At 60.3% G+C, this 54342-nt stretch overlaps 2 protein-coding genes across 5 annotated transcripts; one reads left to right on the top strand and one right to left on the bottom strand.

Annotated features, from left to right (window-relative positions):
* The first annotated feature begins 11644 nt into the window (after window positions 1-11644).
* On the top strand, window positions 11645-29677 carry PPIL2 (peptidylprolyl isomerase like 2). Of its 2 annotated transcripts, XM_019977722.2 has the most exons (21): window positions 11645-11771; window positions 13991-14040; window positions 15245-15290; window positions 16928-16990; window positions 17777-17828; window positions 18671-18722; window positions 20940-21031; window positions 21534-21623; window positions 22279-22354; window positions 22951-23111; window positions 23949-24024; window positions 24362-24468; window positions 24618-24707; window positions 24898-24931; window positions 25334-25451; window positions 26969-27025; window positions 27400-27472; window positions 27567-27629; window positions 27736-27875; window positions 28071-28191; window positions 28638-29677. In XM_019977722.2, exons 1-20 carry the CDS (start codon window positions 11740-11742, stop codon window positions 28165-28167), a joined length of 1569 nt encoding a protein of 522 aa, XP_019833281.2. In that variant the 5' UTR covers window positions 11645-11739; the 3' UTR covers window positions 28168-28191; window positions 28638-29677. The 2 variants fall into 2 exon arrangements, with proteins under 2 accessions (XP_019833281.2, XP_019833282.2); XM_019977723.2 differs by lacking the exon at window positions 16928-16990.
* A 1701-nt stretch (window positions 29678-31378) lies between these two features.
* On the bottom strand, window positions 31379-43631 carry YPEL1 (yippee like 1). Of its 3 annotated transcripts, none has more exons than XM_019977724.2 (5): window positions 43477-43631; window positions 33390-33667; window positions 32595-32638; window positions 32207-32315; window positions 31379-31669 (listed from the first exon to the last, which is right to left on the bottom strand). In XM_019977724.2, the coding sequence occupies exons 2-5, from the start codon at window positions 33591-33593 to the stop codon at window positions 31580-31582; spliced, it is 447 nt and encodes a 148-aa protein (XP_019833283.1). In that variant the 5' UTR covers window positions 33594-33667; window positions 43477-43631; the 3' UTR covers window positions 31379-31579. The 3 variants fall into 3 exon arrangements, with proteins under 3 accessions (XP_019833283.1, XP_019833284.1, XP_070626076.1); XM_019977725.2 differs by lacking the exon at window positions 43477-43631 and adding an exon at window positions 42976-43245; XM_070769975.1 differs by lacking the exon at window positions 43477-43631 and adding an exon at window positions 34332-36298.
* Between the last annotated feature and the right edge of the window lie 10711 nt (window positions 43632-54342).

Genomic DNA, 54342 nt, shown 5'->3' with positions numbered 1-54342 from the left:
GATAACCACAGAGGACTGCTGCTTGCAGACATCTGAGAAGGCTTCCTGGAAGAAGAGTCACACTTTGAGCTGTCAAAGGGTTGAAACTTGAAGGAACAATAAATCGGCTGGCCCTTGACAGAGGACGGTAATAGCAGTTTTGCTGGTGCGTGGGTGCCCTCTAGAGGTGATGGCAGAGATTACAAGCTGAAGGACTTGAGCTGCTGGGGTTAGAGGGTGCCACTTTCCGGCAGGAGAGGAAGAGCCCAAGGAGAGGCCAGGGGTGGCAACCAGTGGGAAGGGCCTTAGAGGAGAGTGAGCACCTGACTTCTGAGAAGTCAGTTGGCCTTAGGGCATGAGAGAAAAGCTCTAGCCAGTTGTGAAACCTGAGCGGAGGGAGGGTCATGATTACCCCCTTTACTCCCCTGTCCCTTCCCCCAGGAGGTCCTGCTCTGCTCCGACCTTTTGAGCATCCTTTACTACCCTCCACTTCTCTCCCACTGCTCACCTGACCTGAGACAGGCGTGCAGGCAGTTTGTTGGGAAGTGATCCCAGGAAACACTGGGGAAGGAGTGGGGCTGAGAGGAACCCGCAAGGCAGCCGGTAGAACATGCAAGTGGGGGGCACTTATCCAACCAGGGTACCTTCTCTCACTGGCTGAGGGCTGCGGGGTGCTGGGGGTGTCCCTCTGCAGCCCTTCCCACTTGCCCTGGATTCTGCAGCCAGAACGAAGCCCTCAGGCACTGGCGGTGAGCATCCTTTCCATAGAGGTGAGTGCTAACGGGGTGTGGGCGCCTGCAGTGTGGACCACACTGAAAGTCCCAGGGGCGGTCCTCTGGTCTATCCCTGGCCCCACTGGGCTGTGAGAGCCCACTTCTGCCTCTGTTACCGCCCTGCCACAACACACACACAAGTGAGGAGTGTTAGTTAATAGCGGACTCCAACAGTGCACGGGAAGAATCCCCGGGAAATCGAGGCTGAAGCTGTGAGAGCAGGTGAGGTGGCCGCAGGCGGAATGCAGGACAAGACCAAAAATTAAAAGCGCAGCAGCAGCCGATCTCTCGTTTATTGAAAACTAAGTGCCAGGCACTGGGTCAGCGATTTACACAGCGTCTCATCTGCTCCCAGCAACGAATCTATGAAGCACAGCACGTTCAATTATCGTCTTAATTTTTCAGAGGAGGTTTACTGATGTTGCTAAAGATGCAAACCCAGCTCTGTCTGCCTTCCGAAACATTTGCTCTCAGGCTCTGGACTGAGCGAATAAAAGAGGAGGGGGCCCAGATGCGCAGTAGCCTAAATACTACCCTCTCCAACACACACACGCTGCAGCTCTGTGAGGGCCGGCGGCGCTATGTCCATCCTCCCGGGTCATCAGTCCCCCGGGAAGCACTGAATGACTGCTTATCCAAGATCACGCAGGGACCCGAGTGGCGCCCCCTTCCCTGTGCCTTCCACGGATCCGCAAGGCTCCGGGGGAGGGGGCGGTGGTGGAGGTGGGCTCCAAGACCTTGTCCCGCACATAGCCCAGGCCCGCCCGGTGGTTTCAGACAGATCTCATTCGGTTCAAGTCCGGCGATGCGGTGGGGTTGAGCGGGGAGGGGGTTACCCCAGCCACGAAGCCCACCGCAGCCGAGCACGCCACCGGGGAGGCACCAGGAGCAATCCCAGTATGCCAGACGGGGCGGCCTGCAGCCGCGCCGGCGTTGGGTTGAGCGCGCGCGCGCGCGCGGGTCGGGACATTTTCCTCCGGTCACAGCCCCCTCCGCAGCGGGTCTGGCCGCGCGCCCGGCGCCCCCCACCGGGCTTCCAAGCGCCTCGCCCAGGCGGAGATGAAAACTCGCGGAGACTGGAGCTGCGAAAAGGCGGGCAAAGTTCCCTTTGATAAGTTATGAATGGGGAGGCAGTGTTCGCAGAACTCATTGTTAAAACCGCGGAGCCGAAGCCTCGGCCCGCGCGCGACCAATCAGGGCCCGCAGGCTATTTTGAAATCGCTCCGGCCCCAGCCAACGAGCGCGCGCGGGGAGGAGCCTTCGCCGGCGCCGGCCAATGGGCGCGGCGCTATGCTAAGGAGCCGGGGGCCGGGCCGCCGCCTGTCAGCGGGTTAAAGATGGAGCCGGCGGCCGGAGGGCGCCACGAGGTGCGGGGTGGTCTTGGGGGGCGGCTCGGGCGGACGGCCGCCCGGACCTCTCGCCGCCACCTCCCGAGACCTGCCGCGGCCCGGGGGGAGGAAGGGGCGTCCTCCGCGTGAGTAGCCGGGTCCGAGGTGGGGGCGCGGGACAGGGCGGCCCTCTCCCGCCGGAGGGGTTGGTGTGGAGGGGCGCAGCCCAACACCCCGGGCGGCCCCCTCCGAGCAGGGAACCACAGAGTGCCGGGGAGCCCCCTCGTCCCTCTTTTCTCTGGGCCGCCGGGCAGGGAGTCTCCCGGGACAGAATGAGGGGCCCAAGTTGGGGGCCAGGAGCCAGGGGCCTGGGACGGGGGCCTGAGTTGGCGGGGGCGCGCCGGCCCGGAGTTGAGGGGGGGGTCACCCTTCTTTTCTCCGAGGCTCGGGCCGGGCAAGGGCTCAGGGTCGTCAGGCTGTATCCACCCACCCCCGCCTCAGGCGCCAGTGGGTTTCTGACCGCACTGGAGCGCGGGCCCCTCTCCTTTGTGTGTGCGCCCTACCCACGGTCCGCTCCGCTCAGGTGCTGGAGCCGGCCCTCTGTCTGGGGTCGCATACCCACGGCTCTCCGGAGGGTACCGGGAAAGGTCTGGCTCCCCTGGGGGTCCTGAGAACTCCAGGGACGGCAGCCCCCCGGTGAGATCCCCTCCGCGCCCTGCTGTCTAGGAATGGGCCCCTAGCCCCACCCACTTGTGCTTGCTTCCCGCCCTGCGTGTATGGGGGGACGGTGGGAGTCCCTCCTGCTGGCCGCAGGTGCTCTGACGAGGTTGCACTACTGTGCTTTGAGGAGCAGTGCAATGATATTGTCAAAGCATCCGGGACCAGCCTTGGAGACCCCTTCCCCCACACTGCCACTTCCCTTCCCCAGGCCGGGCCCCCGGACCTGCACGCCCTCCCCTCCCCCCTGCCCAGCGAGCTCCCTTCTCCATGGAAACTTGAGATCCTGGCCAGGCCTGGGCCTCTGGGGTCAGAGGGCACCCTTCCCCCAGGCAGAGGCCCCGCCCCAGTGGGCCTGCATTCCGGGTCTCAGATCCAGGCCGACCACCGGGAGAGGCGCTGGCAGGCCTGCCTGACACTCTTTCCCTGTTGCACTACTGTGCGCCCCTGGCAAGCAGTGCAATGATGAAAGGGCATCGGTCAGGCCCCACCCACCACCCGCAGCGCCTGGGCAGGGAGTCTGGCCACCTCACTCCACTAACCAGCAAGGAGGTGCAGGCGGGGAGCTGGGCTGGCGGGCTGTCCATCGGAGGATCAGAACGGCAGAGCTGGGAGGTTCTCTCCCAACCTCTCCAGCTAGGTTGTGGCTGGACAGGGGGTGGGGCAGACTCGGAAAACCTATGGTTCGAAGAGGATCTTTGCAACCAACTCACAGGTAAGACTGGGGGCTCAAGGTTTGGTCAGGACCCTGTGGACAAAGAGGCCCACTGCTTTGCCTGGAGGGTTTGCCCGGGCCAGGCTCAGACCCAGCTTCACCTGCCTTGACTTCCTGGGGGTGCCCTGAGCCTGGCCCTCCTGGCACGCCTGGGGAGAATGTTCTCCTGGGTCCTCCGCAGGAGCAGTGCTAGCTGGGGTGGATGGTGGGCTCAGAAAATGGAGCCGTGTGTCCTCCACCCACGCCCACTTGTTCTCTTACAGGGATGTGTACTGCCCTGAGCCTGCAGGAGGGACGGTGAAGTGCCCAGCATCCCACCTGCACAGCTGCAATCGGGGGGACTGGAGCCGACCTGCCAAGGAGATTGGCCCCAGGCATGCCTGCAGGGCCCCCTCAGCATCAGGACCAGACACAAAGGATTTTCAAGTGCCCAGTGGCAGCCATTCAAGCCTGTCTCCTTGAGAGGGGGCCCATTCGTGTCTGAAGGGGCATTTGGGAGTACCCTTCATCAATGGCTGTGCCCAGAGGGACAAGGGTAGATGCCCTGGCACCCAGGGTAGGATGAGGGGCAATGACACATGCTTGTCTACCTCCTAGGCCTGACCCCTTGCTCCTATGCAGACTCTGTACCCCATGGCCAAACATGCCATGCAGCTGTTTCCTGCCTTTGCTGGGAACTCAAGGCTCTGCTCAAATGTCCCCTCCTAAGGAAAGCCTCGGAGAAGGCAATGGCACCCCACTCCAGTACTCTTGCCTGGAAAATCCCATGGACGGAGGAGCCTGGTGGGCTGCAGTCCGTGGGGTCGCTAAGAGTTGGACACGACTGAGCGACTTCATTTTCACTTTTCACTTTCATGCACTGGAGAAGGAAATGGCAACCCTCTCCAGTGTTCTTGCCTGGAGAATCCCAGGGACGGGGGAGCCTGGTGGGCTGCCATCCATGGGGTCACACGGAGTCGGACACGACTGAGGCGACTCAGCAGCAGCAGCAGCAAGGAGAGCCTTCCCCGGGCTCCAGGGCGCCCAGTGTTCCTCCTCACGGCCGGTTAGATCACATTTTCCACCTGTGGCTGAAGCCCTCTTTAGATTAGGAGCCCCTGAAAGCAGCAAACATTTCCTTTTGGCGGTGCTTGACACGGCATACTTTAAAAAATCCAAAGAAACATACAAAGCATGAAGTATTATAAGCATAAACATGAAGGGGATGTTAACAAGGGCCTCCCTGACTCTTAGAGGATGCTTGTCCTGGTTTTAAAAAAGCACATACTGCGTGTTTTAGAGTCAGGTCCGAAAGTCACAGGTGGTGGCCAGGCAACAGAATGGAGATTTGGAGGCAGCAGTATCTGAGTCTGCCTGCAGCCCTAGGCAAGATACACAGGCCAGACCTCTCCTTCCTTGCAGGAGGCAGGCCTCGAAGTGGGAGGAAGTGAAGGCCACCTCCTGTGTTGGGGATAGCTGGGGCTGGTGGTTTGGTGGTAGGAGGTGAAAAAAAGTCTCAAGATACAGGGGCTGACAGGAGGAGGTGTGGGGAGGGGCCAGGAACATGTGCTCCAGGGAGCACCACCGCCCCCCCTTAAGATACTGGAATGGATGGTGGTTGGTCCCTGGCCAGCAGGAGAGGGAAAGTGAGAAGCAGGTTTTGGAGAGGGTGGAGGGGGAAAGAAGCTGCCAGTTTCTGCTCTGCTGAGTGTGAGACACCCAGGAAACATCCCGCCCCGGGGACCCGTACATGTGGGTCTGGAACCCAGGGAACTTGGGGTTCAGTCAGTTCTGGGTTGGGACTAAGAAGCAGGTAAGATGTCCAAGAAGGAATGGTGAAGACCCTCACGTGGAGAGGACAGAGGCTGGAGAGTAAGTCCAAAGAAAAGGTGGAGCTCCGGGGCTATAGGATTTGTGGGCAGAGAGACGTCTCCGGGGCATTGATGTCCCTCAGGTCCTACAGATTCTGAGGAGGGGAGCGGCCGGGATGCGGGGGGCCTGGAGGCAGCCTGGGGTCCAAGGGTCTCAAAGAGATTGCGAGAGTTGGCCGCCCAGGAACGGGGTGGGCCTGGTCTGGGTGCAGCGGTGCGCGCCCCGTCGAAGCCCGAGGGCGCATGCGCGGAGCAGCGGGCATTGTCACGTGCTGCCGTCTGGCCCGCGGTCTCCGGGGAGTGGCCGGAGTGGTCTGGGCAGCGGCGCGTGCGGTGGCTGGGGGACAGCGGTGCGTCCTGGACCGAGTCCCAACGGGCACGCGAGTTCCGGCCCTCGGGGCAGGGGGTGGGGGCTGGGCGCGCCCGGACCCCGGGGGTCCCGCCTGGATGGTGGCGGAGCTGCGACCCTCGGGGGGCTTCCCTGTCTCCCGGGGCGGGTGGGGTGGGCGCGCCCAGACCCAGGGGACTCCGCCCCGACCGCCGCTCGGTTCCCAGGCAGCCAAGCCGCCGAAAGCCCTCGAGGATGGAGGTCCTGGACGAGTTCGACAGCGAGTTCCCCCAGACTGTGACCTTCTGCCAGCTTATCTCCGAGGAGGACTTCGAGAGGCAGGCGGCGACCTACACGGAGCGCGCGCTGCGCCGCCTCTTCCGCAGTCTCGACCGCAACCCGGCGCTGGCCGAGCGCGTGGTGCGCAAGGGCAAGCAGGCCGAGTGCGAGCGGCGCGGGCTCCTCTCCTTCCTCTGGGTGCGGCCGGCCGGGCGGGGTCGGGGGGCCCGGGGTGGGGGGTGGGCGGGGGCGGGGGCTTCCCGGAGGCGGCGGCTCAGGCGTCTGGCTTCCTCCGCCCTGCCTTGCCCGTGGCCCTCGCAGGCCAAGGCGTCGTGTGCGGTCCAGGGGGAGCTGAACTGCTGTAACAGCATGAGCGCCCTGGAGATGCACCAGCGCTTGGAACAGCTGAAGAGACGCATCCACCGCGTGCTCCTCTACGCCCAGGGTGAGCCCACTGCGCGCTGCGCTGGCCCGCCTGGCTCAGACCTCCCCGCGGCCACACTGCCTTTCCAGCCTGCTCTGTCAGTCAGGACCCCAGAGGCCCGCACTCCGTTTGGGTGGGAGGCAGATTTGTGTTCACATGGGGCAGGTGAGGGTGGGGCTGGAAGGCGGCCGTGTTCACTGCCACACCGGGAAGGCAACCGAGGAAGAGGCCACTCTGGTGGCATCCCCTGTGAGGTGGCGTGACCTCGTTTTCCCCGATGCCCTGGACTGAAGAACTGTGTTGTCCTCTGGGAACCCACTCGGTTGTGTCCTTTGTCGGGGTCCCCTGGCATGTTTGCTTGTCACCCTCTGCCTGCGTGTCTCGGACGGTTGCTCTGAAGCTGTGATGAGGTTTGGATTCGGTCCTTGGGTGTGTCCGGGTCCAGGGTTGTACGATGGCGATGGCGGTGGACGCCTGGGCGGGGGTGGGGGTAGTCCCGTGGCACCCTTTCATCGACAGCGCGTGTAGCTCTCAACACAGCCTCCGGAGGCATCGGCCTGGCGTTGTTTATTCCTGTTTCATAGAAGAGGAAATGGAGGCCCAGGGAGGTTGCCCAGCATGTGTGGGCCACCCGGGAGTGTGATGCTGAAGGGGGACTCAGGCCAGGGTGGCTCCGGGTGCAGGCCCTCAGCCTCCCATCAGTGCCCCCAGCAGTGCTCATTCTCTCCAGAGGGGCTTGTTGACCCCTACTGTGTTGATGGGCTCCAGATTTGAACAGTAGAAAGACCCAGATTCATGAGGACAGGGGAGAGGCGGGGGAGGCCCCGGGTGTCTTCCTGAGCTCCCTTCTGCAGGACTCCCTCCCCGTGGCTCTCTGCATACCCCCAGCATGGCCCGAGGCTGGGTGGCATTGGTGGAGTCACTGTCAGACTGGCAGACTCGGACGTGGGTGACTCCAGGGTGGGTGGCAGGCTAACCTTGGTGGTGACACTCCATCGCTTCCCGTGGAATTCTGTCCTGGCACACAGCCTGGCGGGGCTCTGGCCTGTGCCTTGGGTGGTTCGGACTTCCCTGTGGGGCGGCCGAGGGGCCGGGGAGATGGCGCGTGTGGGTGCCCATCAACGGTGGCCTTAGGCGTGGCTGCCCGGTGCCCTGTGTGGGCCTGGCTCCCCTGCCCGTGGGCGTGCCTTTGTCTGCCCTCCCACACCTGTCCAGGCCTGGGGCAGATGCTCATGGATACCTCCTGTCCCAGATGCCAAGAGGAGGAGGAGGAAGCGGAAACCGAAGAAACCAGAACGCGTCCTCTCGCAGGACCGCTCGACCTCCCCATGCCTGCTCCCAGCCCTGCTGCCGCCTGGACCACCGCTGCTGCCGACGGCCTCCACGGCGGCCCCGCCACCCGCTGTCTACACTATGCCCAGGGTCTTTGGCCCCTTCCCTCCGCTGCCCAGCACATCGGTCAGTGGCCCGTGGAAGGGCATCCTCTGCGCCCTGCTCAGAAGCACTCCAGCGATTCCCTGGCCCCACGGTAGAGGCTCCCAGAATGTTCTCTGCAGGCAGCAGCAGATGCAGCGGATGATGAGGGCCACTCTGCTGGCAGTGTTGGGTGGGGGACACGTGGGACCCCATCCGCCTGACCTCAGGGCCCTCAGCCGGCCCCCAGGGCTCCCAGGGGATGCCCGCCGCCCACCTCTCCTCACGGGGACCATCGTCCAGGCTGCCCTCGGAGCGCCTCTGCAGCGCCCTTCCTCCCTGGCTGCCCCTCCTGGCTCCCGCTTACCCGTCACCTGCCCCCAGGTAGCGCCGGGGCCTCCTCCGCAAGCTCCCAGGCCCCGTGCCCCTAACACCAAGCCCTGGCTGGCCCCCAGCAGCGATTTTCCGATTGGAAGAAAGGCACAGCATCCCCCTAGTTCTCGGAGAAGGTGCTTTTCTTCCTGAGCAGAACCCCACGCTTGTCCCGTTTCCTTTGTTTCCTGCAGCTGGAGGAAGTGGAAGTTTCGAGGTCTGAAGTGAAATTAAACTGGACTGGCCTGTCATCAAACCCAAAGAGGTGGGAGGATTTATTCGGGGCCCCAGGCAGACTACAGACGCCAAGGCTAAGGGCTTAGGGGAGCATGCTCCTCTCTGGCCCATCCGGAATCCTGGCCTCCCTCTGATGTTCCTCCTGCATCCTGAGTGCTCCCTTCCCCTCCTCATCGGCTTGTGCCCGACCTGGGACCCCCACACCGAGGCTGAGCCCCCTGCCTCACCCTGTCTTGCAGCCACATGGTCGACCTGACCCCCCTGGTCCTCAACCCTGGGGGCTTCCACTTCTCGTACCTGACCAGGAACAATGCGCACAAGCTCCACTCCCCCTGGTGAGTGTGCCCTGGAGGGATGTGCGGGGTGATGGTCCCTCCCGCTTCCGGGAGGTTCCCCAGTGTCGTCCGGGACCCTGGTGCTGGAGAGTGGCTGCCCCTTCCTACTGCTTGTGATGGGGGGAAGCAGAACCAAACTGCCCCGGGGCCAACGTAAAGGCGGCGATTCCGTCAGCTGGGGCAGCTCTGGGGTCTTCTGTACGTGGTTCTGCAAGTCAGGTGTTTACTGACTGTGTGGTTTTCTTTAAATTACCTTTTTTTGCCAAGTATTTCCCATGTCATTGAGTGTTGAGATTGCAGCTTCATTGCATTAGGGGACTTTTTTGTTTTCAAACAGCTTTTTTGAGGTGTTATTCACATGGCATGTAATTCACCCGTTGAAAATAACACCAGTGCTGGGAATTTCCTGGTGGTCCAGTGTCTGGTGGTACTGCAGGGCCCAGGGTCAATGCCGGGTTCAGGGAACTAAGACCCCACAGGCTGCACAGTGTGGCCAAAAAAACCAAACCCAAGACCCCCAAAAGCCAGTGATAAATGCAGAACACCCCCGTTGTGTGCACAGAGCGTCGTTTACTCAGCCGCTCTCGCGTGTTGACGGAGCCCTTGGTGGAGACCGTTCTCGGCGTCCTGCCGCGTGCCCGCTCTGAGCGGGCTGTGCCGCCTCTTGGTGCCATCACCAAAGATGGGTTGTTTTTGGTTTTTAAAAGTTCACAAAAGCAGAACGTATCCTATGGGGAAAAGTTCACAATACAGAAATGAATACATAAAATACAAGAGTCCCAGTACATCGGTTGCTTTTGCAAATCAAGGCAGGCTCACACTGCAGCTTCTTTCATCCATTACCGTACCACTGGGCGTCTTGACTCTGGGCTGTGAAGACCAGCTTCCTTCCTCGAGTAGCTGCTGCATAGCCCACTGCCGGGCTGTGCCGTGGTTCCTCTGGGTGTTCCCTGACGGATATTTGGATCATCTCCGGGTTTACACAATCACAAACATTGCTGCAATGGACAGCTTTGAGCAAACATCCCACGTGAGGGGTTCCAGCAGCAGGAATGCAGCGAGACCATCACACAGCCTGGGTTTCGTGGTGTGTTCCTCTGACGGCCCTGTGTGCTCTGTGCGCCTCATGAATCCAAATCCACGTCTTCTGTGTCTCCTGCACAGGACCTCAGTCTGCAGTAGCCCTGCCGCCCCCGAGGAGATGCCGTCCTCGTCTGTGAGGGCTTCCATCTTCACCCCGCCTGTCCTGCTCAAGTTCCAGCCTGTGCCCAGACCCACAGGTGACTCAGAGAATGACCCTGGCAACGCAGAGTCCGGGCCCCACCAGAGGGAGCAGTCACCTCTTCTGTACAGACCACGGCCGGAGGATGAATAAACTCCCCTGCTGGTGTCTTCTTACTGCCGTGCCCTCACTGCGCCTGACCCAGGATCTCAGCCCTGGGCACTCACACAGAGCAGTGGGTGACGGGAGCTGCCTGTGCTGTAGTGACTCTGTGACCCCTTTGGGCCTCACTTGATCCCACTGAGTTACAAGACTACCAGTTTTTGCTATGTCTGGCCCCCAAACACAAGCCTTAGAAACAGTGGTCTACTCCCCCCATGGGATGACAATGAGCCAGTGAGTTGGTTTCCAACTTGGCGCCTCCCTAAAGAGTTTCAAAGACATGTGACTCTGATCACCTTGCATGCTGACCTTAAAATCAACCTGCATGTGAGATGTGAGTCCTCACAAAGTGTGGGATGATGCTGGCCGGTAGAGTAGATGCTGCTTGGCCCCCCAGGTGGCACCAGTGGTAAAGAACCTGCCTGTCCATGCAGGACATGTGAGGGACACCGGTTCCGTCCCTGGATTGGGAAGATCCCTAGATGAGGGCATGGCAGCCCACTCCGGTATTCTTGTCTGGAGAACCCCCAGACAGAGGAGCCTGGCGGGCTACAGTCCATAGGGTTGAAAAAGAGGCACAGCTGAAGCGGCAGCACGCGGCACGCACCTTGCTTGTGACTGGAGATAGCAGACAAGCAGTTGGGGTCCTGGCTCTTAGGGACGTTATGTCTCACCCTGCAGAGAGAGAGTGTGTGTTTGTGTGCATGCGTGGTAAGTCAGCACACAGATAGGTTAGTATAGGTTTACAAGTGGCGACAAGCCCTTGTGGGAGTTGAGATGGAGCTGTATGGGCTGACTGGCTGGATAGTGGTACTCTGAGGAGAGTGGACCCTAGAGCGGGAGGAGGAGAATTCTGCTTTAGCAGACATGTTGAATTCGAGTTCACTGGGTGCCAAAGTAGAGGGCAGGAGTCAGGAGTGCTGGCCATTTAGTGTTGGCAGTCAAGGGATACAGGCGTTTAAAGCCACGAGCCCGGGCAAGATCACCCAGTGCTTGAGTGTAGAGGGAGGTCTGAGGCTTGGCCGGGGGCACCCCAACGTGGTGGTCCAGCCGAGGGAAGAGGCCGAAGGGATCACGAGGGTTTTGGACCTTCGTGCTTGATGGCCACCTGCCCCTGGGTCGCCCAGGAGAGGGGGCTGCAGGCAGTGGGGTCCGGGTGAGCGGTGAGAGGGCGGATAGTGATTGTGGGTGTCCATCTGGAGATGTCGGCCTGGGGCAGAGACGGGGCCAAGGCCGGGTGGCCTTAGGGGCTCCGAGCGGAAGACCTGAGAAGCCAGGTCAGGCCAAGGCGGGTTTGGGAGGGGATGGCGTTGAGCTGCGGCCAGGTAGGCAGGCCAGGTAGGTGGTGCACAGAGAGGTGCAGAGACAACGAGGCTTCGATGCCGAGACTGCCCAGCCTCAGAGCGCAGGAAGCGCCCGCGCCGGGCGGGCGTGCACTCGGGGTGGGGGCGGGGGCAGCCAGGGACCACAGTTCCCGGCGTGCCCAGCGCCTGCTTCCGGGGCGGTTTGGCGACACCCGGAAGTACTTACGGACTTCGTCCGAGGCGCCGCGGTCTGAGGTGTGTTTTTCCCCCGTTTTCTGCGCTCGTTGACCCTGCCGTCGCCATGGGGAAGCGACAGCACCAGAAGGACAAGATGTGAGTTGAGCCGCCACCGCCGGGAGCGGGCTTATCCTCCCCGTGCCCCGCCCCCGAGCTCCTCTAGACGCCGCTTCCCCGGAAGCCTCCGCCGTCCGCGCGGGCCGCCCCCTCAGGCGCGGGTCTCCGGGGCCCCGTTCTCCCCGCCCCCGAGCCCCTCTAGACGCCGCTTCCCCGGAAGCCTCCGCCGTCCGCGCGGGGCGCCCCCTCAGGCGCGGGTCTCCGGGCTCCAGTCCCCTCGGCTCCCCAGGCTCGCCAGCTCTTCCCTGGCGGGTCTCTTCGGGCGCGGTTGTCGTCCCTCGCCCCCCAATCCGCTCCCGAGCTCCAGCATTTTCCAGTTAAACCCACTTGGGCCCCCCAGCTGCCGTCGAATGTCTTTGGTTTTCTTAACAGCCAGACGATATTCAGGACTGTTTTCCTTTAGATGGACTGGTTGGATCTCCTTTCTGTCCAAGGGACTCCAAGAGTCTTTTCCAAGAGTCTTCTCCAATGGTTTTTCCAGTGGTCATGTATGGATGTGAGAGTTGGACTATAAAGAAAGCTGAGCGCCAAAGAATTGATGCTTTTGAACTGTGGTGTTGGAGAAGACTCTTGAGGGTCCCTTGGACTGCAAGGAGATCCAACCAGTCCATCCTAAAGGAGATCAGCCCTGGGTGTTCATTGGAAGGATGATGCTGAGGCTGAAACTGCAGTACTTTGGCCACCTGATGCGAAGAGCAGACTCATCTGAAAAGACCCTGATGCTGGGAAAGATTGAGGGCAGGAAGAGAAGGGGACGACAGAGGATGAGATGGTCGGATGGCATCACCGACTCAGTGGACATGGGTTTGGGTGGACTCCGGGAGTTGGTGATGGACAGGGAAGCCTGGCGTGCTGCGTTCCATGGGGTCGCAGAGAGTTGGACACGGCTGTGCGGCTGAGCTAACTGAATGGCGAGATGAGGACGATCTGTGTCGACCTGTGGTTTTCCGCTTCCCTTTTGACCCCACTTCAGTCAGCATCTGCCCCCGTTGCTCCTGTGGGGCTCCCTCAACTCCGGTGGGGCTCCATCCGGGGGTCAGCTCTCCGTCCTCGCTTCCTAGGGTGCACCTGACTACCTCTCTCCCTCTGAAGCCCTTCCTCGGTGTCTGGGGCACCACTCTCTGTTTTCGGGTTTCTTCAGAGAGGGTGCTCTCTGGGTTCCCTCTGCTGGGTCCTCCCCTTCCCAGACCTCCTAGGTCTCCTCCCCGCGTCTCCTCTGTATTTTACATCCTCCTCGGGTGATGGCTCCAGCCTGGCTTACAACACCGCCCCTGGAAGATCTGATGGGCTTGTGGAGTTCAGTGAGTGAGCCCTGCTGTGGAAGGAACTTTTTGCTCGTGGAAGGGACTTTTTTTTTTTAAACCTTTTTATTGAATTTGTACCAGTATTGCTTCTGTTTGATGGTTTGGTTTTTTGGCAGCAAGGCATGTAGGATCTTAGCTCCTCCACCAGGCACGGAACCTGCACCCCCTTCATTGAAAAGCAAAGAGGAACTCGTTCACTGTCAGCACTTGAGCCTGCTCTTCCCGTTTTCCCCTCCTAGTGGTCACACCCTGGCTCCTTCGCTGGGGTCAGAAGCCTGGGAGTCTCCCTCTGGCTCCTGTCCCTCAGTAAGTCCTGGCACGTCCAGGAGCTGACCGTGTCTTGCTGGTCCCCCCATCCTCTCAGGTGGAGATTTTGCTGCTCCGTCTTGGACCTTTGTAGTTGCTCTTCGATTGGTTTCTGCTGCCTCCTGCTTGGCCCTCTGCACACCACAGCCAGAGTGACGCTTTGAGGACTCAGGGCCCTGTCAGAATCCCCCCAGCGCCTTCCCATCCCGCTTGAATCCAATCCAGAGTTCTCCCATGGCCCTCGAGGACCCTGGTGATGCGACCACCCCCAAGTCTCTGTCCTCAGCAGCCCCTACCTCCGGGCATGCACGGTCCCTCTACCTGGAAAGCTCTCCCCCCGGGTCTTCATGTGACCAGCCACTTCTCACCGTTAATCTTACTGTTAAATTGAGTTCGTTGGCTCAGGAAGACCGTCTGGGTTTGCTCACGGGTTTGTGTATGGCCCGTGTCTGTGTTCTGTTGTGATTATCACAGTGTGTCCGACACATGGCAGGTGTTTAATAAGCATTTGCCAAGTGAGCCAAGTGACTCGGTCATCAGTTTCTTTCCAGAGACTCTGTCTTCATGAAAGTGCTTCTGTCTCTTCAGGTACATCACTTGTGCTGAATACACTCACTTCTATGGTGGCAAGAAGCCAGGTAAGGTGTGGAACCCCCCTGTTCCCTTTGGGTGTGTGGCGCAGTTAAAGGGTGGTGCCTCGCTGTAGAGTGAGCCTGTGAACGTTAGCAAGAGGGCGGACGCTGCAGTGCATAGGCGGGCGGGGGACGCAGCTCACAGGAGAGGCGGCACGCTAAGCGCTGGAGGAGGTGTTCGGGCTTGGTGGCGGCTTCTTTCTCTCTGGCTGTGACGGGCTGTGTTGCTGCGAGTGGGGGCGACTCTTCCTGTGGAGCTGGGGCTCGGTAGTTGTGGTGTGGGTTTGGAAGCCCCGCGGCAGGTCACATCTTCCCAGACCAGGGGTGAACCTGTGTGTCCTGCGTTGGCAGGTGGATTCTTAACCACTGGACCACGAGGGAGGCCTTTTTTCTTAATGTTGGTGATTTTTTTTCTTTTAAACATAGGTTAAAATAGTGTCTGGTCTATCAGTTAGTAATGCAGAGGACGCAGCACCCGCAGCCGTCGTGGCTGCGGTCAGAAGAGCACCCTCCCGCTCGCTGCCGGCCCGGAACTGGCAGGCCTGCTGGGAGAGCAGAGCCGGGAGGGGCCCGGGCCGGGGTTAGCCTGCACTGTGCCGTGGGAGGATCCCCCCGTGGGGTGTGCTCTTTCCTCCAGGCTCCTTCTTGGTGTGTTTTGGTTCTGTCTGTTTTAGACCACAGCAGTTTTTGCAGTACGTAATTTACGTCAACGTTTTCTTTTCTTTCTTTCTCTTTTTTTTAATCAGGCTTTACTATTCCTATTAAAGTATAATGGAGCTACGATACTATATTTCTTCCAGGTGTACAACACAGTAATCTGATACTTCTCTACTTTGCACAGAAAACCCAAAACAGGCCCAGTAGCCATCTGTCGCCACGCACAGTTACTAGGATGCTGGCTGCAGCCCATGCTGTTAGGTTTCGTTCTTACGACTTACACGCGCTTTTAATTTTTATTTGTTTATGTATTTGTGTAAAATGTACTTACTCATTTGGCTCTGCTGGGTCTTAGTTGTGGAACGTGGGATCTAGCTTCTGACCAGAGTTGGAACACGGATCCCCCTGCACTGGGGACATGGAGTTTTAGCAGCTGCACCACCAAGTCCCAACATGCACTTTTTCTTAAAATGTAGCTGACTTGTTGGAGCACATTTGTGAAATTCTTTACGGAATAATTATCTTGCCCGACCTTTGTTTTCATCTCACACAGATGTCCCACAAACAAATTTCCGTCGTCTGCCTTTCGACCACTGCAGGTAAGAGTTGGGAGAGCTTCCCCTGTCTCGCACGAGTGTTCTGGGGTGCTCCCCTGTGTGACAGTGAATCTGATCCCCAGAGTTGCCGGAGTGGCTTCTGTCTGCGTCCTCCGCTCAGCTCTTCCCTGGGGCCAGAGAAAGGACCCAGCAGTGGAGAGAGCTGGGTGGCTTTCTAGCCAGGCCGTTGTCTTTAGCCCGGTGCTCACCTCCCAGGGCGGTGTGCTCTGTCCTCAGGGCACCCGCCAGTCCAGAGAATCCGTGCTGGGCGGGCTGAGCTCCCTGGCCCAGGCGTCCCATCCAGGAAGTGGTTTGGCTCTGGGCTCCGGGCTGTCATGCTCTCCTTTTGGTTCCGAGTCTAAGCAGCAGCAGCAGCAATATTCGTGCTACGTGGGCCTCCCTACCCCCTTTGCTGGGAATGTAGGGCCCTGGGGGGCACGGAGGGGCACTGCTACAGAGTCGATCACAGGCCTTCTCCCCACTGGGCTGCAGGGAGTGCGCAGGGCTGCGGGGCCCCTTGGGCCCGTTTCCCCACATTCGAGCCGTGGTCAGCTCTGTCCTGCACAGGTGTGTCTACACTGCATGCCACCCCCGCCCCCACCGGGTTCTGAATCAGCAGGTCAGGGTGAGCCTTGAGAGCTGGCCAAACTCTCCTGATGACCCCAGCACCGCAGTGAGGCTGGTCACCCAGCTGGCACGGGGCAGGGAGGGGCAGGGAGGCCCCAGTGGAGAGAGAGGGCCTCACCTGCCTCACTTGCTGAGGACGCAGCTGCGGCCTCGGCGTGGGCGGCGGGGTTCTGTCCGCCGCCAGCAGCCTTGTCGTCCGCCTCCTGGGAGTGTGGCCTTGTGAGTGGTTTTGTGGGATCTTTGGTTCCCGGAGCCTCCCAGAGGCTCTGTGTCTTGCCCGGGAGTGTGGTCTTGTGAGTGGTTTTGTGGGATCTTTGATTCCCGGAGCCTCCCAGAGGCTCTGTGTCTTGCCCATTCTGTAACTCCTGGGGTTCTGGGGGAAGACGTGCCCTTGAGGCCCCATTGGGAGAAGGTGTGTGTTCACGCTGTTGCTGTTGGGAGCTTGCCTCGTCGTTGACTCCTGCTCTGGTCAGTCCCAAGTGGTACCCGGGGCTGGAGGAGAGCCATGGGCCACAGGGAGCAGCTCCCTGGGGTGGCGTCCAGGGAGGCGAGCCTGGTGCTGTGGGGTCTCCAGGTCCCAGGGTCTGACCCCCGCCGCCTGACACGTGGGAGACAGAGGCACGAACAGCCCAGGTCGGAAGAGCCCTTGAGGGCTCGCGATGGGAGCCCAGGCCAGAGAAGAGGCAGCCCCCAGGCACCGGGCGCCTCCACCTGCGGGTGCCGCTGCCCCTGAGCAGGCCCTCCACAAGGCGGCAGGTGCCCTGCGACCCCCGCCTCCCTGCATCGGAGCTTCCCGGGCACCAGACCTGGCCCGCGTCATGGGCCTGTTCCTTGGAGTATGCAGGAGCAGTGCCTGCTGCGCAGCGAGGAGTGGGCGGGCCCCCCGACTGCGTCCGGCTGCCCCGCCGGCAGCTCTGGGTGGGGAGAGGGCGGCGCCCAGGAGTGACTCCTGCCCCTCAGTCTCTCTCTGGGTGGGGAGGGGGCGGCACCCAGGAGTGACTCCCGCCCCTCAGTCTCTCTCTGCAGCCCTTCGCCTACCCGGTGTGCACCCCGGAAGGTGTCGTCTTCGACTTGCTGTGAGTTTTCCCTTGGCTTCTAAGCTGACGGATGTGGTGAGGTTGCTGGCACCCGCCCGAGACGGGGCAGCGGGAGGGTGTGGGCTGCAGGCAGGGCCTGGGTGGGCCTCTCGGGGACGGGAGGGGCAGCACCGCTCTGGCCTCAGCTGGGGGCCCCCAGCGTTCTGATTCACACTCCCGGCTGCTGGAACGTTGGAGAGCATGTAGCTTTCACGTCATGAAGGCAGAGCTGTGGCGAGACGCCTGCCTTTCCGGTGCTGCCCTCGGAAGCCTCGTGCCCCGTCCGTGTTCCAACGGAAGCAGGCTTCTGTCGTTCCCCTTGACTCAGTCTCGCTTCAGAAAACGTGGAAAGCGCTGCAGAGTGAAGGGGAGACGGGCGCTGTCAGGCTGGAGCCCTTCTGCCTGGGAGGTGTCTGTGGGAACCTGGTAGAGGCCACACTGCGAGGGCGGTCCCAGATCCATTCCTCACAGTCACAGCGGCAGCTCTCTGCCCCTGTCGTTCAGAACTTCGTGGAAGTGTGGTTCTTGAGGCTGGCCCAGCGCTTCCTTGTAGAGCTGTGGCCACACGTGTGTAGGTCTTGCCGTTAGTGTTGTTTATCCACGTTTGTGCACAACTGCAGTAAACCCCCGAGAGGCCAGCGATGCCTGTGTAGCCAGAAACACTCTTGCTCCCGAGATGAGGCGGAGAGAGGGCAGAGCGGCCCCCAGCTCCCCGGGCAGCCGCCCCCCATCCCAGCCCCCAGCTCTGGCCCGTCGCCGTCTGACGCACTTTGTCTCTTCCTTCAGGAACATCGTTCCTTGGCTTAAGAAGTATGGGACCAACCCCAGCAACGGAGAGGTAGGTGGCCATGCAGGAGCTTTGGTGAGGTCGGCGAACGCTCTGGTGTCACACACGTGCGCGCGGCCCCTCTTCCCCACACCTGTCCTCCGTGGAGTATGCCCCCCACGTGCCCATGTGTGGATCACACAGTGGCACCCTCCTGCGGGGGCACTGCGGGCTTTGGCATCCTGCTGTTACCAACGCTGGCCAGGCGCACGTGCAGCAGCCCCCAGCCTGCTGGCCCTGGGGCTGTGTTTTCGGCCTGGCAGCTCCTGGCACGCTGCCCTGGAGGAGTCGAAGCCTTCCAGGCTGCTGCTGGTGGGCGTGAAGGGGATTCGGGTCCCAGACCCTCAGAGGTGCTAGGCGTCCCACCCCACTGGGTGATGCTCCTCACGGGCTCTGTGGACGCTCTCCCACTGCTGACGCGCCATGTGTGCCATGCGGGAGAGAACGGGGAACGGTCCCTCCCGCTGCAGCCCTGCACACTGTCACAGGCCTGGGCCCAGTTCCGCTGCGCCGGCTGCTCTCCGTTCCCTCGTGGCACGTCTGCGGTTCACTCGCAGCAGGGTGTTAGTGCTGCGGTGCGGGGCCGGCTCTGTTGCGGAGCAGGACCAGGGGCCAGGGTGCTACCCCAGAGGAGGACAGGGGCCTGGGGTTGTCGGGGAGCAGCGCCAGTACCGTGGAGACCCAGGGCGGGCGAGGTGGGGCGGACGGGCTGGGCACACCTGCCCCGAGGGGGCCTTGGCCTTCTGGATGGGAGTTAAGGCGGAGAGAGCTGCTGCCTGCCGCACCGGCCTGGTGGCCTTGGCACCACTTCACGCTAGCTGCTTGTTTATTTTTATTAATTCCGTTTCTTCCAGAAACTGGATGGGAGGTCCCTGATCAAGTTGAACTTTGCGAAGAACAGTGAAGGTGAGTAATCCTTTCCAGACGGCTCGAGGAGTGGCCCGAGGGACCCGCGGCCCCACCTCTCACCAAGTTCTCACCTTTTGAGCAGGCTGGACACTTCCTTTCCATTTCTTAAAAACGTGATGCTGTCTTCCTAGAGGCACAGGTAGTTTAAAGCTGGGAACAGATAAACTCAGACGCCCGACAGCGGCCGGAGGGAAGCTGGAGCTGGAGCTGGAGCTGGAGATGGGCGGCCCACAAACTCGACTCTCGACCTTGAAATCATCAACTAAGATACAAGGCCAAGAGGGTGCTCTCTAGATGAAGAGTAGTAAAATATTTAAAAAGGCACAGTTGAGGGGATGAGCCCTCACTGTGGGGCACTTGGGCATTGTGGGCTGAGCTGGGCCCTGGGGGCACAGGCCCTGCCCGGCTGTGGCTCTGGTCCAGGTATCACTAGAGATGGAGCTGCTCAGGCTGCGGCAGGTGGGTGGCTGGGCTGGGGGGCGGGGGCTCTCGGGCTCTCTCCACTCAGCTCAGCATTGGTTGTCCGCCCCAGCCCAGTGCTGGGTCCTGCTCTGCACCCCTGCGTGCCCTCCACTGTTGCTTGGTGGACGCTGTGTTGAGGCAGCCTCCATGAGCACTGACCTTGTTCTCAGTTTGTTATGGGCTGGGGCGTGTGCAGGTGCCCTGGTGGAGAGCAGGGTCAGGGTTTGCTGGCGGGTGGGTTCTGGGGATGCGTGGAGGCCGGCCAGCCCCCAGCAGGTGCAGACGGCAGTGAGGAGCCAGCCGGCCTTGGCGGCCTGGACAGTCTGTGGGTGCCGGGGAGCTCCCTGCTCTGAGAGTGGCTCCTTCACAAGCGTTCACTGAGTGCCTGCCTGCCGCATGCAGACGGCACGGGCCAGGCCTCTGTTGAGATGAGAGGGAGGGGGCTTTGGAAATGAGGTCACTGCAGTGGGTCAGACGCGCCCTGTCATGGGGTCAGAGGTGAAGTGGGCCAAGGGAGAGGGTCCGGGGGCCGGCTGATGGGGTTCGAGAGGGAGTCTGCAGACAGGTGAGACATGAGGGGGCCTGTGGGGAGAGCGCTCCAGGCAGAGGCCCAGGCGGGACAGGCCCTGCGGCACGGGGTCCGCTGTTACTTGCACGGTGTGAGTGGAGCAGGGGCGGGGGCTGTGGTCTGGGGCCAGCTGAGGCAGGGAGCCCAGCAGTGTCTCGGGCTCTGGACAGTCACTGGAGGGCTCAGAGATTCGAGCAAGAAAGATCTGACCCAACTTGTTTTTTTTTTAATTACTTATTTGGCTGTGCCGTGTCTTAGTTGGAGCACGTGGCATCTAGTTCCCGGACCAGGGATTGAACTTGCATTGGGAGCGCAGAGTTTTAGCCAATGGACCCCCAGGAAATCCCCCTCAACTGTGCCTTTTTAAATCTTTTACCACTCTTGATCTAGAGAGCGCCCTCTTGCCTTGTGTCTTACCTGATGATTTCAGGGTCGAGAGAGTCGAGTTTGTGTGCCGCCCGTCTCCAGCCCCAGCTTCCCTCCAGCCGCTGTCGGGCGTCAGTTTATCTGTGCTCCCGCTCCGCTGTGTCAGTGCCTTCGTGCCAGTTCACGCTTACATATTTGAGTGTGTCTCTAAAAGCTAGGGACGTAAGAAATGAGCCCACTCTCGTCGTACCTAGAAAGTTAATGTGAATTTTTTAGTGTCAGATATCCAGCCAGTGGTCCAGTTTCCAGAATGCCATTGTAATTATTTTTTGCAGTTTTGAGGTCAGGGTTCTTAGAGTTCATACAACTCCAGATCTCTCATCTCTACGTGTCCCCCTTGCTGCAGCGTCCTGTGGAGACTGACCTGCACAGGCTCCCCTGGGGTTGGGGGGCAGCGGGGCAGGGAGGGGCGCCGGAGGGTCAGGACGGGGCAGGGTCTGAGAGGGGCTGTGGTGGGGTGTGCGGGGCTGACTGGTCGAAGGGGCAGCAGGCAGGTGGGGAAACAGGCTGGTCCCCAGGGCAGAGGGTGGCTGGGTGGGCTGGGGCTGACGCCAGGGCCGTCCTGCACGGGGTGGAGTTCCTGCTCTCGAAGGAGGGGCCTGGGCAGCCCCTGGGGAGGCCCCCCCAGGCCTGCTGCCACGGGGTTCCTGCTCCCTTTCTCTGACCCCACACCCCCACCCCACCCCTGTGCCCTCCCTGACCCCGCTCCACCCCTGCACCCTCCCTGACCCTGCCCCGCCCCTGCGCCCTCTCACCAGGGAAGTACCACTGCCCGGTGCTCTTCACCGTGTTCACCAACAGCAGCCACATCGTGGCCATCAGGACCACCGGCAACGTCTACGCCCACGAGGCGAGTCGTCACGGGCCCTGGTGGGGGCACTGGGGGGGGGGTGGGCCTGAGTCCCCGGAGGTCCCGGGCTAAGAACCACCGATCAAGCAAGGGATGGTGGCCTGCCTATGGCCTCCAGGCCTGGACCAGGCAGCTCTACCCACTGAGCGGGTCCTAGTTCCCAGGCCCTGCAGGCCTGCAAAGACCTTGGAGGGAGCCCAGCTCCAGGCCCTGCCTGGGGCACGTAGGGCTGGCGTTCCTGCTCTGGGCCTGCAGCCTGTGGGTTTTCACGCCCACCCCTGGAGCTTGGCCCCTTGGGGCTCTGGGGTCATGGGTTGGGATTGGGTGGAGATGGGCGGCTGGTTGGGAGCAAGATAGCAGGGACCCACCTGGGGCCTAGGAAGGGCCCGCCCTCCTGAAGGCACACTCTGGTCCCCTCCTTTGCCCTTCTGTGCTCCCGGGTGGGCTCTGGGCTGCAGGCTGCGGGGAGGCACTGTGACCGTGGCCTTCCTCCTGGCTGTAGGCGGTGGAGCAGCTGAATATCAAGGCCAAGAACTTCCGAGACCTGCTGACGGACGAGCCCTTCTGCCGACAGGACATCATCACCCTGCAGGTGATCACCCTCCTGGCTCCCTGCCTGTGCAGCCTGGCAGAGCCGCTCCCAGCCATGGGTCACCCCAGGCCTCTGTACAGGCTGCCGCCGCAGTCTGGGGCTCCTGGCTCCCTGCGGGGGCTGCCCCCAACTCATCTCTGCCCCCAGAGCGTCTCCAAGTCGAGGCTGTCCCTTTTCAAGCCTGAGGGCTGGGGCAGGTGCCCAGGACCCAGGGCGAGCCTAGAGCACGCCTGTCGGTGTCCCGAGAGCCCCGAGTGGGCTCATGAGAGTCACGGACGCAGAAAATCAGGGGGCCTGGTCCTCCTGTGGCTCGTCCTGTTATGACCTGAGGCCAGTGCACGGCCCTCCCCCGGGGTGGGCCCTCTGGCTCCGGGCAAACTGTGGGGTCCGCCTGGCAGCTGACTGTAGGGGGTGGCCGGTGGGAGGTGTTGGGAGGCATCCTGTGTCCTGTGCTGACGGCTGGGGGCGTGCTTGGCTGTGAGCGGGCAGGTGTGCAGCTGGGGAGGGGTTTGCAGCCCCGTCTCCACCCGCCCCTGCCGACCCCCGGCCTCTCCCCAAGCCCAGGCCCCTGCCCGGCCCCTGCCTCCTCCTGCCCAGCAGCTGTGTGGCCCAGGACATGCCGGGTTCACTGCCAGACACATTCTTTGTGCCATAGGACCCCACGAACTTGGACAAATTCAACGTTTCCAATTTCTTTCACGTTAAGAATAACATGAAAATAATTGACCCAGGTACGTACAGCCTGGCTACCCAGGGGCGAGGGGCTTGGGGAGCAGAGCCAGCACCCCTGGGGGATGCTCCCCACCCCTCGGCAGAGTCAGGGGGTCCCAGCCTGCTCTGCACAGGCCTTGTGTGTCTTGAGCTGCCGTGCCGTCCTGGGCTGGATCAGCAGGGCCCCGGGGCCTTGGTGTGTGGGGACCAGCTGGGCCATCAGGACGTGGCCACAGGCCCCGCAGGGCTGCTTCCTCTCCTGCGTCCCTGGGGCCTGGGTCGCCCTCTCCATGCCCCTCAGAGATGGTCCGTTTCTCACTGCAGGGCTGGGCCAGGCCGTGTGTGATGGCCGCCGGGGGGCAGGAGGGCCCCAGGAGGGGTGGCAGTGTGACATGGGGCTGTGACCCCGGGGTCTGGCTGGGGCGACGGCCTAGCCCCCGCTCTCTCCACGGGCTTCCCGGGGCTGTCGTGACCCGGAGGCTGTGATGGACGGAGGCGCTGGTTGCCCTGGCCTCGTGCCCGGCCGGGCTCTCAGTGGCTCTGGCCCGCTGTGCCCTCACGGCGTCTGGGGACGGCACTGGGCCTCGGCTGCTCAGGACCACCGTGCCGTCTCTAGATGAAGAGAAGGCCAAGCAGGACCCGTCTTACTATTTGAAAAACACGAACACGGAGACGCGGGAGACGCTGCAGGAACTCTACAAGGAGTTCAAAGGGGACGAGGTGCTGGCGGCCACCATGAGGGTCCCCGAGAAGGCGAAGGTGGACAAGCTGAACGCCGTGAGTGGGGGCGCTGCCCTGCCTGGCCGCACTCCTGGGGTGCGGTGCTGGGGGGGCTGCCGGCAGCCTCCGTGGTTCCTCACCACAGAGCAGCTGGGGTGTGGGCAGGCATGGCCCTGCGGAGCTGGCCACTCAGAGCCAGAGTGACCCCGGGGTGCCGAGCTGCCGGGGAAGGGGGGCAGGTGGTCCCGGGGTGCCTGCCGCTGGCCTCACCTGCATGTCCCACCCCCGTCCTTGTGCTTGGCCCTGGGTCCCCGTCGGCCGTGCGGGCACTGCGACTCGTGCCCTGGCCTGTTGGGCCCTCAGCCGCCCCTGCCCCTACCAGGCGGGGCCTGGGGCACTGGGGCGGGGAGACCCCCTTTACACAGCCGGACAGGAAGGCAGGTGTGCTAAAGACAAGGGTGTGTTGTTCATGATTTTCTCTAACACAGCAGCTCTTAGTGTTTTGATGCATTTTCTTCTGATTGGAAGAAATCTCTTTGTGTGTTTAGAAGGAAAAAAACGTTTTATCGTGGATGATTTTTTCCTGTAGGAACTTGAAACCTTTAAAAGGGCGCTCGAGTGCCTAGTGCTCTGAACCCTAGAGGCGCCCGCGCTGCCTGGCGCGCTCTTCCAGGTTTCACCTAACACGAGGCTTGGCAGCCAGGCCTTCGGCGCAGTTGAAGCCAAGGGTCGCGGCCAGGCTCTCCCTGGGCCCTGCAGGAGAGGCCAGCGTGGGTGGGCGTACTGTTCGCCCAGGAGAGCCCCTGGCATCTGGGGGTGGTGGAGGGAGGTGAAAGGCAGGCCCGGGGTAGAGGGGCGGCCCCCGTGCTGAGCACCGGTGCGGTTTCCCCGCAGGCCCACTACTCCACCGGGAGGGTCAGCGCCTCCTTCACGTCCACTGCCATGGTTCCCGAGACCACACACGAAGCAGGTAGCACCTGGCCCCACTCCTTGTCTGTGGCGGCCGAGCACAGGTGTCCCCCCTGCCTACCTTGGCTCTGTGGGCTTGCCAGCAGCTCGCCAGTGGTCAGGCGGGGACAGGCCCTTTCGAAAGTGGGCTTGTGTCTGGGTGGGGGGCGTCCATTTGGAGGCTCCCCTGAGGGGCCGCCCCGCCCAGGCCCCAGCGCCCTCCCCTCTGCTGGTCTTGGCTGGTCAGGGCCCACCGTCCCCCAGCCCCCTCCTCCTCTCCCCTTGTCGGCCCCCGGTGCCCGCCTTTCCCCTGGGTCCCCAAGCCCGGACAGGCGGGCAGCTCAGGCGTCTCCTCGTAGCGGCCATCGACGAGGACGAGCTGCGCTACCAGTTCGTGAAGAAGAAGGGCTACGTGCGGCTGCACACCAGCCTGGGCGACCTCAACCTGGAGCTGCACTGCGACCTGGTGCGTGGGTGCCCCCCTGGGAGCCCAGCGCGGCCGCGGGGTGGCCGGGCTCGCCACGTGCACTGGCCGAGGCCCGTCTGCGGGCCCCGGGAGCCCTTCCCCCCGCCGAGGCCGCCGTGTGACTCGTCAGGGCCCTTGGCCTGTTTCAGACGCCAAAAACCTGTGAGAACTTTATCAGGCTCTGCAAGAAGCGATACTACGACGGCACCGTCTTCCACCGGTCCATCCGCAACTTCGTGGTGAGTGCCGGCGCCGGCTGCCCCGCCCGGGTGCGGAGTCCTCCCCACGCAGGTGCTGAGCCCTGGTGCCTGGGGGCCTTCTCGGGCCCAGCCCAGCTGGCCACATCGAGCTTGTGGGGGAGATCCCATCGTCCCCAGCAGAAGCTGGGGGCTCACGGCGGGGCTCCTCACTGGCGTGCTCTTCCCGCAGATCCAGGGAGGCGACCCAACAGGCACCGGCACAGGTGGGTGTTGGCGCTGGGCCCCTGGGGCGCCAGCTGCACCGAGGGCCGTGAGGGGAGGGCGTGGGGCCCCAGACCCACGGCCTACGGCCTCCAGCCCCGTTTCCTCGCTCTGCGCTGGTGGTGAGGCCTCCTTGGGCCCCCGGGGCCCCCGCCTGGCAGCAGACCTAGGGGCCCAGGGACAGGGGTGGGCTCTGCCCCGGGGGCTGCTCCTCCAAAGCCCCCCAGCCTGCTGGCCGCTTGGGCCAGCCCACCGTCTCTCATGTGGAGTTTACCCTGAGGGCCTGTGGCTGGGGCTCCCGGGCAGCTGGGGCTCCTGGGCAGCTGAGGGTGGGGGCCCTGGGGCAGCGAGGTTTCTGGGCTACCTGGGTCACGGTCATCCTGCTGCCCTGGCCTCTCTTCCAGGCGGGGAGTCATGCTGGGGGAAGCCCTTCAGAGACGAGTTCCGGCCCAACCTCTCGCACACGGGCCGCGGGGTGCTCAGCATGGCCAACTCGGGACCCAACACCAACAAGTCGCAATTGTGAGTTGATGGGGGCAGTGGGCAGGTGGCGGACTCCGCGGGCTGTCGGCCTTGCCCAAGGTCATGCCCACCTACGTCCGTCGAGCCAGGAGGCCGCCCCACGCTCAGGTGCTGCCTGCTGAAGGCTGACCTTGTTAGCAGGAGGCGGGGGCACCCGGGGCTGCTGCAGGAGGCTGCACCACAGCCTCCCCCGCTGCCTCCCCACGGCAGTCCCTGGGAAGGAGGAGTTTAAACACGCTGACTGCTTAGCTGCCTCCTAGCTGCTTCCGGCAGGTGTTACAGTCCGCGGGGAGGTGGGGTGTGCGCTTGGGCCTGCAGTGGAGTCCGCCTCTTGTGCAGGGTCCCGGTTGTGCCTTCGTGCGTGTCTGGGAAGCCATGGGGGCACAGGGCGTGTCTGAGTGGTCTGGTGTCTCTGAGCCGCCCCTCCATGGGTGAACAGGGCCTTGCTGCTGCCCGACGGTGAGGATGCCCATCGGCCTGGCATGGCTTGTTGGCCCCTGGCCGTCTTAGGCACCAGTGGAGCAGGCCAGGCCTCATCCAGTGGGCGGGTTTGGTTATTCTCGTCTAAACGTAGAAGAGTGTGCAGAACTCAGGGTCTCAGGCCAGAAGGAAGGGTGGCGACCAAACCCGGGGGACTTGTCCCAGTGGTTTTCCCTGGACCTACCTCAGCGGGGCCCCTGGGGAGCGGCCCACAGAAGAGGGACCTCCCGCCGACCACGAGGAGGGCCTTCGGGCCACCCTCGACGCCAGCGTCTGTGGGGCCTACAGCGTTCCCCGAGGGCGGTCCCCGTGCTGTTTCCTGTCTGCTTTGCTGAGTTGCTTATCCTCCGACATGGACATGATTCCAGTCGGAGCCGTGTGGCGTGTTTTAGAGGATCAGGCAGCGTGAGAGCCTCCAGGTGGGGACGTGCCTCGGCTTTCCAAGGACGTCTTGTATCTTTTTAATGTGACTTCACAGTTCCTGCCCACGGGTGCCCTGCCTTCCTGCGGACAGCTGCTCCTGGAGGGTTTTGTGGTTTGGGACAGCTTGGAAATGGAGCTTCTCTTTCCTCATTCTGGGGTGGTGGTCGCTCACGTAGAGGAAACTACCGGGTCCATCTAGGTCATGGGGGGCGCAGTTGCCGAGTGGCGTCTATCCGGGTCCTTATCTGAGAGAGTCAAGGCTTTGTGGACACTTGTGTTCTCAGCTTGAGGGGTGGGTGGACTCGGGTCCCTCCGGATGGGCTGTGCGGGGCCGGTGAGCAGCGTTGTCACCTGATTCGGCTCCCGGGCCTGCTTTTCCAGGCGAGGTTTCGGAGTTTGTGTGTTCCTGGGACATCTGTCCCTGGGGTCGTGTGTTTTCCTCCTGTAGGCTGTGGGTGCAACCCTGAGGGGTCAGCCTCTCTGCCGTGTCCGTGTGTCTGTCCCAGCTGAGACTGTGGACAGTGCACTGGCCCATGTGGGAGCTTGGCCTGGGGGCACTGAGGCAGGCGGGTAGGGAGGCATGGGCTCTCCCTGACCACCCCGTCCTTCCCCAGCTTCATCACCTTCCGCTCCTGCGCTTACCTGGACAAGAAGCACACCATCTTCGGGCGGTAAGGCTCTGGGCAGGGTCTGTGTTGGGGGTGGGTGGCCGCCTCCCCCAGGCCAGGCCTGTGCCCCCTTGTCCGGTCTGTGCGCAGGTTGCAGGGGTGACCCTTAGACCCAAGACCTGCCCCCCGCAGGCTCTCCCTTTGCAGTCCCAAAGCTCAAAGCTGGGCCATGTCCTGTCTCTCCACCTTTTGTCCAGGACTCGGTGTTCACCCTTAGCGCCGAGTCCTCTGCAGACGTGTGTGTGGTTGGGTCCCGTCAGTCTGTGCTGGCAGCCGGCCCACCTGCTCACAGTCTGTGCCCCAGTCTGCAGGGGTGCCTCGCGTTCAGGGGTGCTCGTGCCGGGCACGTTCTCAGGTGCCCCGTTGCCCTGCTGCAGGGTTGTTGGGGGCTTTGACACACTGACGGCCATGGAGAACGTGGAGAGTGACCCCAAAACTGACCGCCCTAAGGTATGTGCCTCAGAGCAGAGGGCCCTCCCCTTGGGCTTGGAGCTGGGTGGGCGGCGGCAGGTGGGGGGCCTGCTCATGCCCACCTCCCCGCCAGGAGGAGATCCGGATTGATTCTACCATCGTGTTCGTGGACCCCTACGAAGAGGCCGATGCTCAGGTGAGGAGAGGCCTGGGGGGACGGCTGTGCCCGCGGCCGGCCCGGTTCTGTCCCCGGAGCCCCGCCTGGGCCAGCACTCGAGCCCGCCTCCGCCCGGCCCCCACAGATCGCCGAGGAGCGCAGGAAGACGCAGCTGGAGGCAGCGGCCCCCGAGAGCACGGCCAAGAGTAGCCAGTCCCCGCAGGGGAGCCAGGGCCCCCAGACGTACCGCCAGGGGGTGGGCAAGTACATCAGCCCGGCAGTCACGTGAGTTTCCCCAGTGCCCACGCCCCGCGTCCTGGGGTCAGAGCCTGTCAGTGGGGGTCAGACGGAGGCTCCAGGACTGCGCTGTCAACTGGGAGGGAGCTGGGGAGTCGGGACCTGTGCGGCCCTGTGACGTGCAGGGGCTCCTCGCTGGGGGCCCACGGGCACACGGCAGCTCGTGTTCACTGTGCCCCCCAGGAAGCGGGTAGCAGAGGAGGAGCCGTCCACCAGCGCAGCTGTCCCTGTGGCCAAGAAGAAGCCCAGCCGCGGCTTTGGGGATTTCAGCTCGTGGTAGCAGCCGGCCGCTGTGCTGGATCCGGTAGGGACTCGGGGCTGGGTGCGCGGAGCCGACTGTCCGCCCTTCAATAAAGCTCTGGCTGCTGCCCGAGTCCTCTCCTGGCTCCCTCCCTGGGCAGGTGGCTTGGCCCGGCCCTGTCTGCCATCTCGGGCTTCCGGGGAGGAAGGGCCGTCTTCTGATCCCCGTGCCCCCGCCAGTCACCTCAGGGTGGCCGGTCCACTTGGTGTGGTCCTCCAGCCAGTGGTCACCTGGGACCTCAGACCAGACCTTCTGACTCGGGGGGTACAGCCTCGATGTTCCGTTCAAAAACCTTTTCTCCTCTTGCTTGGGTTCACTGGGCCTACCCAGCCCCAGGGCTGCTCCCTCTGCTGTCAGGACAGGGGGCTCCCACTGTCTTGTCTGGGGCTGAGCGGGGGCCCTACCCTGGGACCCGGCCTTGTGCTCACACTGACTGGTGCCCTGCGCAGGGGGTCCTCTCCCAGCTGAGGAGCCGCAGAGCCCGTCCTTCCCACGTCGCCCCCTGCAGCCCTCCCCCTGAACATGGCCCTCAGCTTCCAGAAGCACCACAGACGCTCAGGACAGCCACCTCCCAGGACCACGTCTGCTCTCACTGGGAGGCCCACAGCCTCCCTGCAGCCCTCGCCCACTCTCAGCCCTGAGCTGCCGGGTCAGCACGACTGCCCCCCGCCAGGCTCCGTGCCCACTTCTGTCCCGTCTCTCCTCACCCGAAGCCTCATGGCAGCGAATGCAGCCAGCTCTCGCTTCCAGAAGGTACTGTGGCTCTTCCCATCTCTGCTGCTGGGCCCGGGCCCACAGGTCCACACACATGGTGGCGCCTCCCCCGCTGGAGGCCCACTGGGACTCCTCTGAGGCCTGTGACTGTCCGCGGGACCTGGGCTCCACAGGGACTGTCCAGCCCCACGCCTGTGGCCAGGCCGCCCTCCCCCGTCTTCAGGACCGGGCGCCAGCTCCTCCTCAGCTGGGAACTGCTGGGCAGCTCACTCAGTCCTTGGGAGCCGGGGTCACGGGTAGGAGGTGTGCGGGGCGCTCGCCTGAGGCTCCTGGAACGGGGCACCCCGCCCGCATCAGCTCTTGAGGAGGGAAGCCGCCGCGGGCCCCTCACTGCCCTGCCAGACCGCCAGACCATCGATGCTGCTGACCAGGAGGCAGCGAACGTTGCAAGCTTTATTTTGGAAGCTCACGCAGACAGAGCATGGAGGGCCGGACACGGGCGGTCCTGCTTGGGGAGCACGCCTTTGGGCTGGCCTGGGCTTCTGTCTGTCCGTCCATCCATCCAGCGGCCGGGGCCACCTGCCCTGACGGAAGGCCAGCCACCCCGGGCTGCAGACCCACAGCTCCACAGAGGGGACAGGCCCGGCCCACCCAGAGCCTCTGACGAGGGAGGGTTTACATCTGAGCTGCAATTGTACTTTCCTAGGTGTTAAAACATTTAGATTGTGTAAGTCCCTGCTGAAGGCATCAGGTAAAGTAAAGGACTTATGAAACAGTTCCCATTTCTGATTCCTCCTGTTAGCTGACAGATGTCATCAAGAGTAAGCATTTAGGTATAAAAATACTATATATATATACTTATATATACACGTAGGTATAAAACAGCCAGAGCTAAACCACGTTTCTAAAGTAAACGTGCAAAGGACACTACGTGGTGGACTTAAACACATTTATAATCCTGGTGTCACCGCCCACTCTTCCCAAGGAAAAAAATATCTTAAATAATTTAAATAAAAGTCACGGGGTAATAGCTAGCCTTGTAGGAACTTAAAGGGGACGTCCAGCACTTGACCCACACGTCTGGCTGTGGCCTCAGGAGCATTTGTCCTTGAAGCCACTCACGGTCAGTTTGTTTGGTTTTGAAAGGAGCTCGGGTTTTGCAGAAGACCCACAAGGAAAGCGGCTGAGAGCCTTGGTTGGTGTCAGCTTCAAAGCCGTCCCGCACCACGGGGAAGAAGGCTGCCGCGCCCCCAGAGACGGCCCAGAACACACGGGCCACGTGTGAGTGCAGTGGACACGGGGGCCGCAGGAGGCTCCTCAGCGTCCAGAAGCATCTGCTGGAGAAGCGTCTGGCCGCCGGCTGAGGCTTGGGGAGGGGTGCCGGCTCAGGCTGGCTCTCAGGGGTTTGGACTCAGCCCTCAGGGCAGGCGCCCGCTAAACCTTCAAGGGGCTCTGCTGGGAGGCGGCCGGCTGGGCACCCTCGTGGATGACCCAGTACCCGGGGGTGGTCCAGGCTGTGGGTCAGAGGGTGCCCATCGGAAGCTCACCTGATCCTGGAGCACCAGCCGGGGCTCTGGCTCAGGGGAGAGCCCCCCGTCTCCAGTTTGTGGCCGTGGGATTGTGGAACCAGGGTCCTGGGTGTCTCAGGGCCCAGCGAGCACGCTGAAGGCCTCTAGACGCGTCGAGGGGCAGGCCGGGCTCACCGGCCAGAGGGCCTTTTGGCCTCCACTCTCCGCAGACTGGCCAGAAGCCACATGCAGCCCAGCCCTGCAAAGGCCCAGCGCATGGGAACTCGAGCAGAAGCAGGGCAGGCTGGGGCCCCCAAACAACCGGAGTTTACACCTGTCTTGCAGCTGGAACCTTCTGTGGAAAACGTGGAAACAGTGGCAGATCTTAATTTGGAAGTTGATCCTGTTTTGGCGTCTTTCAAATGTAGGAAAAATAATTCTTTTTCTTCAAGTACATCAGAGTAGAAAAAGAAGTCCGCTTTCCCTCGGTCCAGTGTGATCAGCTCAAACTCTGCGGCCAGCCGCTCAGGGCCTGTGCACAGGCCCGGGCCGTGTCTGTGGGCCACTTGCTCACCTGCCTTCTAGATAAAGAAGCTGCTGGCTTCAGTGAACAGGGCGTTCCATTAGACACATTTCTCTTTCTAGCTCATTAAAGGGTTACCCGTGGCGCCTTCTGCTCTTGAACAGGCTAGAGAGCATGCTGGGTGCAGAGACGCACAGCCTTCAGGGAGATTCTGGGCAGAGGACTGGCCTTGGCGGTCTGCGCGCGGAACCGCCAGCGTGGGCCCAAGAGGCAGGGGGAAGTGACCCCCTCCTTTCACTCCAGACACAAGCAGGGCGGGCCCTCCAAAGGCCGCCCTGGGATCCATGGCACTGTTTGGTTTTCCATCAAAACGACAGAACACAGCCAAATTCTACCTTAAAAGCATTGCTTACAAAAGGTACGGACTAGATGGACAAGTCATCAGTCAAGTCTTTCTCTGGATCTTGAGAAATTAGAAACAGCTCATTGAAACATTTCAGAAACAACCATGTGCGTGAAGAGGACACAGCTTGGGGGGCTGCCTCACCCAGGGGGCCGGCCAGGGGGGTCGCCTGCCCTCGGACACGCCCCAGCTCCTTGACGTTGACCGTCTCAGTCACGTTCAAAGGGGAACAGGAAGTCCACTTTACTCCCAGCCATTGTCTTTGATCATGTGAGCGAGCTCGATGATAAATTTTCCTTCTTTATACTTCTGACTGCTTTCAAAGGCGTGCTCCTTGAAGAGAGAGAGAGGTTTCAGAATAGAATCCGTTTCATTTTTCAACTTCTACATGCAGCGAAGAAAGGAAGGACAGGGTCACATCTCCCAGACATGGCCCACGCCGTGCAGCCCGGGGCCGAGGAGGGGCTGCTGTGCCAGGGGTCAGGCGTTGGCAGGAGCTACAGTGTCAGCTGTGCGGCTGAGCATGGGCTCAGCAGGGCAGTTCAGAAGGGATGGTGAGCAGGAGCCTCCTTCCTGGGGCTCGGGGTCACAAGTGGTGGAAAGGAGCGGGGGGTGGGGCGGGGCACTTCCCCGCCCTCCCACGATGGGCCCAGGAGGGTCCTGGGGTGGGGGCTGAGCACCCAGATGAAACGGCTGTGAGCATGACCGCAGGGTCACGTCCACAGGCCTCTGCCCGTGCCCAGCCAATGATCACCTGCGAGGCAGGCGCAGCCTCCCTGCCCCCCTGGCCTGTGGCCCCGCCTTGATGGTCGGCACCCGTCCTGTTTCCGGCCCGCTATCTCCACGGTCAGGCGGACCCCGGGGACTCACATATTTCCACCCGAGCGTGGTCTTGCAGTTCTCGCAGTAGATGTCGGCCACGGCGTGCAGGCCGGTGAGCAGGACTCGCTCCTCCGCAGGGCCGCAGCCCACATTCACCCTGCGGGGAGGAGGCACTGGCACCCTTGCAGGGCCAAGCCCGCTTTTCCACCCGCCGGCTGCCCCCGGGACCCAGGGGTGTCCTCCCTGACTCCCCAGCTGTCCCTTGCCCCTCAGAAGAGAAGGCACAATTTCTGGCTTCCCCCCCAAGAACCCAGGACGCTGCGAGGAGGCACCCAGAGTTCGCTGTTTCCATGGAAACCAAGATGGACCCCAGCTGGGGGCACCCCACCCCCTGGCCTCTCAGAATAGCTGGCGCGGCCCTGGCCCTGGTACTCACACTGAGTTGAAGAGGTAGGCTCGCCCCTGACTTCCCTGGAAGGACTGCAGAGAAGGAAGAGGTGTCAGAGGGCCAGCCGCGGTCAGGGCTGAGTGATGGGAGCCCTGCCCTGGGAGAGTGGAGGCACCCCCGAAGACCCGGACAGGCGCGGAGGGGCCGCCGGGCAGAGCGCCCATGAGCCTGTGCCCGGGACAGTGTGTGCCAGCCTCCAGCAGATGTGGGGGGCACGGGGTTCCCGTTCTCACATGGGAACTGTGAGAAAACCATGGCCCCAGGCGGCCCCTTTCTGGGACGAAAGCTCGTAGCACGCTCACTCATTCCAGGACGGCCAAGGAGGCAGAAGAGGGCATCTGTGTGTCTCCAACCTCCGGCCAATCCCAACTGCATGGCCACAGGACCTGGAGGGGGCACTGGACGGGGACTTGTCACCCCAGTTGCCAGGCTCAAGGGACCAAGTGGGACGACAGGCCTCAAAAGTAACCAGAAACGAAACGGATCAGAACCTTCTTTTGGTTCTTGCCTATCACCCAGGAACAAGCTCCTGGCCCTGGAAGCCAAGCGGCCCGCAGCCCAGGCCTCGGTTTGCACAGGTGGACGGTGTGTGTGCAAACCCAGCCACCAGCCCCCTGGACCCGCCACTGGGCAGTGCCACAGCCAAGCCCACAGCGCAGCCGCACACACTCACACGACTTCCCACAGCCCGCCCACGAGGCTGCAGACGCTCAAGGTCAGCACACCTGGGAGAGTCCATACTCCTCTCCTCATAGGCCCCTGATTTCGTGAGCAGACACTTGCCTTGGAGATCAGCTCGTCGTGATTGGCCAGGTGGGCCCTGCAGTGGACACAGCTGTAGGTTCGGTGGCAGTTGGGCAGATACGCTTGGAAAGTTTTAGACTTGGTCATCTTCACCATCGCGGGGCACTCCTGGCTCAGCTCAGGGCTGGCGCGGGAGGAGCTGCAGCTCTGCTGGGCTCTCCAACAGAAGAAGCGCTGGAACATGCACGCCAGAGCCGTTGTCGTTCAGAGGGCGTGTGGCTCCGTCCACACAGCTTGGCTGAGAGAAACGCCACAACCTGTCAACACACGGCAGAGGGTCACGGAGAGAGAGAGGACGTGCCTGGCTTAGGACGCCTGTTGCAAAGACGAGGGAGAGCGCAGGCCTAGACGTCACAGATCTAATTCTTTACGAGAAATTGTACATAACAAGAAGGTTAATACCCGACCGTGGACCCTAACTCTCCATTTAGTTGGGAGTGGCTGGTGAACCACTTTCACACATAAATAATTTGAGAAAACAGTAGCTCAAATACGTCTTTTGTCCTCTGGCTTTAGGGCACGTGGAAGAGATAGCAGCCAACAAACTTCCCATCGGAGAGACGCCAGGAGCACTGGGCCCGTCCTGCCCCGAGTAACGGAACTCGTCAGTGGCTCCAAGCACCATGACGTCTGTGCATGTGTGGTGGGTCCCGTACTGGTCTCTAGGAAATTACCTATCAATCCAGAAATACACCCTCATGCACAGTCCCGTGATTTTCAACAAGGGTGCCAAGACCATTCCGCGTGGAAAGGGCAGAGCCCTTCCAACAAATGTGCCGGGAAAACGAGACAGGCCTGTGACAGGAATGATGCCACGCACAGTGGCGCACTCGGGCCAGGCCTGAGCGCAGACTGCAGCTGGCGCCTCTTAGGAGAAAGCGCAGTGAACGCTGCATGACGCCGGACCTAGCGGCGACTCACTGGATCTGACACCAGGAGCACAGATGTGCCTGAGGACCCCGGAAGGAGACTCGAGAGGAGATGCGGAGTTGCCAGGACTCGAGGACACAGTGCAGACTGATCACCAGCAGACCCGAGGAGGGTGAAGGAGAAGGAAGCCACGCCGCATCACTCAGTACGGAGGCTGCAGAGCACTGAAGAAAAGCAGGGATGTCTGAGAAGCCTCCCGAAGGGAAGGGAAGGCCACCTTTCACCAGAGCAACTTCCCCAGTCAGTCAGCAGAAGGCGGAGGCAGTGGGGAGGCACCCCAAGGCCCTGAAGGGGAACCCCGTTCTCCCGGGACTCTGCAGCGGGAATGTCACCACGGACCACGGGACGTGTCATTTGCAGACGAGCAGCTTGACTTCCGGAAAGCATTACTGGAGGAGATTCAGGGATGTGCTTCAGACAGAAATGAGAGAACGAAACAAAGCCCACTCGGGTCTCGACTTGAGACCTCAAGGAGGCAGGATGCTGAGTAAAGAAGAGGCTGAGTGCACAGGCGGGCAGGGCAGCCCACCTCCGGAGCGCTGCGCCGTGCTCAGGATGCGTGAGCAAGAGAGCAAGGCGGAGGCGCGGGCGGAGCAGCATCCCAAAAGCAGCTTCGCGTGTGGACTAAAGGGACGCTCTGCTAAATGAAGGGTAAATGTGCCTTAAACATCTGTCCCAACAAAAAGAGCAGGTGCGTCGCTTCCAAACGTGTAAAGGGAGGTGACGAAGGGAGGGAGCGGGCCGGGGGAAGAGCAAGAAGCCTAACGAAGGAAGATTGAAACCCAGGCATTCCAGTGCGTAGGTGAAACGTAAGTGGACTCACGTTAGAGTTGAAGGTTTCACACTAGACAGAAAACACGCTTTATCTCGATGCTGCTTCCAAGACACACACCTTAAATTAAGGCTCAGAGCGGACGAAAGGAGAAGCAAGAGGCTGGGCGGCAGCAGCAAGACCTGTGGCCCTGATTACTCGCTGACGCTCGCGGTTCCCACAAAGACGGAACGACAGAGAAAAGCAAGTCGGAGCCGCAGTGGTGGCTCCTCACACCCGTCAGAAGGGCCGTCCAAAAGACCACAGACAGCAAAGGCTGCGGAGGGTGTGCACAAGACGGGCTCCTGGCGCTGCTGCTGGGAGTGCGCACTGGTGCAGCCACTGGGGAGAGCAGCGTGGGGGTTTCAGTTACCACACAACCAACCTAGCGAGCCCACTTATCTGGAGGAAACATTCAAGAGGGTACACGCAGCCCAGCGTTCATATCAGCACCGCTCAAAAGAGCCAAGAATGGAAGCAGCTGAGTGTCCACTGACAGGAGTGGATGAAGGCACCGTGGGGTGTTTGTGTACACACACACACATGTACACACACACACATGTACACACACGTGCACACACATGTACACACACACATGTACACACACACACATGTACACACACGCACGCACACGCTTCATAATAATGCCATTGGCAGCAGCGTGGACTGACCTAGAGATCATCACGTTAAGCGAAGTTAGACAGATATCATCAGGTGCCACTTACACGTGGGATCCAAAAACTGACACAAGTCAACTGATTCACGAAACAGAAACCAACTGAGGAAACAGACTCACGGTTCCCAAAGGGGAGAGGCAGGCAGGGGAGGGAAAAGCTAGGACTTTGGGCTTAACACACACACACTGCTATATGTGAAGCGGTCAACATGGACGTCTGCTGTGCGGCGCAGGGAGCTCCGCCAAATGCTCCGTGACAACCCATACGGGAGAGTCTGCAGGAGTGAAGGCACACTGCATCGCTGCTGCGCGCCGGACAGACACGGCGCTGACACCAACCACATCGCAAGGAAGATGAACGAAAAAGTTAAAGCAGCAAATGGATAGAAAAAGTACTAAAATAATGAAAACTATTACATATGTTTGTATTTCCCTTAAATAATAACATTTAATGGAAAAACTTGATGTTCAAGCTGGTTTTAGAAAAGGCAGAGGAACCAGAGATCAAATTGCCAACATCCGCTGGATCATGGAAAAAGCAAGAGAGTTCCAGAAAAACATCTATTTCTGCTTTATTGACTATGCCAAAGCCTTTGACTGTGTGGATCACAATCAACTGTGGAAAATTCTGAAAGAGATGGGAATACCAGACCACCTGATCTGCCTCTTGAGAAATCTGTATGCAGGTCAGGAAGCAACAGTTAGAACTGGACATGGAACAACAGGCTGGTTCCAAATAGGAAAAGGAGTACGTCAAGGCTGTATATTGTCACCCTGCTTATTTAACTTATATGCAGAGTACATTATGAGAAATGCTGGACTGGAAGAAGCACAAGCTGGAATCAAGATTGCCAGGAGAAATATCAATAACCTGAGATATGCAGATGACACCACCCTTATGGCAGAAAGTGAAGAGGAACTCAAAAGCCTCTTGATGAAAGTGAAAGTGGAGAGTGAAGAAGTTGGCTTAAAGCTCAACATTCAGAAAACAAAGATGATGGCATCCGGTCCAACACTTCATGTCAAATAGATGGGGAAACAGTGCAAACAGTGGCTGACTTTATTTTTCTGGGCTCCAAAATCACTGCAGATGGTGACTGCAGCCATGAAATTAAAAGATGCTTACTCCTTGGAAGGAAAGTTATGACCAACCTAGATAGCATATTCAAAAGCAGAGACATTGCCAACAAAGATCCGTCTAGTCAAGGCTATGGTTTTTCCTGTGGTCATGTATGGATGTGAGAGTTGGACTGTGAAGAAGGCTGAGCGCCCAAGAATTGATGCTTTTGAACTGTGGTGTTGAGGAAGACTCTTGAGAGTCCCTTGGACTGCAAGGAGGTCCAACCAGTCCATTCTGAAGGAGATCAGCCCTGGGATTTCTTTGGAAGGAATGATGCTGAAGCTGAAACTCCAGTACTTTGGCCACCTGATGCGAAGAGTTGACTCATTGGAAAAGACCCTGATGCTGGGAGGGATTGGGGGCAGGAGGAGAAGGGGACGCCAGAGGATGAGATGGCTGGATGGCATCACTGACTTGATGGACGTGAGTCTGGGTGAACTCCGGGAGTTGGTGATGGACAGGGAGGCCTGGCGTGCTGCGATTCATGGGTTCGCAAAGAGTCAGACACGACTGAGTGACTGAACTGAACTGATCTGAATGGAAAAACTTCCATTAGATAAAACAGCAGGGAGATAAGTAGCAAGTATAAATCTTGTTACTTCCTAACAGTCTCAAAATACGTAAGTCAAAAGTTGGAACAACTTTGAGATAAATTTGTAATCAAAATAGGACCATGGTTGTATATAATCTTTGGCATGCTGCATATAACCACATAAGCATACAGTGTACTCCACTGCACTCTTCACCAGCTGACAGAGCAAACACAAATGCAGGCAGACACACATTTTGATGAAGCAACTGGAGCTGAAACACATGTAGAAAACCGTCTGAGAACCAGAGACTCCAGCTCATTACTTCACGTGCACATCTACCGAGCACACAGCGCGCCTCAGCACTCAGGGTGGGACTCACGGCGTGCCCTCAGACCTCGGCACAAACCACAAGTCAGTGTGTAACTAGAAGACTTCTCATATGCTTGTAACTTAGGAAATATGCTTCTATATACCCCTGTGACTAAGAATAATGGAAATCAGAAAATATTTTGAACAATAAAACGGGCTTCCCTGATGGCTCAGCTGGTAAAGAATCCACCTGCAATGCGAGAGACCTGGATTCGATCCCTGGGTGGGGAAGATCCCCTGGAGAAGGGAAAGGCTACTCCAGTATTCTGGCCTGGAGAAGTCCATGGACTGTGCAGTCCAAGAGGTCACAAAGAGTCAGGCAGGACTAAGCGACTTCCAAACCATAAAATAATTACCAGAACTTAAGGGGAATGTAGGTTCTTACAGGATGGATATTAGAAGACAGGTGGGATTACTGAGCTAAACACCCATCTTTAAAAACGTCCAGAAGTCACAGGAAAGCAACCCCAAGAAAATATAAGAAAGTAAACAAATAGGGAAAAAAAATTAAGGAAAGAGAAAAGGGAAGCTGGACCCCCTGGAGAGGATCCACGAGGCAGAGGCGCGCCTGTCGGCTCAGCCAGCCCCCGGAGACGCAAACAAGTGTGAGACTCGGCACAGGTGCTGCGGTCGGCTCAAGTCAACAGAGGTGAAGGCCTGAACCACACTATGATTCCTGGAAAAAAGCTTAAAAATATGACTCCAGAAGAACTAGAAAAGCTGAATAATCCTGTCAACACAAATCAAGTCACTGGTAAAAATTCTCCTCCTCCAATACACACCCTGGTAGCAAAGAACGTCCCTGGAGAAGTCGACTGCACCTCCAGAGAGGGCTCGTTCCAACCTGCTGAGAACGCTTCCCGGGAAGAGAAAGAGGAAGCACCTTCCCACCATTTCACGTGGCTACCTGACCTCAAACCCCTGTCTGGGGGTCCGCACTTTCACTGCTGGGGCTCAGGTTCCGTCCGTGGTTGGGGAACAGACCTCGCAAGTCCTGCGGCAGAGCCAGAAAAGAAAAACAAGAACGGAATCCACTAAGCTTCTTCAAAGAAACCAAGATGCAAACATCCTATGCAATACTGACCGGACGGGACCCAGCACTACAGCTGGGGGTCTCATCACAAGAACGCAAGGCGACTTAACATTGGAAACATTTACCACAGTTGTTCCATTTATCTGAATGGATGGAAAAAAGTTTGGAAAAATTTAACATCCATTCACAATTTAAAAAACATTCCATGCAAACTAAGATTGTGAAGAGAACTGTTTTGAGGCATGGACCAAAACATCATACACAATGTTACAAGTTGGAAAGTGTCCTTTGAGATGCGGACTAAACCAGGAGGCCTCTACACCCTCATGCAGCCTCCCAGGAGCCCCAGCCAGCTCCACAAGGCCAGGAGAAAAGCCTCCTAAGTGAAACCATGCTGGCACACAGCAGTGTAACAACAGAGTATCTGTGAGCAGACTCAAGACCCGAAACACCTTGTACACAATTCTGAGGGGTAAAAACACAGCCCTACATCCATAAAGAAGGCTGAGCGCCAAAGAATTGATGCTTTTGAACTGTGGTGTTGGAGAACACTCTTGAGAGTCCCTTGGACTGCAAGGAGATCCAACCAGTCCATTCTGAAGGAGATAAGTCCTGAATATTCATTGGAAGGACTGATGCTGAAGCTGAAACTGCAATACTTCGGCCACCTGACGCGAACAGCTGACTCATTTGAAAAGACTCTGATGCTGATTGAAGGCGGGAGGAGAAGGGGACGCCAGAGGATGAGATGGCTGGATGGCATCACCGACTTGATGGGCATGAGTTTGAGTGAACTCCGGGAGTTGGTGATGGACAGGGAGGCCTGGCGTGCTGCGGTCCATGGAGTCGCAGTCAGACACGACTGAGCGCCTGAACTGAACATCCATGGGGAGCTACACCATGACCAGGACTGGAGATTCCGTGAATATGAATCTTCCTCAAAGTCACTGTTGAATACAATTCAAGTCACAGCATAGGAAGCACTGTACACACGGCATAGGAAACGTGTGTGTGTCCACCTGCGAGTGCAAATGAGCCAGGGAGCCGGCGGGACAGAGAGATCGGGTCTGGAAGTGTCTGCGGGGGACGGAGGCTTCCTTGACCCTCTCAGGGTCCCTGGTGGGGTCTGAAAAGGAAGCAGTAACCGGAGTGGGAAGCATTTACACCTTTCAGACCAGGACTCGGTCGGTTTGAGAAGAACTAACAGGGCGGGAAGGGTTTGGGCTGGGGTGGTCCAGGAGGAGGACCCCCAGTGGCCCCCCTGCTCGGGCTCGCCACGCCTCCTGCTGTCTCTCAGACTCCTCCAGCTCACGGTGCCCAGGAAGCTTCGGGCTACACCGGGCGGTGTGTCCTGGGGTGGGGGGCCGGCTGGTCGGCGGGGGGGGCGGGGCGGGCATACCAGCCTCAACCAGGAAGGAAAGCGTTCCCTGCCTGCAGGCCCCAAATCCATCTCCATGTCTTCACCTGAGTCTTCTCTGTATTTAAAGGAGCCTTAAATGTGGTACCTTCTCTTTTAGCCCTGGTGGCTCAACTTCAGAGCCCTGGGCCCCTTTCGAGGCAGAAGCACCAGTGACCTGGGCAGAGACCACCGGACGGCCTTCACCAAGCCCTGCCTTTAAACAGGCGACTGCACGGCAGCCCACCCGTCTTCTTGCCTGGAGAATCCCAAGGGCAGAGGTGCCTGGCCGGCTGCAGTCCACGGGGCCGCACAGAGTCGGACACGACTGAGCAACTTTTGCTTTTCCCTCTTAGAACGGGGACACCCCTCATTTCTAACTCCGAGTGACCTCTAACAGGGCAGGGCTGTTTAAGTGGCATCTTGGGGACTTCCCTGGTGTCCCAGGGGTTAGGACTCGGCGCCTCCACTGCAGGGGCAAGGGTTCAGTCCCTGACGGGGTAACGAAGACCCTGCCCCTGGTACAGCCAAGCAGACAGGGTGATGGCTTGCCAAGGCTTTTCTGTTTCTTTGAATTTCTCCCGGTGTAGATCGCCTCCCGCATACTGCCAGCCCCCCGGAGGCCCCTTCCCCTGGAGCGCCAGGCCCCGTCCATCCTCGGTGCCCACGGTCACCCTTCAAAGGCCGGCGTGCCTCCAGCCCACGTGTTCTGCCATCTGTCCTGCCCTCCCTCCTCGCTGACCCCTGGGGAACCCAGCGGAGCAGGGGCCCAGCCTGGATCTTGGTCACAGAGAAGCGTGTTGTGATTTAACTGGGATTTTGGGCTGGGCATCCCCGAGGCCCACTTCTCCAGCCACCAGTACAGCGCACTCTTCGAGGAGACCTGCTGACAGGTCAGGACCCATCTTAGCACTTGAAGAGCAAACACACCACCGGCCTCACTGCTGTGGCTGCTGTGTCCCTGGGTTTGGGGAGCAGCCACCATCCTCCTAAGATGCTAGTGTGGGGTAAGTTTTTAGAGCAAAAATAACATTCTGGATTCCAGAAGTTTTCCTCCTAAAATAAGCATGGATATTTATTTTGAGAACGTGAATCAGGCCCATGTCCATATGGTGCTTCACCATTCGGAAGACAAACCTGAGAACCAGAACCCCAAGCGAGCGGCTGACTCCCGGGAGGGTGTGGGCTCCGGCCCCTCTGGCCCATCGTGGGTTTGTGAGTCCTCCCGGCCCCGCCCTGCCCACCTGCCTGCTGAGCAGTGCGCTGGCACCCAGCCTTTCTTTTCTAAGAGCCTCTGATACAATGTTTTAATTTCTCCCCCTAGTAACTAAGAGTCCTTGGGTGCCTCCTAGCAGAAGTCGCCCACTTGCTGCTCAGAAGGGAAGACACAGGCAGGGATGCCTCTCTTCAGCTCCAAGAGGGAGAGGAGGAAAGACGCTGGGACGCTTGGCCATTTTAGGAGCCTCGTGCTCATTGAAACACCAAGCACCCCTTTTGTCGAGGAAGGGATGGGAAAACCAGAGACGCAGAGAGGAGCCAGAACGGGGCTGGTGCTCAGCAGAGGCTGTGCAGCTGAGGGTTGGGGGTGGGGGGACTCAGACGGACCAAGACTGAACAAAGCCACATGAGGGGAAGCTGGGGGGCCTCAAGCCAAATTGCTACCCGACCTGTAAAATGGGCCCAGGCGCCCCGAGAATAGCTCCGGGCGTCAGGTAGGCTGCGCGGTGGCCAAGGGCTGTGTCCATGCCTAACAGCGCCCACGGGGATCCCTGGTCCTGAGGCCGCCTGGGTGTGGACACGGCCTGACTCCATGGCCAGCGACAGGCCCAGTGTTGCAGTCACCGCAGGGGTGTCACCCAGCGCCCAACTGGACCAAACCCTCCCCACTGTCCTCCCTGGAGCCTCAGCCTCCAGGGACCCGGCGTCCAGCGCTTGCTCCGTCCTCCCCTCTCTCCACACTCTCCCCACTCCTGCAGGTTTTGCTGATCAGCCAATCTAACCCCTTTCTAAAAAGTTAAAACCAAACGACTCTGGATAAAGTGTCAGAGATGAGGAGGAGAACTTCCACTGCTTCTTCATATTTGAAACTACCTTCCCTCATCAGTTTTTCAGGGAGGAAGAGACTCCCGCGCAGCAAGTCCTCGTGGGCATCCACCTCGCCCCCCGCCCCAGGATCCTGGCGGGCCCTGACAAGGCAGGGAGGGATCAAAGGCTCTCTACATAAAGAGCTTTATAAAGGCATGTACTTTTACCAGTTTTTAATTTTGGCAAGCACACAGGCCCACGCTGGGCGGCAGTGGGCACGCTGGGTAGAGCGCAGGCTGGGACGGGCTGGACTACCTTTGCAACTCTTGTGTAAACATAAAAGTTGTTCCAAAGTAAGCTGATTTCAACTCAAAAAGACTCAAACAGATTGGTAATCAAGATCACTCAGTGCCCAGTGCTAGGTGGTTACAGCCCTGCTAAGACGGGGCTGCCCCTGGGCCTGGCCAAGGCTCCCCCCACGGAGAAGACACCTGGCCCCTAAGATACAAGGGGGAGGCGGCGGGAGGGGCCCAAGCTGGCCTATGTCAGACCAGAGGCCGAAGCAGGGTCGCAAAGCTCAACACCGGGAACGGGCCAGCTGCTGCCGGGGGCGGGGCTCGGCCGGCGTGTCCACCTCCGGGGAGCAGAGGGGCCGCCTGCTCAGGGCCGCACCTGAGAGCCATCCCCGGAGGCGGAAAGAACGTTCTTGGCGCAGAACAACAGGTTGAGGTGTGTGTACGCTTCCACAGAAAGAAGGCACGTAGCGGCTCAGAAAAGGCCGGGGGTGGGGCCGTGGTCCACCTAGCACGGAACCGGGCCCAGTCCCACCCAGAACGGGCCAGACCTGGACTCGGCGCCGCCCGGGGCTCGGGGCTCCGGCAGCGAGCCCCGAAGCCCGACGGGCACGATTCGTTTGGGCCTCGCCCTGCACAAGGGCCCTTCGGTGCAAACGCGGGGGCCTCTTTTGTCCCCACCGCCCCCCCCCGCCCCAGCCGCGACCCTGCCTCCGGGGAAGAAGCCTGTTTACCCCCGGGCGGGCGGCTGCACCCGCACCTTCTCCGCGGCGGGGCGGGGTCGGAGGCGGCGCGCCCGCCCCGAGTCCCGGGCCGCGCCGAGCCCGGCGGCCCCCGCCCGCGGCCGACGCCGCTGGTCCCCGGGGCCCGCCCTACTCACGGCCGCCCACCGCTCCGCGCCCCGGCCCGCAGCGCCCATCGGCCCGGCCTCGCTCAGCGCGGGCGCGGGTCTCCGGCGGCCCCGGAGCGGCCCGGGACGCGCTGCGGCCGTTGGCGCCCCGGCCGCCCGCGAGGCATCCCCGCCGCCGCCCGCGGGCCGCCTGCCCTTTGTTTTGGAGCCACGGCCCCGCCGCGCCGCCGTTAACGGCCTCGGAGGTAGGCGCCCGCCAATCAGCGCGCGCCCCCGCCCAGGGCCCGCCCCGCGCCCCGCCCCGCGCGCCCCGCCCAGAGCACCGCCCGCTCCCCATCGGTCAGGCAGGGCGGGGCGCACGTGTCGCGGCGCGCGCCGCACGCCCATTGGCCGGCCCTGCCAGCTGGGCCTCGGAGCCAGCCAGTGAGGGCCGAGGAGCGCGGGGGCGGGGCCGCCGGGGCGGGGCGGGGCCGGCGAGGAGCGCGGGGGCGGGGTCGGCGGGGCGGGCGGGGTCGGCGGGGCGGGGCGGGGTCGGCGGGGCGGGGCGGGGCGGGGTCGGCGGGGCGGGGCGGGGTCGGCGGGGCGGGGCGGGGTCGGCGGGGCGGGGCGGGGCGGGGGACGGCGAGGAGCGCGGGGGCGGGGTCGGCGGGGCGGGCGGGGTGGGCGGGGCGGGGGACGGCGAGGAGCGCGGGGCCGGGGCCAGCAAGGCGGGGCGGGGCTGTCAAGGAGCGCGGGGGCGGGGCCGGCGGGGCTGCCGAAGAGCGCGGGGGCGGGGCCGGCGAGGAGCGCGGGGGCGGGGACTGGCGGGGGCGGGGCGGGGCGGGGCCGGCTCCAGGAGGTGTGCGGCGCGCAGGCGCGGGTTCTCCGGGACTGGGCGCTGGGCTCGCAGGGGTTTCCGGCGGTCGGAGCCAGGCGCTGGGCGCACTGCGTCCTCCGTTTCTCCTCGGGATGCACGCGCAGGTCGGCCCAGGGCACGTCGGCTCACAGGGCCGGGGGTCGGCGGACAGGGCGCGAGCCGGGCGACCTGGCCCGACCCCCCTCGGAGACCTCGTCCCCTGGTGGGTCCTCAGCGTCGCCTTCCTGCCCCACTCTAGGCATCCTGGGAACTGCTGACCTGAGCGCCTCGGATGCAGACATGACCCGACGGGGAGCCCCGCACAGCCCGCCGCCGACCCGCGGCTGCACTCCGTCCTACAGGCTTGCCCATAGGTCACTGTGTGGATCCCAGGGCCCTTCTTCCTAGACTGGTGTTGAAATCCCATCAGCACCACCCGCGTGGTTGAGGTCACAGCATAGAATCCCTTTCTAGACAAAGTATTGTGAAATCAACTGGGCCTTAGAAAGCATCACTACGAACAAAGCTAGTGGAGATGATGGAATTCCAGTTGAGCTGTTTCAAATCCTAAAAGATGATGCTGTGAAAGTGCTGCACTCAATATGCCAGCAAACTTGGAAAACTCAGCTGCAGCCACAGGACTGGAAAAGGTCAGTTTTCATTCCAATCCCAAAGAAAGGCAATGCCAAAGAATGCTCAAACTACCGCACAATTGCACTCATCTCACACGCTAGTAAAGTAACGCTCAAAAGCCCTCAAGCCAGGCTTCAGCAGTAGGTGAACCAAGAACTTCCAGATGTTTAAGCTGGATTTAGAAGAGGCAGAGGAATCAGAGATCAAATTGCCAACATCTGCTGGATTATCAAAAAAGTAAGAGAGTTCCAGAAAAACATCTATTTCTGCTTTATTGACTATGCCAAAGCCTTTGACTGTGTGGATCACAATAAACTGTGGAAAATTCTGAAAGAGATGGGAATACCAGACCACCTGACCTGTCTCCTCAGAAATCTGTATGCAGGTCAGGAAGCAACAGTTAGAACTGGACATGGAACAACAGACTGGTTCCAAACGGGGAAAGGGGTAAGTCAAGGCTGTATATTGTCACCCTGCTTATTTAACTTATATGCAGTGTACATCATGTGAAATGCCAGGCTGGATGAAGCACAAGCTGGAATCAAGATTGCCGGAAGAGATATCAATAACCTCAGATATGCAGATGACACCACCCTTATGGCAGAAAGTGAAGAGGAACTGAAAAGCCTCTTGATGAAAGTGAAAGAGGAGAGTGAAAAAGCTGACTTTAAACTCAACATTAAAAAAGCAAAGATCATGGCATATGGTCCCATCACTTCATGGCAAATAGATGAGGAAACAATGGAAACAGTGACAGACTGTTTTCTTGGGCTCCCAAATTGCTGCAGATGGTAGCTGCAGCCATGAAATTAAAAGATGCTTGCTTTTTGGAAGAAAAACTATGACAAACCTAAACAGCGTATTAAAAAGCACAGATAGTACTTTGCCGACAAAGGTCCGTATAGTCAAAGCTCTGGTCTTTCCAGTAGTCATGTATGGATGTGAGAGTTGGACCTTACAGAGGGCTGAGTGCCGAAGAATTGTGCTTTCCAGTGGAGCTGGAGAAGGCTCTTGAGAGCCCCTTGGACAGCAAAGAGATCAAACCAGTCCATCCTAAAGGAAATCAACCCTGAATATCCATTGGAAGGATCGATGCTGAAGCTGAAGCTCCAATACTTTGTGAAGAGCTTGATCAAAGGAATCTTGAAAATTCACGAGAAACCCTGTTGGAAATGGAAGGAGACCTGAAAAGCTTACTAGCTCACAAAAAGATGCCAGAACTGCCTTCAGGACACTTTGCCCTGGGGTCTGTGAAAAGCAGGGGGCAGGGCTTCCTGATGGGAAGAGCCAACTCCTTGGAAAAGACCCTGATGCGGGAGGGATTGGGGGCGGGAGGAGGAGGGGCCGGCAGAGGAGGAGATGGCTGGATGCATCACCGACTCGATGGACGTGAGTGTGAACTCCGGGAGAGGAGGACAGGGAGGCCTGGCGTGCTGCAGTCCAGGGGGCCGCAGAGTCAGACACTGAGTGACTAAGGGCAGCATAGCGCGCTTGGCTGTTCAGCTGGTGGCGGCCTGGCTCTGGTTTCCTCCCTGAGATACAGTGTGTCCACCAAGGCTCCGCCCGGTGGTGGAGCGCGTTGGCCGCCACTGCCCTGCTCCCCGCTCCCACAGACCCCAGTGCAAGAGTGTCCTGAAGACGGTTCTCGCATCTTTTCATGAGCTATTAGATGTTTCAGGTCTCCTTCCATTTGGAAGGAGTTTCTTGTGAATTCTCAAGCTTCTGCGTCTTAAATATCAGGCTGTGGGCCTTTTCACTGTTGCCAGTCCTCTGTTGAAAGAGAATCCTGCTTTTGGTGTGAGCCGAAGGTGATATAATTTTGTAGCTTATTTTTTTTAGGTCACTGCAGTTCTTTGTTTTCTCCCATTGCGGGTTTTTCTTTAATAGATATTTTTACTGGCTTCTCAATATTAAACTTAACAAATATCCGGCTAGGAGTGCTGCTTGGGCCCCTTGAGTTTTTCTGCACTGTTTCTTCAGACCTTTTCATTCCATGAAAAATTTAGCACCAGATCTGCGGTTTGTCTCTTCATTTTATTTCCTGGCTTCCTCTTTGAGACACACCTTTTCCTTAGAATTGAAGTGAGAGCTGTGTGTGCATGAATCACGGCAGGTCCACGGCACCCTGGCATGCCAGCTCACTGGCCCTTCTCCTGCAAGGGCCTTGTCCTCTGTGTAACCCAAGACACGGACCCCCCTGCTGGCCACTGACCCAGCGCCCTTCACGTTTTTACCTAGGACCACACTACAACTTACACTTGATGGGCACAGAGTTTCCGCCTGGGATGAAAAACCGAGGGGATAGTTGCACAAGACTGTGAGTGCACTTAACACCCCAGAATTGCAACACTGAAGGGTCTTGAAATGGCAAATGTTACGTTACTGCACTTTACAGTAAAAAAAATTGTAGAAAACACACTTCACATGGTGGCCCAGCCCCCACACACCAGGGCGGCTCAGGGTGCAGCCTGCACTCTTGTGCAAGGCCCGGCTATTTTCCATCCGTATTTTTCTTAACCACAGCGCACACATGACTACGTGGTTTCCCGAGCCTGCCATCCGCCACGGCCCACGGGCCGCACCCCTGCCTGGACGGCCAGCCCTGCCCCCAGCCCCTTCTCTTGTGCCCACCACGGCGGCTGTCACAGCCCCTGTGGTCCCCGCACCTACCCGCCCTCAGCTGCCGCCTCATGCCGCACCCGTGGGTGGATGGGGCGCTGGGCTCGGGGCGCTGGGCCTCCTGGAGCCCTGCCCCCGCCGCCCGCCACCTGTGCCCACCCAGGCCCCCTTCCCGACGGCGCTCCTCCCTGGCCCGTCCTGCTCTCAGCCCACTCCCCGTCCGCCCCCACCACCGGGCCACATGCGTCTGCCTGTGTGCACATCCTGTCTGCTGCATTGTCTTCGCCTCATCGCTGGGTGGGCCCACGGTCATCCCCCCATTACTATCAGCGCGCGTCCCCCCAACCCTGCAGAGCGGGCAGCCCCTCCCATTCCGAGGCTCCCATCGTCCCACCCCTCTCACCAAACCTGGCTCAGGGCTCAGCCTTGTCTGAGTGGACGGTCACCTTCCTGAACATGTTCTCACTCGGTCCCAGGCTCCAGCCTCCCTGTCTCTGGCCCAGTGTCCCCAGCTCCCCCACCCTCCCGAGGCTGAGACGACTTCCGGCCCCTCAGCCTCACAGTCCAGGCTCACGTCCAGCTGCTCTCCTTACCACGTGTCCCGCCCCCCAGGAAGTTCATGAGACCTCCAGCTCCGCAGACCCTCCATCAAGCAGCCGCCTCTCCACCCCTCAGCAGAAGGTGCCGTCTGTCCCAGCGCCGCCCCGGGCCCCTGAGCCCCACACCTCCTCACTCCCCATCACACAGGCCCAGGGCTCCCCTCTCTCGCCTGCATCACCGCCCCGGCCCCCGTGGCCTCGGGCTCAGGCTCTGCCTCCTCGATTCTGTTCTCTGCAGACCGATGCTTCGAGAACCTTCCCCAGATCAGCCGCCTCTGGAAGCCGCCAGGAGCATTCTGCCTCGCGCTGACTGAAAGCCAGAGTCCCTGCAGCGCCTGACCCCTGGCTCCCCAAACTTCCTGCTTCCGCCTCCAAGAGCTCAGAACCAGCTGGGCCTCGGGACGGGATTCCTGACGCCAACTGCAGGCTTGGGGTCTGCAGAACGGATGACCCTCAGGTTTGCCAGTCTCCTGGGAGTGGTCACAGTGCAAGCAAGGGCTCAGTCAGGTGGGTGTTCACAGGCTGAGCTCTGTCCCAAAAGTGGGTGCGTGGAGGGGGGTCCTTAGCAGAGAGTAGGTTAAAAGGGGACTTTAGGGGGTGGTTCTCACACAGGCTGACTGGCGTCCTTCATAAGGACTTGAAGACACCAAGGTGATCACAGGGACACGGAGGACGGTGGCCACCCACAAGCCAAGGAGAGGCCTCAGGAGCAACCAAACCAGCTGACACCTTGACCTTGCACTCCCAGCCTCCAGACTGTGAAGCTGGCCTCTGCGCCTCCACACAGGAGCCTACTGCTGAAGCTGCCTGGTCTGCAGGGCTTTGTTTGGCGAGCGCGGCAAGCAAACAGCCTGGGCTTTAGGGACAGAGACCAAGAGCTGTCCTCCAAAAGGCCCCCCTGACAGCAGCCTGCAGGGGTCTTGGAGGCTGGCGCCCTCGGCCAGGCGAGGGACGAAGCTGTGGTGCCTTGAGGTCTACAGTCTGAGCGGCTGATGGCTTCCTGGGTGACAGTCAAGCCTGTTAGAAGTAGCTGCTGTTGGCATAGCAACCAGGAGCCATCTTGCGTACTTTCCAGATTAAAAAAGCTCCCTGCTTCAGGACTGAGGGGACAAAGATGTAAAAGCGGAGATGAAATTGAGTTACTGACGGGAGCGGTTGCCATGGCGCCCTGTTGGCCTTGGAGCGGGCCAGCTGCTGCGGGGGTCCCTCCCTTCTCGGGGCAGATGAGGGTTTGAGAGGCGGTGAAGACCAGCACCCCACAGTGCGGGAGGGAAGGAGAAGGTGTGCTTTAACTGGAGAGGGGAGTGAATAATGGGAACTCATATTTTGAGAATAACTATACGGCCAATATACAGAGCTGCTCAAAATCTAAAGTCTCTGGCTGAGAATTTGTTTAAAATGTTTGCTGACAAGCAGTGTGTCTGAGGTGGGGTCTGAGGTCCCGCATCTGAATGTTGGACTGTGGGGAAAGACACTTCCACCCTGTCTGCCATCTTATCCCAGAGACGCTGCATTTGAACCGGCTCCGGGGGACTGCGGTGCGGCTGTTCCAGGGTCTGTATGTTGTGCATCAGGCCTTATCAGAGCCTTTCTTTGCGCCAGAGTCTGAGGGAGGAGGCAGCCGGACCTGAACGAGCAAGGCATGCAGCTGCCATGCAGGAACATCCTGGCAAGGGGACGAGAGAAGAGGTAGCATGGCCCCAAGGCACTGGACAGGGCGCCCTGGAGTCCCAAGTGCAGCTGGGCTTTGCCTATCACGGGGGGTGGGGCCTGGGGGCGGGCAGGGTGCTCAGAGCACGGGGGAGGTGGGTGAGGACACGCCGCCGCCGCTGCCACCACTTACTGAGTTCCTGAGGTCGTTCCCTACTGACCGTCTCTTCTTACAGATCGTGCCGACAGGGGACGTCCCTGGCGGTCCCATGGTTAACAGTCTGCGCTGCACCGGGGTCGCTGGACCCAACTAAGATCCCACGCGCCGTGCACTGTGTGTGGCCAGAAGTTAAAAAAGTTAAACGAACTGGCAAACCATAATGCTGGGCAAACGCCTCTGTCCATGCGGCTCTTCTCCCTGGAATTACTGTCTGGAGCGAGAAAACCCAGTCACGGAATTCCGGAGTTAGAACACATCCTCTGACTGGCTCTGTTAGGCTGCTGGGGGTGTTCACCGACAGCCCACGAGCACAGCCTCACAGCTTCGCACATTTGGCTTTTATCGCTTCGCTTTTGCTAACACGAACCAAACCCGAACAACAAAGCCCCTAGAAGCAGGGCTTGCAGCCCTCCACCTTCGTTTGAATCGCATCTCCCTACTTGCTAACGGCACGCGGTACTCCCCTCACTCAGCAGACAAGGTTCTTCGACCACCTGTCGGTCGAGAGTGCGGCAAGCTGTCTGTGTTTCTGAGGGTCTTTGTGGCAGGCGTGCCCGGCTCCTGTGGGGTCACCTGCACGGTGGTCCTTACGAGCCGGTGTTCCCGTTGGGTGTGGAGATGTTTCTCTCTAACCCACTAGTTTGTCCAAAATACTGGACTGAATAGTTTTTTGCAGCCATTTTTCCAGTAGTCATGCACGGATGTGAGGGTTGGACCATAAAGATGGCTGAGCGCCGAAGAATTGAGGCTTTTGAACTGTGGTGTTGGAGGAGACTCTTTAGAGTCCCTTGGACTGCAAGGAGATCCAACCAGTCCATCCTAAAGGAGATCAACCCTGGGTGTTCATTGGAAGGACTGATGCTGAAGCAGAAACGCCAATCCTTTAGCCACCTGATGTGAAGAGCTGACTCGTTGGAAAAAAACCTGATGCTGGGAGGGATTGGGGGCAGGAGGAGAAGGGGACGACAGAGGGTGAGGTGGCTGGGTGGCATCACCGACTCGATGGACGTGAGTCTGAGTGAACTCCGGGAGTTGCTGATGGACAGGGAGGCCTGGCGTGCTGCGGTCCATGGGGTCGCAGAGGGTCAGACACGACTGAATGACTGCTAAGCCAGCACCCTGCACTTCAGTTCCTGACTCTCAGTTTTAGCGTCAACATGTAAAGAACTTGGAAGCTATCATCTGCTCTCACAATAAGAAAAAAGCTGAATGTACTGAAACTCAGTGACTTCTCCCAGATCCACTGGAGAGTGGAGGTCACAGCAGAGTCCCAAGCCCACAAAGCACAAGAGAGAATCACTGCTCACTAGCAGGACCCAGGACTGGCAGGACCCCATCAATGGTAACATCAAAGGAACGCTGGAGGCTGAGTAGACTTGTTTGAGTTAAACACTCAGGGGCACCCTGTCTAGGCAGGCCCCACACTTGCATGAGTTTTCCCTCCAAGAAGCCCACCAGGTTCTCACAGTGAAGACGGGAGCAGAACCCCCTTGTGTGTGACTAGGCAGGGGGCGTACCCCCCGTGACACAGGCTCGGATGGTCCTCCGCAAGCAGAGCCAGCAAGGGAGGGAGAGGACCTTCTCCGAGCTCTACCCCACACACACGACAGGCAGACCCGATGGTGGTCCCCCAGCCTTGCGGCCTCACTGACGGGGCCGAGCAGCCCCAAGAAGCACCAGTGAGGATCACGGGCCCCCGAGGAGACGGAGGCCTGGCCGTCTGATCAGGAAACATTCGCCTCTCCTCCGAGTCTTCTGCCCCATCGATGGGGTCCTGCGTCTGCAGACGACCACTGCTGAAAGAGCAGCAAGCTCAGCTGCGCCCGAGGAGGAGTCTCCAGGGGAACCCAGGGGCGGCGGGGGGACAAGGCTGGGGCCCCGGAAGGCAGCTCAGCCTCTGACACTGACAGCTGAGCAGACGGTAAGCGGAGCCTCACTTCTAGGCTGCAAAACGTAAAAACCTCACTAAAAGGTCAGTCCACCCCGGTTCTACTCCCAGCAGATCTACTACGCTGGCTTTCAGCAAAAGGTTACCTGTGTGCTAGAGAAAAGGAAACACACAGTCTGAAGAGCAAAGGAAGCCTCAGAACCAGCCCGAGACGTGGAGAGGTTCTGGCCCTGCGGGACGGCGAACTCACCACACCGATGGTTAGGACGCTACGGTCTCTAATGGAAAACGTGGACGATGTGCAGGAACAGGTGAGTGTCAGAAGCAGAGAGACGGAAACACTAAGCAAGAATTGAAGGAAAATTCTAGGGGAGAAAAACCCACCGGAGACGGAGGGCGACCCCGAGGGGCTCCCCTGCAGAATGGACATCACGGAGTGAAGAGTCACTGAACTTGAAGATAAGCTTCTAGAAGCTTCTCAAAATAAAACTTTTACAGAGAAAAAAAGAGTCGGGGAAGCAGCAGAATGTTCAAGAACTGTGGGACAATTGTAAAAAAGTGCAACGTGTTCACAGTGAGGATTCCAGAGGAGAAGGGAGCAGAGAAAAGGGTTAAAGTCATAATGGCTGAGAGTATTCCAAAATTCACGGCGGGAAACCAACTGTAACTGCAGCATCTCGGACGGCGCGGGGCGGGTCAGTACCCCAGACCACCCGCACGGGTGTACACCACACTCAGGGAAGCAAAGGCAAAGAGGAAGCCTTGCAAGAAGCCAGAGCGAAACAGACAGCAAAGTCTCTTACCGGAAGAGAAACAAGGATAGGAATTACAGACGACTTTAATAAATTAAAAAAAAAAATTATTTGGCTGTGCCAGGTCTTAGCTCAGAGAAGGCGATGGCACCCCACTCCAGTGCTCTTGCCTGGAAAACCCCATGGATGGAGGAGCCTGGTGGGCTGCAGTCCATGGGGTCGTGAAGAGTCGGACACGACTGAGCGACTTCACTTTCCCTTTTCACTCTCATGCATTGGAGAAGGAAATGGTAACCCACTCCAGTGTTCTTGCCTGAAGAACCCCAGGGACAGGGGAGCCTGGTGGGTTGCCGTCTCTTTGGTCGCACAGAGTCGGGCACGACTGAAGCGACTTAGTGGCGGCAGCAGCGGCAGCAGCAGGTCTTAGCTGGGGCGTGCAGGGCCTTTCGGTTGAGCATGAGGGGTCTGTTCACTGACCAGCGGCCTCACTGCCCCGAGCTGGGACGGCAGCCTCCGCCTCTGGGCCCCCAGGCCCCACTTTCTGGTTGAGCAATTCTGTGGCCAGAACAGCACAGAGCAGGACCCGTCCTGACGGCCTGTCGAGTGCACTCTGAGGGGCGCCCCGAGCGCTGGAGGACTGCCTGCCTCTAGGGGGACACTGGATGGTACCCCGAGGCCAACCCGTGGGCAGGGCTGTCCCGAAGGGGGGCCTGAGCCCCCTGCAGCCAGGCCCACAGGAGGCCGTAGGCTGGTGGGGCTGGAGCAGGCTGGGCAGCAAGGCCGTCTCCTCGCTTGAGACCCCCGTGACCTGGACTCTCAGCCCTGAGGCCCCCGGAACCAGGCGCGTGGGGACACTTGTCACCTCGGGGCGGAACCGAGCAGCAGGGCACGGACGGCATGGCAGACGACACGGCAGGGGGGCCGTGTGTCCCCAAGGGCCTGAGCACCTCTGCCCGAGGATGGGGGCTCAGACCTCATCTCCTCTCTCCCCCACCTCACTGCCCGCAGACCCTGCTTGCTGGCTCTGGGCGGGCAGGCAGGCGGGCTCCCACTCTCAAGGCAGCAGTTCTTAAACCAGGCCGGGCTGGGGGTGGGCAGCAGAAACCCTCCCGCACAGCCAGCGGGGGAAGGTGGGGAACCCACGCACCACCACCCACAGGCCGCCCTGAGGGACAGGGCCCCCGACATCACCCAGCAGGTGTGATGCCCCATAGGGGTCTGCTCGACTCCCCCCAGGCCCTGGGGCTGTTCTAGGACCTCACCTCCCTTTGGAGCAGCTGAGCGGCCCCCAGCAGGCGGGGAGTCCCGGGGGGGGGGCCAGCCCCATTTGGGGGGGCAGACAGGCAGGGCCCTCACGGCATCAGCCGCCTTGTCGTCCTCAATTCACCCCCACGTGCCGTGTGCACTGATCAGCGGCTGCTTGTTGCAGGGGATGACCTGGTGGCAGGGCCCCCCTGGACCCATCTGGAGTCCCCCGTGCCTCCTGGCCAGGGTGGGCCAGCATGATGGGCACTCGCTCCCGACACCTGCGTGGTCCAGCACCTAACTGCAGACACACGTCCACGGACGAGGCAGCTGCCCCCACGGACCCTTGCCAGCCGGCACCAAGGCTGGGCGCTCCGTTCTCCGTCCTGACGAGCTCATCCCAGCCACCTCCACCTGCTCCTGGACCTCCCCGAGGTCTCAACGACATTCCTGCG

Source organism: Bos indicus, chromosome 17, assembly GCF_029378745.1.
Source record: "Bos indicus isolate NIAB-ARS_2022 breed Sahiwal x Tharparkar chromosome 17, NIAB-ARS_B.indTharparkar_mat_pri_1.0, whole genome shotgun sequence".
NCBI lineage: Eukaryota > Metazoa > Chordata > Mammalia > Artiodactyla > Bovidae > Bos > Bos indicus.
This window is presented reverse-complemented; position numbering and strand designations above follow the sequence as displayed.

Coding starts and splice junctions, on each gene's coding strand:
- PPIL2 (XM_019977722.2), top strand. CDS start 11,740: ATGGGGAAGCGACAGCACCAGAAGGACAAGAT. Junction 24,469..24,617: donor TGGAGCTGCACTGCGACCTG/GTGCGTGGGTGC, acceptor GGCCTGTTTCAG/ACGCCAAAAACCTGTGAGAA. Junction 27,630..27,735: donor ACGAAGAGGCCGATGCTCAG/GTGAGGAGAGGC, acceptor CGGCCCCCACAG/ATCGCCGAGGAGCGCAGGAA.
- YPEL1 (XM_019977724.2), bottom strand. CDS start 33,593: ATGTTCCAGCGCTTCTTCTGTTGGAGAGCCCAGCAGAGCTGCAGCTCC. Junction 32,639..33,389: donor ACGACGAGCTGATCTCCAAG/GCAAGTGTCTGC, acceptor CCTTCTCTGCAG/TCCTTCCAGGGAAGTCAGGG. Junction 31,670..32,206: donor CCACGCTCGGGTGGAAATAT/GTGAGTCCCCGG, acceptor TCTCTCTTCAAG/GAGCACGCCTTTGAAAGCAG.